Here is a 72,089-nt window from a genome sequence, read left to right as displayed (position 1 = left end):
CGTCAAAAACGGAGCCCGTATGTGAAAGTTATGAATTTTAGAAGATTTTGGCACAATTTTCGAGGAAATTCGCATGGATTGGAGCTGGTCACGTGATCCTCGCATGCTTGCCTCGTGCCCGACTCGCGTGTCGCATGCTGATTCGACCGAGGGTGCGGTCCAATGGCTATCCGACACGCCTCGCGTCAGACTCCACCCCGCATCCGAGCCGCAGACCCAGCCAATGAATCCTCGCATCCGAGCCTCTCCGAAGCTGCCATCTGGTCCGAGCCTCACAGCACCTGCCCTCTTCCCCTTGTTTCGGATCCGAACCTCGACCCTATATAAGGGGTGCGAGGCCTCCCGGGTAAATGTTAGAAATTTGCCCCTTTTTACCCCTAAAATTATATTTCTTCTACTTCCACTTCCCCCGAAGCCCCGGTACTGATTCTAAAGCCCGAAACACGCCCTGAGACTCCCGAGAAGCCCGAAAAGTTTATCTTTTCGGTTTTGAAGCTCTACCTTCATAGAACTCGATTATCAAGAAAACTCCCGGTTTTCAACGAAGAAAGTGATATTTAGAGCCGAAGTGCTGCCCAAATTAATATTTTAGCCCCCGGTTATTTCACTGTGAGTTTAATATATAGGAACAATTGTATGTTATATGTTATATGTGCTACGTGCTTTTCAGTGTTATTATTCCGGTTTATTTTCCCGGGTTATTTTATTCGCTATTTTTAATAGCAAAGAAATACCTTTGACCATGTGATCAGTAAAAGAACTTAGATTCACGTTGGTACTGGTATGTAGCCTCTGGCCATGTAGAACATGTCTCCGTAAGAGAATGAATTCTATTCTATGGTATTGGCAGAAGGTTAGACAAGGCTATAAGCCTGAAATCTACCAAACTATTAATCCGAAGTTGTATATCTTCTGTGCCGTTTGGGCCAAAGCTTTATTGATGTATATCAAGCATGGAAATTGTTATGTCTCATTGATTGTATATCTTTAAATCAAATCAATGATTGATATGGAATGTTTGTCACATGATTCACATATGCCCTTGTTGTTCCTTGTTCCTCTTTGCTTCTGCCATATTAAAGTATATATATATATATATATATATATATATATATATATATATATATATATATATATATATGGCATAACGTTATATTGTATCTATTATTGAACTCACTAAGCGCCACCACTTACCCTCTCAATGTTTAACAAATTGCAGGAGATAAGCATCCAGTATAGTTATATACTGGTAGAAGATTTTTGAATAGTTTGAAACTATTGTATCGATAGAAGCTTATGAATAGTTTGAAACTATTGTATTTTGCACTCCCATATGTATAAAACTATAGAATCCTGGGAAGTTATGTAATATATAACACTTTAAAATAGTCAGTTTGTATCCAGTAGTTGGTAACCTCTTTATCAATGTAAAATATTGTTTTTTTATGAATATGTAAGTAGCATGTTTTGGAGTAACTATATTGTCGAGTATGAAAGTTTGGGTCTTTCATAAATACGAAAGTTAGGGTCTTTCAATCATGGTATCAGAGTAGTAGTTTGAGTGACCTAAATTCCACGGATTGGTATTTAGACTTAAACTATTGGAAGTTCAATATATGAACTAAATCATTGTAAGTATAGGGATACAAACCATAGGAAATATATAAGTAAAAGTATTAGGTAATAATAAACCCTAATATTCTAAAATACAATGTTACTCCATATTGCAGAGCAATGGCTGAACAGGTTAGTAGCCATACCCCTGAGGTTGGTGGAGGTCCTCAACCTGAGGAAGTGAATACTCCAGTATCTCCTCGTGAGGAGCAACTCTTGGGTAAACTTACCGGTGTTATTCGACTGACTCTCAAAGAACACAAAAAGAATGGTGATAAAGGGAAAAGAGAAAGCCACTGGAGAATCTTCAAAAGGAGAGGTGAAGCGTTCCTCATTCAAAGATTTCAAGAGTAGTGGTGCTACAGAGTTTTCTGGTGTTCTCAATCCCATTATTGTTCTTACTTGGATCCAGAACACAGAGAAAGTGTTTCGTATTTCTCATGTGGATAATGAAGACAAGGCTAATTATGCTTCCGCAATGCTCATCAGAGAATCCTTGGTCTGGTGGGAAGCAACATATGAAGCTCTCAACGGGTTTGACTAGGAGAATTTATCCTGGGAAATGTTTAAAACTCGTTTTCTAGAGAAGTATTGTCCTCTAGACATGAGGAGGAGATTGGAGAAGGAATTCCTCGAGCTTAAACAAGGAGGAATGATTGTGAATGAGTATGAAACTCAGTTTAATCAAAGAGCAAGGTTTGCTACAAAGTATATTCCAACTAAAGATGAGAAAATTCAGTTATTCATGGAGGGACTACGACACAAAACCCACGATTTCGTTGCCAATCGAGAAGTTCTGTCATTCGATAAAGCCGTTGAATATGCTCGAAGACGTGAGTATGACTTAGAAATACATGGTGCCACTGTTACTGCTCCGAAGCATCCACGTACTGAAAGAACTATTACTGTTCCTTCTTTTCTACCAGCTCAATCCGTTCGGACTAAACCTGGTAATCAAGTTCAAACTCAAAGTGTCTCTCGTGGACGCGGTAGATCATAATCTTTTTCTATGGAATCGCCTTCATGTCGTATTTGTGGAAGGAATCATCCGGGCCAATGCAAAATAGACAAGGAATCTATTGTCTATTATGAATGCGGAGAAATGGGTCATATAAAGCCAGCTTGCCCAAGAAAGGATGTCACTTGCTATGCATGTGGTATTACTGGCCACAAGAAGCGTTTTTGCCCTACTTTTACTAGTCAGATAACGGAAGTCAAGCTTTTTTTCAACAACCAGCAAGAAGTCAAGTCCCTATTCAACAATCAAAGGGTACTCCAACTAAAAAGGAGGAGGTGCCAAAAGCTAAGGGTCGTGCATGCCAGATTACCTCAGAGGAGGCACGCGAGGACCCGAATGTTGTGACGGGTACATTTCTTGTCAACTCTAGACCTGCTCACATCTTATTTGATTCTGGTGCCTCAGATTCTTTTGTGTCTTATGAATTTGCGCATTCCTTTCAAATTGTTTGCTTTGTACTCGCGCAACCATTTCACGTAGATACTGCGGGAAGTATATCATTACTTGCTGATAAAGTCTATAGGGATTGTGTTATAGAAATTGAAGGTTATACTTTTCTTGCTAACCTAATTCCTATCTCCTTGCCCAGCTTTGATATTATTCTCGACATGGATTGGTTATCAAAGAACCACGCAGAACTCTTGTGCTATCAAAAGATAGTGCGTATTCCTATTGAAGGGGAGAATCCTATCTATATCTACGGTGAACAAAGACTCTTAAAAATAATCTCTTTCCTTAAAGCTCGTAAATTCATATCGAAAGGGTGTTCTATCTATCTGGCCTACACAGTTGATGTCTTAAATGAGGAGAAGAAAACTGTAAATGATGTTCTCGTTGCTAACGAATATCCTGATGTTTTCCCCAATGACTTGCATGGCCTTCCTCCGGATAGGCAAGTAGAATTTCGAATTGACCTTGTGCCTGGTGCTGCTCCGATTGCAAAGACTCCTTATTGTCTTGCGCCAGCTGAAATGAAAGAAATGATGATCCAACTGCAAGAACTACTTGACAAGGGTTTCATTCGACTGAGTACCTCTCCCTGGGGTGCTCCGGTACTGTTTGTCAATAAGAAAGATGGATCGATGCGGATGTGCATTGATTATCGTGAGTTGAATAAGGTGACTATCAAGAACAAGTACCCATTACCTCGCATCGACGATTTGTTCGATCAACTTCAGGGTGTTAGCTATTTCTCAAAGATTGATTTAAGATCTGGCTATCATCAGTTTAAAGTTCACGAGCAGGATGTACCAAAGACTGCTTTTCGTACTCGATATGGGCATTATGAATTCCTTGTTATGTCGTTTGGTTTAACAGATGCTCCTGCTATATTCATGGATATGATGAATCGGGTATGCCGCCCAATGCTCGATAAATCAGTCATCGTATTCATTAACGATATTCTAATCTATTCCAAGTCTGAAGCTAATCATGCCATTCATATCCGTGCGGTATTGGAACTTCTTTGAAAGGAGAAACTATATGCTAAATTCTCAAAATGTGAATTTTGGCTTCGCTAAGTTCAATTTCTCGGCCATGTTATTTCTAGTGACGGTGTATCCGTAGATCCTATCAAAATCGAAGCCATTCAAAATTGGGAAGTGCCCCGTAATGCTTCCGAAATTCGTAGTTTCTTGGGTCTCGCGAGATATTACCGGAGATTCATTAAAGACTTTTCTCGTATAGTCGTACCTCTCACGAGTCTTACACAGAAGGAAGTGAAGTTCGAATGGGGTGAAGCCCAAGAAAAAGCTTTCTCAACTCTAAAAGATCTTTTGACTCATGCTCCAATCTTATCACTCCCAGAAGGTGATGATGATTTCTCCGTGTATAGCGATGCTTCAAGATTGGGACTCGGTTGTGTGTTGATGCAACCTGGAAAAGTGATAGCCTATGCCCCAAGACAAATGAAAGATTATGAAAAGAATTATCCCACTCATGATCTCGAACTCGCTGCAGTGGTATTTGCCCTAAAACTTTGGAGGCATTATCTTTTTGGTACAAAATGCTAATTATTTACCGACCACAAAAGTCTCAAGTACATATTCAGTCATCAAACTTTGAACATGAGACAACAACGAGCCATGGAGCTTATCAAAGATTATGATTGTGAAATCCTATATCATCCTGGAAAAGCCAACGTAGTTGCCGATGCACTTAGCAGAAAGGTTTATCGCAATAGTATGTGTTATGCTATTACTCATACTACAGTAAAATTCACCATTTTAGATGAATTAGAGAAATGGCAAGAAAAGGCCCTAAATCCAGAAAATGTGAAGAAAGAAGGGATGATACACTATAATGATGCTTTACTTGATGATCCGCGAGGATTAAAAGTATTCAAGAATCGGCTGTGGATTCCAAAGATTGGTGGATTGAGACAAAAGATTTTAGATGAAGCCCATAAATCTAAACTGTAAATCCATCCTGGTACAAGTAAAATGTACTATGATGTAAGAGCTGATTATTGGTGGCCTGGATTAAAGAGAGACATTGGAAGATATGTATAGGAATGCTTAGTATGCTTACAAGTCAAAGCAGAGCACCAAAAGCCTTATGGAACCCCAGAAAGTCTAAGTGTTCCTGTATGGAAATGGGAAGAATTGTCCATGGATTTCATTACCAAATTGCCAAATACTGCTAGACAACATGATAGCATTTGGGTAATCGTCGACCGCCTGACTAAAAGCGCTCATTTTCTTGCCATGCGTGAAACGGCTCCAATGGTGTGCCACTAAAGATCATTTCCGGTCGTGATACTCGATTCACTTCTCACTTTCGGGCAAGTATGCAACGTGAATTAGGATCTCGAGTTGCTCTCAGCACAGCTTATCACCCCCATACAGATGGTCAGACGGAGAGAACAATCCAAACAGTAGAAGATATGCTTCGTGCATGTGTCTAGGAGTTCGGTGGTAACTAGGATAAATACTTACCTCTTGTCGAATTCTCATACAATAATAGTTACCACGCTTCAATCAAAATGCCACCATATGGTATGTCTATAAATGCCACCCTCTTAGTTATTTCTATACATGTTTATGTGTTATCTGTGCTTTTATGTTATTTGATGCTAGTTATAGTAAGTAGTTTGTATCATTGCATTTATGTAGTCATTTATGGTGTGTCTCGGACTCCATTAGTTACGATGTAGATATTGATGGGGCTATGTTTGATATAGTCATAATACGTGAAAAGTTTGATTGGTGTGATATCTCTTTTAGTGAAGACACTTTTACCTTCACATTGATTCGTAATGGAGTATAACACAATGAGGCGACATAGGAATAAGAAGAAGCATAGACATAGAGATTCTGAGGACGGAATCTTTTTAAGGAGGGGAGAATTGTAACAACCCGGAAATCCTATATTAAACAACGCTAGATGTTCCGTTACTCGAAGAAGTATTTACGCAAAATATTTTAGTTTTATGAGGTTAAAATGGAATAAATCAACTAAAAATAGTAATATTTAATAACTATAAGACTTAAAAAAAATTAAAAGGTGTGTAATTTAATGAAATTGGTTTATGAAATTATTAGGGTATAATAATAATAATAATAATAATAATAATAATAATAATAATAATAATAATAATAATAATAATAATAATTTACTTAGGTGACTTTATATGAGTTGGGGGGCTAAGGTGTCATTTACAGAAATCTAATTTGTCAAGATAACTAGGGTTAAGGTAAAAGGGATACAATATGGGAATTAAGGGGCTAGATGGTAAATTCGGCTATAACTCCCATGTAAAGGAATCAACGAATGGTTAAGGGTCGTGCGTTTTTTTTCCACATTCCATTTATTTGATGGGAAGAATCGATCATCCCCCTTGGGTGTGTGGACGTGCAACGCAAGTAGCAAGAAGAAGGAAAAAAAACCATCGTTTGAGAGGAGGCAGTAAGGCGTCGATCTTGAAGGAAAGGAGAGGGGTCGATATTTTGTGTGGACTGCTACTAGGGTGGAATTGGGGCAATCTAGAGGTAATTTTCTGAAATCCCTTCTTCCTCAAGGTTTAGGTTCCAGTTGATTGATATTGGTGGAGTTGTGGTGTCGAAATTCTTTCCCTTTGGTGTGATTGATCACAGCTTCTATCTTCTTGCAATTCTTGAATGTTCATATGGTTAAATTTCAGTTTGTTGGGTGTATTTTAATGGCCTAATGCTGTCAAAATATTGTTATGAACACCCTAAAGAATTTTATTATTCATGTCCATGAATTGCTTCAAGTCTTGGAGTCTAATTTTTTCTTTTGTTACAAGAATTCATGTTTTTGTTATCTTCAATTCCCTTGGATTCGTGTGAGTAATTTCCTCCATATAAGACCTTGTTTTGAACCATCCAAAAGGTCTTCAAAACATTCCATAAAAGGTCTTAATGTGAGGCTTAATGGTGGAGAAAACTCAAGCCCTAGTGGTGTTTTCTCTTTTAGCAAAGTACCTTATTTTTCTCATATAAGCATTGTACTTTGAATCATAGCTTGAGGTTGAAATTGTTATTTTAACTTCTTGACATGTTGCTACTGTTAAGAAATCGATTTACAACTCTAGTGATTTTGGTTGTGGCTTAATGGCTTAAGTTGTCAATTAACCCTTAAAAATGCATTGCTTGAAAATTCAGCAAAAATTACCAATTTGTCCCTGTTTTCAAAAAAATCTAGAAAAATCAATAGAAGTCGGATTAATGATCCGTAAATTCTCAAAGTTTGAAATTCGAGTATAGTTTGTCCATGAATTTTTCCATGACCTATTGTTGCCTCGAACTTAGATGAAAATCGCCTTTTTCACTGACTGGTCGGAAATTAGCTGTACGGATAGACTGTTTTCTAAAAATCATATAAAATTGTAGAAAAATTGTTTGGACTTTTAAAAGTACTTTCTGATATGAACTAATTGCTATGTTGCTTACACTTTGATGTCCTTGATGTATACGAAATGCTAGCTTAAGTTGCTTGAAATATGATGTATGGTTATGTTTTGATGTGTTGGTTATGAATACATTACATGTTTAATACACATTTATATGTTATGCATTATATGATTTGCTTAATCTATAAACGACATTGCGGGGTTATGCGTAGAGGGTTAGGGTAGTTCATGATCTTTGCCTAAAACCTTATCTGGATCATTGAGGGTGCCTACTAGGTTGAAAGAGTACCTATAGGAAGAGCTATAGCCATAACGGTGATTAGTTGCCGGTCTTTCTAGATGACCGTGTGACACATGGTTTGCGGGCACTTCGGTGTTCGTGGGCTGCAGTGATGTTGGTCCCTCGTTCGCGGCCAGCACAAACATCACGTGGGAATCAGGAGGTGTATCGTTGGAATTGGCACCGTTTGTACCGATCCTGAACGACACCGCGGGGTACTTGTACTTCGCAAAGTCAGAGTAGTGAAAGTGGAGTCATGGGTTGGTGTTTCGGATGGAAGTCATGAGCCACTTAGAGCATTCGGCTGGCCGTGCACACAAGTAGTGCACAGGGTGTTTCTCTTAGGTTAGGTATCACTAAGAGACACTTTTCTATCAATCGGTTGGATAGATATAATAAAAGGTTGAACATGTAACAAACAGTTGGTTGCATATTAAAAGGTTGAACATATAACAAAGGCTGATTATTAACCAAAGGTTGAACATGTAACAAAAGGTTGGTTGCATATTAAAAGGTTGAATATATATCAAAGGTTGCTTATTAATAAAAAGTTGAACATTTAACGATTGCCTATATATGAAATGTGATTAATTAGATGCTATGCGGTTGCTTACGTGGTATTTGATTGTTCATATATGTTATGTGGTAGAATTGTGATTAAACATATCTGCATATATGCGGTTGAATAATTATGATATGCGGTTGTTTTCTAAGTGGTATTTGTCTATCATTTTATGCTTCATCATAAAATGAATGATTGACCCATTTGGGGTTTGTATGTTTTTTGTGCAACTTTTTGAACTCACTCAGCAGGGGCTGACACTTGTATCTTTTCTCTTTTGTGCCTTATGATTGGTGCAGGCAGTTTAGAACATTGGCCTTAGTGAGATGGGTTCTTATGGGTAGTAGATGTATATTAACGATACCACTCTTGGACACGTTTTTTATTATTTACTTTAAAGTACTATTGTTTACATTTTAAATGGTTTGGAATTATGTTTGAATTTTTGAAGTAACGTTGTGGTTTCAAAAATGTTTTGAATAAAAAAAACTAAGTCTTCTGCTAACGTATTCTGTTAAATAAATGTTTTAAAAAGAAAAAAAATTAAAAAATCACGACGTTACAAGTTGGTATTAGAGCCATGTTGTGAGTGAACTGAATACAAATGTCGGTGTTCAGACTCACAGCTTAGTTGGCTAAATTAGGACCTTTAGGTACTTAAGGGGGAAGGGTGTGTGTTGAGCCTTGTAGGATAGTTGCTTATAAACTTTCCATTCATAATATTTTTAAGAAACTCTTTATAAATTAGGATAATGTCGAACGCTGAGGAGAATGTGAATGTTGGAGGCGCAGGAGGCAGCCAAAACAACCGCACTTCCGGGACACTGCCGTTCATGTTTCCGATCCCGCCGATTAACCGCCAGCCACGAGCCCAACCGTCGCAGAGCGCGCGCAGCACTGCAAGTGCCGCCATCATTGTCGACCTTCAAGAGCAACTCCAGGAGCGGGATAGGATGTTGGAGCAGATGCGGCAGGCGATGCATGCCGCTAGACTATTACCACCTGAGGGTGAGAACGATGGTGGAGATCAATCGTTTGATGATGAGGCACCTAGTCGTTCCGTTCCAACACATGAGGTCGTTGGAGATGGTAGAGGCTGAGGAAGTTCATTCAAATCCTTCATGGACTGTAATCCACCTACCTTTGAGGTATGCGAGAGTGTTGTGTTGTGCCTTCGTTGGATTAGGAAGATGGACCAAACCTTCCGATATGGTGAATTTACCAAGGAACAGAAGGTAAATTATGCGGTGCGAAAGTTCGACAAGGAAGCACTCGAGTTGTGGGACACTATTGATGCACGACTCATTGAGGTCACTCGGAGGGCTATGACTTGGGAAATTCTTAGTAAGAAAGTGAAAGATCATTTATGTAGTGAAGGTAGCATACAACAGGCCCAATGGGAGTTTTTGAATATTCAGAAAGGTAGCATGACGATTGCTAAGTATAACACCACCTTTACTAAGAAGTCACAGTTCGCTACTGATTACTGCCCGACCGAGGAGAAGTTCATTCGTCACTATGTTGAAGGGTTACCATTTGAGTACCGTGCATTTGTGAGATTGAAGACCACTTTAGTCGAGGCCATGGATGAGGCCCGCAAGATAGAGAATGATATAGCTATCCGGGATCGTACCACAGCGAGGTCCACGGAGAAACACAAGTGGGAGGGTCAATCGGGGTCCTTTGAGAAGCAGAAACTTCAGAAGAAGGGTGAAAAATCAACATTTTGTAAGAAGTGTCACTCTTCTCATGGAGGTCCATGTAGTAGCAGTACCAAGAGTTGTAAGCGATGTGGTAAGGTGAGACACCATTATGAAGATTGTAAGAGTGTTGAACCTTTGTGCTACAACTGTCGTCAAATGGGACATATCAGTACGCAATGTCCTAACCCCAAGGTCCAGATGGGAGTTGATGAGAAGAAAGATGAAGCGCCAAAGGTGAAAGCTCGTGCTTTCAATATGACAACTGATAAGGTAATTTTTGGGAACCATCTTAGTTATTTCTATACATGTTTATGTGTTATCTGTGCTTTTATGTTATTTGATGCTAGTTATAGTAAGTAGTTTGTATCATTGCATTTATGTAGTCATTTATGGTGTGTCTCGGACTCCATTAGTTACGATGTAGATATTGATGGGGCTATGTTTGATTTAGTCATAATACGTGAAAAGTTTGATTGGTGTGATATCTCTTTTGGTGAACACACTTTTACCTTGACATTGATTCGTAATGGAGGATAACACAATGAGGCGACATAGGAATAAGAAGAAGCATAGACATAGAGATTCCGAGGACGGAATATTTTTAAGGAGGGGAGAATTGTAACGACCCGTAAATCCTATATTAAACAACGTTAGACGTTCCGTTACTGGAAGAAGTATTTATGAAAAATATTTTAGTTTTATGAGGTTAAAACGGAATAAATCAACTAAAAATAGTATTATTTAATAACTATAAGAATTAAAAAAAAATGTGTAATTTAATGAAATTGGTTTATGAAATTATTAGGGTATAATAATAATAATAATAATAATAATAATAATAATAATTTACTTAGGTGACTTTATATGAGTTGGGGGGATAAGGTGTCATTTACAGAAATCTAATTTGTCAAGATAACTAGGGTTTGGGTAAAAGGGATATAATATGGGAATTAAGGGGCTAGATGGTAAATTCGGCTATAACTCCCATGTAAAGGAATCAACGAATGGTTAAGGGTCGTGCGTTTTTTTTCCACATTCCATTTATTTGATGGGAAGAATCGATCATCCCCCTTGGGTGTGTAGACGTGCAACACAAGTAGCAAGAAGAAGGAAAAAACGATCGTTTGAGAGGAGGCAGTAAGGCGTCGATCTTGAAGGCAAGGAGAGGGGTCGATATTTTGTGTGGACTGCTACTAGGGTGGAATTGGGGCAATCTAGAGGTAATTTTCTGAAATCCCTTCTTCCTCAAGGTTTAGGTTCCAGTTGATTGATATTGGTGGAGTTGTGGTGTCGAAATTCTTTCCCTTTGGTGTGATTGATCACAACTTCTATCTTCTTGCAATTCTTGAATATTCATATGGCTAAATTTCAGTTTGTTGGGTGTATTTTAATGGCCTAATGTTGTCAAAATATTGTTATGAACACCCTAAAGAATTTCATTATTCATGTCCATGAATTGCTTCAAGTCTTGGAGTCTAATTTTTTCTTTTGTTGCAAGGATTCATGTTTTTGTTATCTTCAATTCCCTTGGATTCGTGTGAGTAATTTCCTCCATATAAGAAATTGTTTTGAACCATTCAAAAGGTCTTCAAAACAGTCCCTAAAAGGTCTTAATGTGAGGTTTAATGGTGGAGAAAACTCAAGCCCTAGTGGTGTTTTCTCTTTTAGCAAAGTACCTTATTTTCTCATATAAGCATTGTACTTTGAATCATGGCTTGAGGTTGAAATTGTTATTTTAACTTCTTGACATGTTGCTACTGTTAAGAAATCGATTTACAACTTTCTAGTGGTTTTGGTTGTGGCTTAATGGCTTAAGTTGTCAATTAACCCTTAAAATGCATTGCTTGAAAATTCAGCAAAAATTACCAATCTGTCCCTGTTTTCAAAAAAATCTAGAAAAATCATTAGAAGTTGGATTAATGATCTGTAAATTCTCAAAGTTTGAAATTCGAGTATAGTTTGTCCATGAATTTTTCCAAGACCTGTTGTTGCCTCCAACTTAGGTGAAAATCGCCTTTTTCACTGACTGGTCGGAAATTAGCTGTACGGATAGACTGTTTTCTAAAAATCATATAAAATTGTAGAAAAATTGTTTGGACTTTTAAAAGTACTTTCTGATATGACCTAATTGCTATGTTGCTTACACTTTGATGACCTTGATGTATACGAAATGCTAGCTTAAGTTACTTGAAATATGATGTATGGTTATGTTTTGATGTGTTGGTTATGAATACATTACATGTTTAATACACATTTATATGTTATGCATTATATGATTTGCTTAATCTATAAACGACATTGCGGGGTTATGCGTAGAGGGTTTGGGTAGTTCATGATCTTTGCCTAAAACCTTATCCGGATCATTGAGGGTGCCTGCTAGGTTGAAAGAGTACCTATAGGAAGAGCTATAGCCATAACGGTGATTAGTTGCCGGTCTTTCTAGATGACCGTGTGACACATTGTTTGCGGTCACTTCGGTGTCCGTGGGCTGCAGTGATGTTGGTCCCTCGTTTGCGGCCAACACAAACATCACGTGGGAATCGGGAGGTGTATCGTTGGAATTGGCACCGTTTGTACCGATCCTGAATGACATCGCGGGGTACTTGTACTTCGCAAAGTCAAAGTAGCGAAAGTGGAGTCACGGGTTGGTGTTTCGGATGGAAGTCATGAGCCACTTAGAGCATTCGGCTGGCCGTGCACACAATTAGTGAACAGGGTGTTTCTCTTAGGTTAGGTAGCACTAAGAGACACTTTTCTATCAATCGGTTGGATAGATATAATAAAAGGTTGAACATGTAACAAACGGTTGGTTGCATATTTAAAGGTTGAACATATAACAAAGGCTGATTATTAACCAAAGGTTGAACATGTAACAAAAGGTTGGTTGCATATTAAAAGGTTGAATATATATCAAAGGTTGCTTGTTAATAAAAAGTTGAACATTTAACGGTTGCCTATATATGAAATGTGATTAATTAGATGCTATGGGGTTGCTTACGTGGTATTTGATTGATCATATATGTTATGTGGTAGAATTGTGATTAAACATATCTGCATATATGCGGTTGAATAATTATGATATGCGGTTGTTTTCTAAGTGGTATTTGTCTATCATTTTATGCTTCATCATAAAATGAATGATTGACCCATTTGGGGTTTGTATGTTTTTTGTGCAACTTTTTGAATTCACTCAGCAGGGGCTGACACTTGTATCTTTTCTCTTTTGTGCCTTATGATTGGTGCAGGCAGTTTAGAACATTGGCCTTAGTGAGATGGGTTCTTATGGGTAGTAGATGTATATTAACGATACCACTCTTGGACACGTTTTTTATTATTTACTTTAAAGTACTATTGTTTACATTTTAAATGGTTTGGAATTATGTTTGAATTTTTGAAGTAACGTTGTGGTTTCAAAAATGTTTTGAATAAAAAAACTAAGTCTTCTGCTAACGTATTCTGTTAAATAAATGTTTTAAAATGAAAAAAAATTAAAAAATCACGACGTTACAAGTTGGTTTTAGAGCCATGTTGTGAGTGAACTGAATACAAATGTCGGTGTTCAGACTCACAGCGTAGTTGGCTAAATTAGGACCTTTAGGTACTTAAGGGGGAAGGGTGTGTGTTGAGCCTTGTAGGATAGTTTCTTATAAACTTTCCATTCATAATATTTTTAAGAAACTTTTTATAAATTAGGATAATGTCGAACGCTGAGGAGAATGTGAATGTTGGAGGCGCGGGAGGCAGCCAAAACAACCGCACTTCCGTGACACTGCCGTTCATGTTTCTGACCCCGCCCATTAACCGCCAGCCACGAGCCCAACCGTCACAGAGTGCACGCAGCACTGCAAGTGCCGCCATCATTGCCGACCTTCAAGAGCAACTCCAGGAGCTGGATAGGATGTTGGAGCAGATGCGGCAGTCCATGCATGCCGCTGGACTATTGCCACCTGAGGGTGAGAACGAGGGTGGAGATCAATCGTTTGATGATGAGGCACATAATCGTTCCGTTCCAATGCAGGAGGTCGTTGGAGCTGGCAGAGGCCGACGGAGTTCATTCAAAACCTTCATGGACTGTAAGCCGCCTACCTTTGAAGGATGCGAGAGTGTTGTGGTATGCCTTCGTTGGATTCAGAAGATGGACCAAACCTTCCGACCTGGTGAATTTACTAAGGACCAGAAGGTGAATTATGAGGTGTGAACGTTCGACAAGGAAGCACTCGAGTGGTGGGACACTATTGACGCACGACTCACTGAGGTCACTCGGAGGGCTATGACTTGGGAAATTCTTAGTAAGAAAGTGAATGACCGTTTCTGTATTGAAGGTAGCATACAACAGGCCCAACGGGAGTTTTTAAATCTTCAGAAAGGTAGCATGACGATTTCTAAGTATAAAACCACCTTTACTGAGAAGTCACAGTTCTCTACTGATTACTGCTCAACCGAGGAGAAGTTGATGTGACAACCAGAAGTTTATTCCATCGATGTAACCCGTTTTTGTCAATAAAACTTGTCTTTATCGATTTGTTCCGTTTACATCCTGAATTAAATTATTTAATTTGAGACTTTATTATAATCTCGTGAGTTTCCAAACCCATTTGAAACACGTGAAAACACTTTCGATATTTAATTGGCAAATTTTTAGTTTCAACCACGTCGGGTTACGACAACTAAATCGGGTACGACCATAAGCTCCGTTTAACGTCGGTATCGAGTAGATTTCCTCCAGGCCATAAACTCAACCCCTATATAAGGGATTGAGTGACCACCTTTTGAAGCTTTTTCACTCTCTTAAAACACTTTCTCTCACTACTCTCTCTCTAAAACTTGAGTTTGATCCAAAAACACCCCCTTTCAAGCTTCAAATTGGTAAGTAATCTATCCTAGATTGTTTCTAAGCTTGTTTATCATGCAAATTCGTGTTTAAACCATCCAAATGCATCAAAAACAAGTGTTTACGGTTTGGGAACACCTCCCAAAACCGTGAACTCCTTTAAATGGGGTTTTGAAGCCCCAAAACCCTTCCAAACCACTTCTAGTGCTTAGTTATGACCTTTTGACTTACAAGAATGGACTTAGAACACCAAAATCTTACTATTTGAGGAGTAAACATGAGTTTACGGCCCAAGAACATGCTTGAACCGTAAACCCTCATTCATAGACCATAAACACCTTTTAAGGTGTTAAATTGCCCCTTAAACACCTCCAAAAGCTTCTATGAGCCTCCATGAGTGCATATAACCTTATATTCCTTCATGAGATGCACCAAAACATACACAAATGAGTCACACTTGAGTTTACGGCCCAAGAACATTCTTGGACCGTAAACACCCTGTCACACCCCAAAACCGATAACGGCGGAATACGTTTCGGGGTGGTGGACGTCATGTACAGTATCATCACAATTGCATAATAGTAAAAACAAGAAACATACAACCATTTCATTTACATAGTGAAGTTAATTACAAGAGTGTTTTATATTGTTCAACAAACACCAAAAGTAATTCAAAAATAAGAGATGAGTCTTGTATGCTCCATCTTCTCCAAAAATGTTGCGTCTGTACCTGTCTATCTTTGACCTGAAGATACAAGTTATTTTGAAAACGAATATCAGCATAAAGCTGGTGAGTTCATAAGAGTTTAGTGTGAGTTTTGTATAAGAAGCAATAGTGTGAAAAGATGTGTCATTTATATTCATAAGCAGTAGAAAACCTAGAAAATCCCATATTTTCCAGAAAATACATTGTAAGTGAAAATCTGTTAAAAGTATGCAATCTTCATTTTTGAAAACAGTTTATTGTAAAAGTATATTAGCAAATTTCCAAATAGTAATGTGATAGAATAGGTTAAGCCCATAATCAGTGATAGAGGTGCAAGCTTCCTTTAGTGATAGATACTTACTTACTTCGGGATGTAGTTTAGTGTTTAATGTAGTATTTTAGAGTAGTATGGTGTATTCCTTGCATATTACTAATAGTGAGGATAATAGAGGATACCATGACCTTCCCAGTCACGCACAGTATCGTGAAGTAGTGGCATCCCTGGGCCTGCACGGCGCGGACTGAAATTAACAGTCGGGATTTAATAGTGTCTGCCCCATATAGATCTATACATGTAGTGTCGTCTTCCAGTCGGAAAACTCCGGGCGTAGTGGGTAGCGAATAGAGTAACTCGTAATGGATTAGGGTATTTTTGTTTGTTTAGTGTTTGCTCTTTTGTTATAGTGTAGAAATCTTTTAGTATTGATCATAGTGTATTTCCTGGTAGTAGTGAGTATTATAGTGTAGAGAGTAGTGACTTTAGCGAGTAGTAGCAGTAGCAACATTAACTATACCTATTATAGTTAACTTAGTGTGGATGGTTCTTGACATGTTAGTGACTTTAGTATTTAGTGAAAGAAGGAATATTCGTGTCCCATACTAATATACCAGTTATATAACTAAGAAATCAACGACAGTCGGACGGATAACTACTACCCTAAGCCCACAATCAAACAAGAACAGGAAATAAGGCGAGATATCGGTCCTAAGTCCTCCAAGTCTTACTTATATAAATATATCAGTGTGGTTACATTTTATAAGTAAATTGATTTAATAAAAGTATTTTTCCAGAGAACATTTAAAATCTGGCTTGCTTGTCCAAAAACAGTTTTGAAAATGTATAAACCTGTTTATAAGGCATAGTGATAAATCACATGTGATTTGAACTAAGGACAGTGAATCACATGTGATTAATCCTCGTAACGTGGAAAATCATTATGTAAAACTTTCCATAAACATATATAAGCAACTTGTATCTCCCCCCTAAAACATTTAAAACATTTGAAAGGTTCATTAAAGGGGTATGAACTCACCTGAAATCGCGCAAATCGGGTGAATCGGGTAAATCGGGTAAAAGTGTCGGTTGAGCGTTTGATACCAAATAACGACTTGAGCACCTTTTAGGACCCTAATGTCATATGAAATATGTATTTTACAAAAAGTTAATCATCTTATGCTTTTCATTATAGTATTTGGACATTCTAGCATCGTTTTCGGGGTTTTAGGGCCTAGAAGGGGTTCCCGGGAGTGGTACAAGGCCAAGAATGGTTTACGGGAGGGTCCATGAGTTCACTCCCTTGGAGTTTACGGCCCAAAGGCCACTCCTTGGGAGTTTACAGCCGCAAGCCCCCTAGGCTTGGCCGTAAACTCATGTGGTCCTCCAAATTGCATGTTTAAGGCCTTATTTCACTTCCTTACTTTAATGCTATGTGTCTTGGACCAATATGGAGGGATTAAACTCTTATTTTTGTGACATTTTTGGGAGTTTACGGCCAAGGCTTGTTCTTAGGCCGTAAACTCCATTTAATCCATCAAAATGGTTGTTTAAATGGTACAACATGTTCTCATTCACCTTAGGTAAATTCTAGAAGGCCTTAAAATGAGTTTTGGGACAATTTGGCATGAAAATTGGGGAGTTTACGGCCCAAGAATATCCTTGGCCATAAACTCTTCATTTGGCCTCAAAATGGGAAGTTTAATGGTACAACACACATCCAAGGGCCTTAGCTAAATTCCTTACATGCATTAGAGAAGTTTTGGGACTTGTTTGACACAAAAACTTGGGTGTTTACGGCCCAAGCTTAGCCTTGGCCGTAAACTCCTCTTTTTGTCCTCAAATGATGTTGTTTGATGCATTTAAACCTTCCTTAGTGTCAAGTCTAAATCACCAAACACCTTAGATGAGTTTTTGGGGCTTTAAACAAGGGTTTTTGGGGTTTTTGGGGTGTTTACGGCCTAAGCACAAGCTTGGGCCGTAAACTCCTTTTTAAGCTTCAATTCCTTGTGTTTTAGTGTCCAAACTCTCCTAGGTATATGCCTTAATTAGTCCATAAGCTTAAAGGAAGGAAAAATGAGGTTTTTGGCAAGTTTCTAGGGGTTTACGGCCTAAGGGGCTTCTTAGGCCGTAAACTCCTTTTTGGTCCTTGATTTCTATGATTTTGGCCTCTAAATACAGTGAAGTATGTCTAGATTAAGATAGGGAATGAGTCCTTACGTTTGGAAGCCGGAAATTCGCGGATTTGGGGTCGATTTCGGGTCTAGAGAGAGAAAGTAGTGAGAGAAAGGTGAGGGTGTGGTAAAAGAGTTCAATTGTAGTGTCCCTTTGTTTATATATGTCTCGGGTATTGCACCCGATACACGGCTACCCGATGCTAACGTTTAACCGGGTTAAAACTTTTTACCCGGGTGAAGTGGTTGAAAAGTAATATAACTCTATTTAGTTAAACGGGGTTAACATTTACGTGTTATAATTACTTATGATGATATCGTGACATATGAATAACTAGATATTTGTTTATTGACGACTCCCAACCATTACCGAAATAGTATATAGTAACGCATTCCGTTAGTGAAAGTAGGGTTTGTAACGGTGATATATTTGGGGTTGTCACACACCCCTTATTAGACCATAAACTCCTCCAAGGGGTGTTAAAGTGCCCTTAACACCTTGTATGGCTTAGAATTAGACCTAGAACTTTGTATGCTTAACCTACAACCACCAAAACACATGATTCATGGACAAACATGAGTTTACTGCCATAAACTCATGTGTTTACGATAGTAAACTCCCCAAGAACCGTAAACTCCTTTTCCTAGGTCAGTTCAAGTCCTAATCACTTCCTAAGCCATGGAATCAACCCTATAACCTTCCCTTGTGCATTGTAAGACCATTTAGCATCCAAGAACACACCACCCATGAGTTTACGGCCGTAAACTCATGGAGATATGGTCATTGGACCATAAACTCCCCTAAGGGCTTACTCTTGAATAGTAAACTCCTTATATAGGCCCTACACACCCTTAGATGCAACCCCAATCATTCTTAAACACTTGATATAAAGTGTTTTCGCGCCTCGGAGTGTATATTCTTAATTAGTTAGTATTTCAAGGTCTAATTAGATACAATTGTGTATATCTTCATATTACATAGGAACCTCGCGTGTAATCAAGCCCCGAACTGACGTTTAGCACCCAAATTGACACATTCCTCGACTGGTGAGTTCATACCCCTACGCCTTTTTCCAAGTTTTTCAATGTTTTCAGGGGGAATACAAGCAAATTATAAATGTTTTCGAAACATAAAACTGATGTAATTCTATAAATATCTAGCAAACTTTTGGATATCTTTACCCCTTTTGTATTATGCGGAGCATAAGGGATGTTTTCTGAATATAACTACATAGATTTCAATTACAGTGTAGGAAACAATCAAAACAATCAAATTATTATGGGAATAATTTGGGATCTTCATTTCTTGTTTTACGAGTTCGTATGTCATGCAGAGTCAATAGATAAACTATGTCTGATTCAGTTTATCAAAGTTTAACTTAGAATATCATGCCAGATAATTTCTTTGTATTCAATTGTTTATACTCTATTATGTTTCAAAACGATTACGATATTTGATAACGACCGAGTACACCGTGAATAATTTAATAGTAGCTTGTGAGATTCGTCTTCATTAAACCCTTCGGGTTATCAGTAAATCCTCCCTGGAAGTATAACCAGAGTCTACTGGAGGGAGAGCGTGGAATTTGTGGATAGATCTATTCGGGACTGACAATCCCACACCTTAACTGCTAGCTACAGTTAGGCGGGCACGCCTGGGGTGACAAATTTTGGATATCGTCCGACGCCTGAAGAACGTCAAGGAGGTCTCGGGTCAGATTAGCATGGTTATACGACTCACAATACGTATTAAATATAAATTTTGTTCACGGATTTTATTTATCTAATCTATAGTTTTATGTATTAAAACTACCTACTAGTGTACTGGATGGTATTCCAGGGTTTTCAATCTATGGTTTCACGTATTAAACTACCTACTATGGTACCGAACAGAATTCAACAAATTTTACTTATGTTTTTCTTAACATACTAGTAATAATCATGACTTATCTTATAGAAATCGACAAACGTGATAGAAAATATGGGATTTTCTTGATTAACAATCTTTTTCAGAGAAGCAAAGGAAACTTGTTCTTTTTCATAAACAAACCGCTTATGAACTCACCAGCTTTATGCTGATTTTCAAACTACTTGTATTCTCAGGTCCACATTAGACAGGTACCCCGTGATCTTTAGGAGAAGACGAAGCGTATAGAAGACTCGTCTTAGCTTTTATTTATATGACGTATATGTATAAAACTTGTAACACTTTACTTTCAAACAAATGTAAATACTTTTATGTAATGTAATGGTTATGTTTACTTTTCTTACTATGTACATTGGTTGTGATACTTAACATGAAGTCACCTCCGCCCCGAAACGTTTCCGCCTTCGGTTTCGAGGTGTGACAGTTGATTCGTCACTATGTTGAAGGGTTACCATTTGAGTACCGTGCAGTTGTGAGATTGAAGACCACTTTAGTCGAGGCCATGGATGAGGCCCGCAAGATAGTGAATGATATAGCTATTCGGGATCGTACCACAGTGAGGTCTGGGGAGAAACACAAGTGAGAGGGTCAATCGGGGTCCTTTGAGAAGCAGAAACTTCAAAAGAAGGGTGAAAAATCAACATTTTGTAAGAAGTGTCACTCTTCTAATGGAGGTCCATGTAGTAGCAGTACCAAGAGTTGTAAGCGATGTGGTAAGGTGAGACACCGTTATGAAGATTGTAAGAGTGCTGAACCTATGTGCTACAACTGTCGTCAAATGAGACATATCAGTACGCAATGTCCTAACCCCAAGGTCTAAATGGGAGTTGATGAGAATAAAGATGAAGCGCCAAAGGTGAAAGCTCGTGCTTTCAATATGACAACTGACGAGGTAATTTTTGGGAACCCTCTTAGTTAATTCTATACATGTTTATGTGTTATATGTGCTTTTGTGTTATTTGATGCTAGTGATAGTAAGTAGTTTGTATCATTGCATTTATGTAGTCATTTATGGTGTATCTCGGACTCCATTAGTTACGATGTAGATATTGATGGGGCTATGTTTGATTTAGTCATAATACGTAAAAAGTTTGATTGGTGTGATATCTCTTTTGGTGAACACACTTTTACCTTGACATTGATTTGTAATGGAGTATAACACAATGAGGTGACATAGGAATAAGAAGAAGCATAGACATAGAGATTCCGAGGACGGAATTTAAGGAGGGGAGAATTGTAACAACCCGGAAATCCTATATTAAACAGCATTAGATGTTCCGTTACTCGAAGAAGAATTTATGCAAAATATTTTAGTTTTATGAGGTTAAAATGGAATAAATCAACTAAAAATAGTATTATTTAATAACTATAAGAATTAAAAAAAATAAAAGGTGTGTAATTTAATGAAATTGGTTTATGAAATTATTAGGGTAAAATAATAATAATAATAATAATAATAATAATAATAATAATAATAATAATAATAATAATTTACTTAAGTGACTTTATATGAGTTGGGGGGCTAAGGTGTCATTTACAGAAATCTAATTTGTCAAGATAACTAGGGTTAAGGTAAAAGGGATACAATATGGGAATTAAGGGGCTAGATGGTAAATTCGGCTATAACTCCCATGTAAAGGAATCGACGAATGGTTAAGGGTCGTGCGTTTTTTTTCCACATTCCATTTATTTGATGGGAAGAATCGATCATCCCCCTTGGGTGTGTGGACGTGCAACGCAAGTAGCAAGAAGAAGGAAAAAAAACCATCGTTTGAGAGGAGGCAGTAAGGCGTCGATCTTGAAGGAAAGGAGAGGGGTCGATATTTTGTGTGGACTGCTACTAGGGTGGAATTGGGGCAATCTAGAGGTAATTTTCTGAAATCCCTTCTTCCTCAAGGTTTAGGTTCCAGTTGATTGATATTGGTGGAGTTGTGGTGTCGAAATTCTTTCCCTTTGGTGTGATTGATCACAACTTCTATCTTCTTGCAATCCTTGAATGTTAATATGGTTAAATTTCAGTTTTTTGGGTGTATTTTAATGGCCTAATGCTGTCAAAATATTGTTATAAACACCCTAAAGAATTTTATTATTCATGTCCATGAATTGCTTCAAATCTTGGAGTCTAATTTTTTATTTTGTTGCAAGAATTCATGTTTTTGTTATCTTCAATTCCCTTGGATTCGTGTGAGTAATTTCCTCCATATAAGACCTTGTTTTGAACCATCCAAAAGGTCTTCAAAACATTCCCTAAAAGGTCTTAATGTGAGGCTTAATGGTGGAGAAAACTCAAGCCCTAGTGGTGTTTCTCTTTTAGCAAAGTACCTTATTTTTCTCATATAAGCATTGTACTTTGAATCATGGCTTGAGGTTGAAATTGTTATTTTAACTTCTTGACATGTTGCTACTGTTAAGAAATCGATTTACAACTTTCTAGTGGTTTTGGTTGTGGCTTAATGGCTTAAGTTGTCAATTAACCCTTAAAATGCATTGCTTGAAAATTCAGCAAAAATTACCAATCTGTCCCTGTTTTCAAAAAAATCTAGAAAAATCATTAGAAGTTGGATTAATGATCCGTAAATTCTCAAAGTTTGAAATTCGAGTATAGTTTGTCCATGAATTTTTCCAAGACCTGTTGTTGCCTCCAACTTAGGTGAAAATCGCTTTTTTCACTGACTGGTCGGAAATTAGCTGTACGGATAGACTGTTTTCTAAAAATCATATAAAATTGTAGAAAAATTGTTTGGACTTTTAAAAGTACTTTCTGATATGACCTAATTGCTATGTTGCTTACACTTTGATGCCCTTGATGTATACGAAATGCTAGCTTAAGTTACTTGAAATATGATGTATGGTTATGTTTTGATGTGTTGGTTATGAATACATTGCATGTTTAATACACATTTATATGGTGTGCATTATATGACTTGCTTAATCTATAAACGACATTGCGGGGTTATGCGTAGAGGGTTTGGGTAGTTCATGATCTTTGCCTAAAACCTTATCCGGATCATTGAGGGTGCCTGCTAGGTTGAAAGAGTACCTATAAGAAGAGCTATAACCATAACGGTGAGTAGTTGCCGGTCTTTCTAGATGACCGTGTGACACATTGTTTGCGGGCACTTCGGTGTTTGTGGGCTAGAGTGATGTTGGTCCCTCGTTCGCGGCCAGCGCAAACATCACGTGGGAATCGGGAGGTGTATCGTTGGAATTGGCACCGTTTGTACCGATCCTAAACGACACCGCGGGGTACTTGTACTTCGCAAAGTCGGAGTAGCGAAAGTGGCGTCACGGGGTTGGTGTTTCGGGTGGAAGTCATGAGCCACTTAGAGCATTCGGCTTGCCGTGCACACAAGTAGTGAACGAGGTGTTTCTCTTGGGTTAGATAGCACTAAGAGACATTTTTCTATCAATCGGTTGGATAGATATAATAAAAGGTTGAACATGTAAGAAACGGTTGGTTACATATTAAAAGGTTGAACATATAACAAAGGTTGAACATGTAACAAAAGGTTGGTTGCATATTAAAAGATTGAATATATATCAAAGGTTGCTTATTAATAAAAGGTTGAACATTTAACGGTTGCTTATATATGAAATGTGATTAATTAGATGCTATGCGATTACTTATGAGGTATTTGATGGATCATATATGTTATGTGGTAGAATTGTGATTAAACATATATGCATATATGAGGTTGAATAATTATGATATGCGGTTGTTTTCTAAGTGGTATTTGTCTATCATTTTTATGCTTCATCATAAAATGAATGATTGACCCATTTGGGGTTTGTATGTTATATGTGCAACTTTTTGGACTCACTCAACATGGGCTGACACTTGTATCTTTTCTCTTTTGTGCCATATGATTGGTGCAGGCAGTTTAGAAGATTGGCCTTGGTGAGAGGGGTTCTTATGGGTAGTAGACTTATATTAACGATACCACTCTTGGACACGTTTTTGATTATTTACTTTAAAGTACTATTGTTTACATTTTAAATGGTTTGGAATTATGTTTGAATTTTTGAAGTAACGTTGTGGTTTCAAAAATGTTTTGAATAAAAAAACTAAGTCTTCCGCTAACGTATTTTGTTAAATAAATGTTTTAAAAAGAAAAAAAATTATGGTAAAATTCACGACGTTACAGTTATAATAATTCATTAAAAAGATATTAACAATACGTTAGTGTATAAACAACTTAACGTAAGTACATCTTCAAAGTACTAGTTTACAAAATACAAACATTGGTATATTATAGTTTTCAATAACAGCTGGTGAAACCAGGCACACTCTCAGTTACAAGTTTTACAAATAGAGAACATTGGTTTACAAATAGAATGGTTTTATGGGAATAAAACTACTTTTCATATACAACAGAAAATATGAGATTTTCTGGAACAGTTTTCATATTCAAGATACAGAGACATCCTTTCAAACATAAAGACTTACACACTCACTCAACTTTATGTTGATACTCTCTTTTCAAATTACTTGTATTCTCAGGGAAATAATAAACATGTACTCCCGAGCTTTTTGAGAAGATGGAGCTATTTTGAGTCATATCTTCTTCTATTGTATAACTATTTTGGTTTCAATATACATTGATTGAACACATGTAAATACTTATATTTTTTAAATACAATGGTTGTTTATACTTGATTTACTATGATGCATGTGTTGTGATACTACAAATGAAGTCCTCCACCCTCGGACGTTTCTGCCGTCTGGTTTGGGGGTGTGACAAAAGTTCATTAGCCATTTTTGGTGTACACTTTGGAAAAGCATGGGGTCAAGTTTGCAATTTAGTAGCTCTCACCATCTGCAAACGGACGGTCAAACAGAAGTCACAAACCGAAGTTTAGGAAATATGTTACGAAGTCTTGTCGGTGATAACCCCAAGCAGTGAGATCTCACCCTTGCTCAAGTTGAATTGCATACAACCGTTCTATTAATCGTACAACAGGGATGAGTACATTCATGATAGATAGTTTATGGTCGAGACTCGCTTACTTCGCTTGATTTAACACCCATTCCCCTGGTTGAGCATGTTAGTGTTGAAGCCGAAGATCAATCCCACCAGATTAAAACCCTCCACCAGAAGGTACGTGATCAGATTATCAAGCATAATCAAAACCGTGCCAACAAGCATAGGAAGCAAGTTGTCTACAAGGAAGGTGATCTAGTTTGGATTCATATAAGGAAGGAGCGTTTTCTAGCTGGTTGTTTTGGGAAGTTGAAACCTCGTGTTGATGGTCTTTTTCGAGTTCTTAAGAAGATTAATGACAATTCATAAAAATTGTTCTACCTGGTCATTATAATAATTCAACTACTTTTAATGTGGTTGATTTATCGCCATTTGAAGGGGGGTGTGGATGCATTAGCAGACTCGATGGCTAGTCTTTTCCAAGGTGGGGAGGATAATGCAGGGGCATCCGATCACAACCTAATATGGGCTGATGTTGTCCCGTTTTAATTTATTTCTCTATTTATTTTAATAATAAAGATTTTTATTAGTATATTATCTCTATTTATGGAGTATATATTTAATTGAAATCTTAGCAATATTTTAGTTACTTTCCTTTTTTTCCTAGGGTAATTCTTTTTCCCCTGTATGTAAGTATGTTTTTGTTTTTTCCGGAGGATTTGATGATTTTGATTTTTGAGAATAAAATTTACGGAGACCTTTAGATCTCGTTCTTTACCCTGTTGTTTTGACAATTCGAACTACTAAGTTTTGCATCACAACCTTTATCTTTTTAAATATGAATCATAATTTTCGTTGTTGCAAACCGTAAAACTTAAGAAGAAACATCTTAATTACAAAAATAAACAAAATCATTATGATCTACAACGTCTAACATCACAAATAAACGATCATATATGTTAACTGCCTAATTTGAGATGAAGTTAAGATGCTCTATATGACTTCTTGCAACTTGTGATGTTTATATAATAAAACTAAAGAGGTGAGCTCAGAACATGTTGATCTTAAGATCTTTGTAGTATCCTAAAATCCCACTATAGATCTTGCTTTGGATAATAATTATTGAGATCGAAATTGTTTTTGCCTTGTAAAATCTTAAAATCGTAAGATTTTAATCTTATTGTAACTATAGCTATATTAGGGATGAGCAAAAGGACCGAACCGGCCCGAATCGGATCGGAACCGAGAATCGGCTTCGGCCAAAATCAAGAACCGAATCGGCCCGACGGTTCTACCGGTTCCCGGTTCCTACTGGTTCTTGTCGTGTCTTCAAATGTTGGAACCGATCCTCGAAAAATAGCATCATACGGTTCCGGTTTTTGCCGGTTCTACCGGCTCCGGTTATATCGGTTCCGGTTCCCGATTCTAAAAATTCACAAAAATAACGTTCCGGTCCCGGCCCGACCGGTTCTATCGGGTTCCGGTACCGGTTCCGGCCAGTTCCCGATCCATATGCTCATCCCTAAGCTATATTTTGCAAATATAGAATTCAATCACGAGAGCAGAGAAAGAAAAACCAAAGACACTTTTTTCCGGATGTTGACAAATGCTGTTCCGCTGACCTATGCTCGTACTTTGTCCCTCTTCCGATCACTTAGCATTTTCTGTTCAGATTGGATCCAAAAATGGTGCGTCCTCCCTCTTCCTCTTCCCCACCCCCCCCCCCCCCCCCCCCCCCCCCACACACACACACACACACACACTCTTCCTTTCATCTCTCTCTCTCTCTCTCTCTCTCTCTCTCTCTCTCACACACACACACACACACACACAAAAAGCTAATTCACACTTTTATGGCGTAGACGACGAATAGTAGTCCGGGGGAGCCGAAGAAGCTGCAGCTCTATTCCTATTACAGGAGCTCTTGCTCTTTCCGTGTTCGTATCGCTTTAAACTTGAAAGGTTCGTTGATTATTGTACTTTTTCCGTACAGAGTACATTGTGTCGATTTTAATTCTTGAAGCTACCATAAGAAGAAAAAACATTAGCTAAATTGTTTCCTCGTTTTTGTCGTGGATTGCCAACAGGACTGGATTATGAATACAAAGCGGTTAATCTGCTTAAAGGAGAACAGCAAAGTCCTGGTAACAAACGCATTACTTAGCTTGAATCCTAATTAAACTAAATTTGTATGATATTATTGGTTGTTAATACTACTTTCATAAGGTTGCTTCTTTGCATATCTCCTATTCCAAGTTGTATTAGACTGAAAATATATAAATGGTGAAGAGTTGTATCTAGAGTAAAAGTTTTGAAGTCTGATTAGTTTACTACTCATATACATACCTATATCATTAATGTGCTCGAATATTAGAAAGGGGGCACTGATTCTGGAAAGGAGGGAGAGTAAGTTAGTTGCCTTCCATCCGAAGCTGCTTCGGTGGTCTTGTATTTATCCCCTTTGTTTCAATAACAGCTTTATATTTACACTTTTGAGGTCCAAGGCAGCAAGTCATAATTTTATGTTGTAAGGATAGTTTACTGTTACAGGACAATCGATAATTAAATTAGAATTATAAAAAGCATTTTGATGAGAAAAAATTATAGTAAAATTTTTACAAATAATTTGGAACTATATGTTTCACCTCAAAAGTAAAACTGAAAGGGAGTATAAGGTTTGTGTGGGAGAGGGTTCACATTATGGATTCTCATCACATCTTTGAAGTGATCATGCTATTTGGTAGTGGTAATTATGAAAACAAATTATAAGATAGAGTGAGAGAGCTGTGCCTAGTTGTTTTGTTGGACATAGCCAAATACATGTGCTAAGAACTCAACTCAATTAAGATTAACAAGAAACTCAGAGATAACAAAGATCAAACATAGAAAAACAATGTAAATAACTCCGAATATTACTTAATAACCACTAATAATCATTGTGGTTTCAAGAACAAAGAGACCCTAATGCTTCACTAGAAATTTGAGAGTTCTAGTTCTCTCCCAAAGGCATTAGGACCAGAAATATCACAAAAGTTGTATACTACCCTCATTTTCTCCACCCTCTTATAAGCTCTGTTGCAAAAAAAAAAAAAAAAAAAAAAACTTAAATTACCCCTCTACTAATAAGATACTATTTATTTGGCATAATTTCCCTATTACCCCTTCTGAAACACTTAGATTTAAGTTTGAGGTGTAGGCTATAGCAATACCCCGCCCCCAAAGAAGCATCTTGTCCTCAAGGTGGATAGAAATGGTGTATAGCATCCAAATTCTCCCATGCTCGTCTAGCCTCTCATTACTTACATCAGCATCTTTATTACTCGTCTATCTTTTCAATTGCCTGGTCAGCTTTCTCATTTGACTCTTCCAAGCCCTTTCAATGATCTCACTCTTCTTGGGTATGTCAGTTACATAATTTGGGACCATACTCATGTCTAGCCACTTCAACTGCACTATGTTTTATCAAATTTTCTGCATACTTGTGATCCATCCAGTTGCAATAATTGCATCCAACCCACATCCATATTCATCAGAACCCAATGTAATGCCACTTGTCTTCCTTCCAATTAACTGATTTAACTCAACAAGGAATTGAGTGAGCTTTTTGGAAATGCCTTGAAGTGAAAGACATGGAAAACTTTTCAAGGCTTCTGGTTGGTCGTGAGTTTCTTGAGGAACACAACTTTGACTTCTTCCCAATTCACCAACGGCTTTTGCTTGTTTCAATTGTTAGCTCGAGGGTCATACGTGCCACCTCAGCAAGATCTTCCTTGGTCTGAATTTCATCTCTCTACTGCTTCATCTTGCAAGGCTTTCTCTGAATCAGGCTCATTTCATTTGTGCAAACATGAGGATTATTTGAAATAGATTTCTCACTCCATGGAACAAACACTAATTTTCATCCTTCCTTTTCAATTCTAGCTTTCAAAGCCACCTGTGGTTCTTTGTATTTCAATGGCTTAATTGGATCCATATCACGTGTCCATTTTCAACAGATTGAAGCATCAAGGTGAGGCCATAGGAAGATGATCCGGTGTTGTTCTCGAGGAGTGAAGACGCACCTATGCTTACGATTAAAGTTTCAACTTTTTGGATATTTTCTTTACAGTCGACCTTTAATCTGAAGCTAAATTGAGGTTGAAGAAACTCATCTTCCATTCCACCATCAACAATAGATTACTTTCAAACAGAAAGTTTCTTAAAGATGAAGCAGGAGTTCCCAATAATGATTGATCAAGGAATCATAGGGCAAGCTTAGTTTTAAGGTCTAGAGGGTTATCAACTAGCAGCCAATTAAGGCATACCATATGGTTTTTCTATAAATCACCACCTTCTGTAGCAGGGTAATTCTCAACAACTCTAACAGGGTTTGAAAGCAGGGCAATTCTCAACAACTCTAGGTGAGCTGGAGTTTCACCCAACATATTTAGATATTCATTTAAGATTCACAGGCGCTCATATAAAACCAAATCCTAGCACTACTTGAGGGGATCACCTCCACTATAAACCCCATAAACATCGTTTGGAAAAACATGTGATGTTTGACCTAAAATGTTATCACCTCGAATATGTTCTGTTAAACTCCAATTACTAGCTACTGAATTGTGGACTTTGATGGGTGGATTTGGATGAAGAAAATGTGAAATCAGACATGGCTATCTTTGATTAAATCTCGCATGGGCTTAATTCCTTACTTATGAAGTTTAGCGTTAGATCCAGTTTCTATGAGCCCAAGGCCTGATTTCACCCCAATTGTATATTTTAAGCCTATTTTTGCGGAACTCTGAAAGTGTTTCTTTTGGTCCATCGTCTAAAGGAGCCTTCAACTGTGATCCAATAACGACACTAATTCGACGATACCTAATTCTAGTTCAGTGATGACATGAGACCCCGCCACAAACTGCTGCTTGTAGCCTTGTATGACGCTCCTCTCCTTGAAGATTGGAAACCGACGATGGATCTAGCCCTTCATCTCTTCCGAGTCTTGTATAGGCCGCTTTTGGTGCTCCCAATCATACCAAAGTAGGGCATCGTCTACACGAGCCTCCATTGCTGCTTCAAGGTGCTCCTCCTCCTTTAACCGAAAGAATGTGAAGTATTTCTCAGCTCTCATTATCCATTCCTTTGGTTGGATTCTATTGTAAAAAGGCATCTCTAGCTTTCTAAGTCACCTAGTAGCCCTTGTTGGACTTTGTTCATTCCATTGTTCTAAACTTTAATTTTTGGCAGTAGTGGTGGTGGGGAAAGTGTTGGTTGTGGTGTTGAAAGGCATGGCGGTGGTGGTGTTCAGCTGCTGCCTTGGTCGACTTTCTTCAAAACAGTGGAACGAACCATCTCAATCTTCTTCCTATTTTCTGTAGCCGTCTTTTTCATCTCTGTCATTTTTTCAACCAATAAAGACAGGCAACTGCTTTTTGATTTCAACCTTCAACCCTTCTACTGTATCTAACCGTTGATCAAGGGTCATTTTTCCGATACCAGGTTGACCTCCTTGCTTCTCTCACGGTATAATTCTCTTCTTGTGGAGCCCTAATTTGCTAAGAACTCTCCCTCTCAAATAAGATCAACAAGAAACTCACAGATAACAAAGATCAAATAGAGAAAACAATGTAAATAACTCAGAAATATTACTTGGGTGCTTTTTGTCTTTTCAGAGGCAAAAGATCTGCAGTCTGCGAACCACATCTGCAGATCTCTCTGCAGTAGAAGAGGTGGACCAAACGTCAACAATTTGTAAGAAGAAGATTGTTTCTTTTTTAACGTCTGTAGCCTGTTAAAATAAACTGGTTTTTAAAAGTTAAAAGAGTTTTTCAATATTGAAATTTAAATAGTTCTAATTTTACAATACTAAAAGGTTCCATCAAATTCAAATTCCTTATGATTTCAATTCATTAAGAGATTCCATATTGGAATCATACAGACCTTTTGTTACTTATTCATAGAGATCAACAAAATGATAAACTATTTATTTTATTTTTTGATTAATATTTTCCTTAGTAAAATTTCTTTTAAACTTATCATTTTTATGACTTTGTTATACATAGTTAAAAAATCTAGATCAAATTTTATGTAATAGTATAGCACTCTCATTTTTCATAACCACTTTTTATTTTATTTGTTTATTGTGACATTATATTATGATTAATGTGTATGCCTAAATTATTTTGTATTTTAATGACAATAGGATAATCAGGTTGTTTTTTCAAACAATGTGTTGTAATATAAAAAAATGAAAGTAAAATGGTATCAATCAACAAATATATTTGATATTTATTGTATTTCATTGTAGGTTAAATGGGGTATATTACAAAAAAAAGGTATCCGAACAAAAAATATTAATCAGTTTAATTGTTATATAAAAAGATATTAAGAGTAAAATGGTTTTCTTTTAGGTTAGAAAATGTCTGAAGAGGTTAGAAGCCTTTGGTCTGGTCCAAATTGCACCAAGAAGAGGACGCACATAATTTAGAGTAAATTACACGAATGGTCCCTATGGTTTGGGGTAATTTACGTGCTTGGTCCCTAACTTATTTTTTTAACTCGGAAGGTCCCTACTGTTTCTTTTTGTTACACATTTGGTCCCTGTATTACCTAAAAATACTATTTTTCCCATGATTTTTTAATTTATTTAAATAAACACACCCCCAACTCCACCTCCCTCACCTTACCTTACATACCCCACCATTTTTCTCTATTTAAATAATAGTCTTTTTAGGTAAGACAGGGACCAAACGTGCAACAAAAACAAACGGTAGGGACCAAGCGCGTAACAAAAAGAAACAGTAGGGACCTTCCGAGTTAAAAAAATAAGTTAGGGACCAAGTGCGCAAATTACCCCAAACCATAGGGACCATTCATGTAATTTACTCCATAATTTATGTCCGTGGTCTTCCAAAAAATAGTCTGCGAAGGCTAATGTCTCTATGTGGTTTCCGCAACGTTCACAAAGAAAGAGGCCAAGAAGATCTGTAATCAAAAAACAAACCCCACCTTAATAATCACTAATAATCAGTGTATTTTCAAGAACAGTGAGACACTAAAGCTTCACTAGAAATTTGAGAGTTTTAATTCTCTCCCAAAGGTGCTAAGACCAGAAATTTCACAAAAGATGGGTACTACCCTCTTATAAGCTCCGTTGCAAAAAACAAAATAAGTAAAATACCTGAATTACCCCTCTACTAATAAGATGCTATTTATTTAGCAGAATTTTCCATTTACCCCTTCTGAAATACTTAGATTTAAGTCTAAGGTATAGCAACATGCTTTAAGAAACTTGTAATGACTTTAGTTACTTAAGAGTAGAACTGAATCGTTGTTAATAGATAGTTCATCATGCTTTAATTTTTTTGTTTTTTGTTTTTTTTTTTTTTTTTTTTTTTAAATTTTTAATTGATTCCTATAAACTGTCTTTTAACATTAATCCGGTCTGTAATTTAGAGTTTTTAATGGTCAACCCTATTGGGTATGTGCCTGCGTTGGTGGATGGTGACATAGTACTTGCTGACTCTTTTGCGATCGTAATGGTGAGTTTTGGATTTTTCTTTACTGAGCTTTGCTTGAGTTATATTATATTATAAAAGCTTTTCTGTATCATTTCTCATAAATCATAATGCTTCTTTTACCTGTTTTACCATCATATTCTTCTTCTGCACAGTACCTTGAGGAGAAGTATCCTGAGCATCCTTTGTTACCTCGTGACCTTGAGAAAAAGGCAATTAATTACCAGGTAAACTCATTTGGCTTCTTGTTCTCTTGCCTTATTTCATTGGTGCGATCTTTATTAAAGACTAACCAAAGAGTGTCATCATTAGATCAAGCATGCAGTGTCCAACACCTAAGGTGCTTATTAGTCTGTTCACTGTCTATGTTCTTAGAATTATGACTTCTCAAGGCCTTCCTAATGGTCTCAAATAGATCATACGAGTAATACTTAAAGCCTTCATAAACCTTAATCAGTTAACTAGTAAACATATGTTTGTTGGTCTCATTGCTGTATAAGTTCTTTACTATCGACTTTCCATGATGGTTATAAGTTTTGGAGTTACATTGATTTGAGGCATAAAAAGTTCCATGCCATGGTTTGATTCTTCCAATTTGTCTATGTTGTACCCAAAGTTTCAAACCGTTTCATTCCCAAAATGACGTCGGAGCTGCCTAATCGAAGAGGTAAGAATTCTTCTATTATGTTGATTGCCTGTAACTGTAACAACATTCCTTTACACACCCCTCGCCCAACTTCATTGTCCCTAGGACCCATGCGAACACCGTATGGTTTGGTATCCTTAGCAAGTAATTCTAGTGTGCTTACACTTACCAGGTTGGATGAAATGAAACTGTGGGTGGCCTTGGGATCGATCAAAACCACCACCGGTTGTGACAAGATGCTTCCTAGGAGTCTCATGGTTTTAGGAGAAGACATACCAGCAACAAAATTAGGAGTTACCTCTATAGGATGGTTGATTTTCAGTTGTTCTTAGGGTGAGCTCCTCTTAGCTGGCTCCTGTCGAGGTTGTTCCCCATATCCTCTTCATCCACCAAAATCACGTTAATATGGGATTTGCATCTGTGGCCAGGATGCCACTTGTCATCACACTTATAACACAAGCCTCTTGATATCTTCTCAGTGATTTATTTGTGCTTTCAATCCCCACCAAAATTCCGCATAATGCTACTCATTTTCGTATTGGTTGAGAAATAAGGAGAAGAAAGTGTCGGAGTGTTACCCTGTGGCTATTTGATTTGCAGTTCGGATCCCTAAAGTCCCGAACCCGCTAGATTAAAGTGACATTTCTTGTCTTCAATCTGCTGGGATAAATCAGGCCAAATCAAACGGAACCCGCATTCTTAATTTTTTTTTTTAATCGCAAGCTTCAGTTCACTAAGGAAAGACCCCTTAGTGACCCGATTTGGAGATCTCCTTGATAAATGGCGAAGTATCTCCTCCTTGGATGGAGAATATACTCCGATGTACTTCCATTTTGTTCCGGAGACGACCATTGCTCATAGAGATCTCCTCCTTGGATGGAGCGAAATTTCTTGAGGAAAAGCTGCTTCATATCTTCCCACGTTGTCACCATCCTGTTTATTCGACCATCGATACCACGCTAGGGTATTTCCGCTCAAGCGCAACACCGCCACCTCTATTTTTTCCTCATTGATCAATTGATAAATGGCAAAGTATCTTCCATTGTTATTTGGATAACACTCCCTAAGAAAATCCCATAAACACCTTGGCCGGAACTACCACTCCCTGAGTCTCCAACACCCCTGTTGTTGTTCCCAGGGTTTCTAAGTGGAGTGATAAGCCCAAAGTTGAGCGTTTTTGGGTTCCCTCTTCCAGTTCCTGCATTCCCATCCGTTCTCTCAAGCAGCTTGGTCGGGGTAGATGTCATTTCTTCATGATTATGTGACAGGGAAGCACTGACCCATATAGACCCGATTCAGAAATGGGTCAACTTGATCCGATTGGAAACTCCAAATCCTTGACTGCATGCTTGTTTTTTTGTACCCACGTTTTTGTTCACAGTACGTTAATTTTATGTCCAGTTATTTTATTTTTAATTTGAACTTTTCAAAGTAGTTTGAATTTTCCATAAGTGTAGGACGAGGGTGGTAATGTTTGGTAGTTATTTTCTTGACAAAATTGCAAGAATGGTCCCTGTGGTATGTTGAAAAATGCCACTTTAGGCCAAACAGGTTCGGACTAGCACCAATGGTCCAAACAGTTTTATTTTGTTGCGAGTTTGGTCCATTATGGTTTTAAACGACGACTTTGCCCTTTGCATATTGTTTTTTCAATTTTTTTACAAAATAAATAAAAAAAGAAAATAAAAAAGAAAAGAAAAATGCTTTCTCTCTCTCTCTCTCTCTCTTCTCTCTCTCTCTCTCTCTCTCTCTCGTCACCTCTCTTTCTCTCTCTGTTAGGGAAACACACACACACAATAACACCCTAACTGCAACCACTATCCGCCTTCACCGCCGCCCTCACCAACCTCCGACGTCGTCTTCCTTTCTTCTGTTAACTCTTGGCCGCCACCACGACTATGCAACCTTTGAACCTGATCTGATTCCCTTCTGATCCGAAACTAGGCACCATCGTTGGAGAAGGGGAGAGACAAAGTTTGGGTTTAAAGAGGCGATGATGGCAGCTGGAACGAGGGGGTTTCGATGTAGGCTTTGCAGAGGTGAAGTCGTCATCGGAGCAGAGGACATAGAGGACAATCCATATGAAAACCCTAGCTGCCAACGTAAGGATTTGAGCGATGTTGTTGGGTTTGAGCGTCTCTCTCCTTTCTTGCTTCACCCCTTCACCACAAACAGATCTTCGGACCTCCCTTCTCGTCTAGTTGTTGGAATTCCGTTTCATCGATCAGAGGCATCAAAACTACCAAGGGTTTCACCACGAAGGGCGGTGCCGATAGGAGGCAGAAGAACGATTAGGGTTTTATAGGAGAAGACGGTGATACGAGGCAGAAGATCGATCTACGTTTGTGAAGGTTTGAAGTGATAACGGACCAAGCAAAGTTTGTAGCTCCGATCTCCGATCAACATTTCTGTCTCTTCGTCTCCCACTTGAAGTGATAGAAAATATATGGGTTTTGTATGTGTTCTTGTTTTTTAAGTTTATGATTTTTTAGTGTGTGTGTTCAAATTTCTTGATTGTCTATGTGTTCATGTATGTTAAATTTCAGATTTTTTTGTATTCATGTATGTTAGAAAATCTGGAGAAAGACTGTGGGTTCATCAGGAGAGAGAGAGAGAGAGAGAGAGAGAGAGAGAGAGAGAGAGAGAGAGAGGCGGTGGTTTCCGGCATGTGAAAGTGGTGGTTGTTCATATTTTTTCGGCAGGTGATGGTGGGAGAGAGAGGTATTGACCGGTGGTGGCAGTGTTTACCGAAAAGTCGAGGGTGGTGGTGGTGGTAACCGGTTGTGCTGCTAGTGGTTGACTAGTGGAGGGGAATAGAAGGGAGACATGTATTTTTTATTTTCTTTTAATTATAAAAGTATTTAAATAAATAAAAAAAAAACTGAAAAAGCAAATACCAAGGGCAAAATAGTCATTATAAAAAAGTTTAAAGTGAATTGGACCAAAGTGGCAAAAAAAATGAAAACATTCTAAGTAGCAATTTCGACCTAACCACAGGGATCATTCTTGTAATTTTGTCTATTTTCTTTTCACATTATGTATTGGGAATTTGAGAAAATGAAGACGGACTTGAATTTCCTAAAATTTAACATCCTCTTTATCCAGAGAGTGTTTGTTTTTTTCCATTGCTATCCTAGTTATTTGGCAGGGATTAGGAGGTGAACTTGGAAGACTAATTTGGAAATCTCGTGGTGCGACTGTATCGGGAATTTGAGTTAGATTTCTGCCCTTCAGAACTTTCGAGTGGTGTGACTGTATCTCGCAGACGTCATTGTATTATATTGTATCCAACTAGCGGGTAAAGCTGATCCTTTTTTAAGTTGTTGGTCATCATTATGTCTCATCTCTTATTGCATGACATCCATTCTCAACTTCATCTCTTCTATATCCCCACCATGGGACTGGAGTTGAATCCGCATAATTCCAACTTGCTCCTCCACCTTTTTGATAGTGGCGGCATCCCTAGTTGCATCCTTTGCTGCTCCTCCCATGAGCTCTGATACCAATTGATAAGTCTTTTCTCACTATTAGAATGAGAATACAATCCATAAATGAGAAATAAAAAGGATAGCTCATATATTGATAAAACTCCCAACCATTTGAGAGGAATGGGTCTCTCCTAGGAAAAGTTCCTTTCACAAAATTCTAAGCGGCCTTCTCTAGAAAGACAAAAAGACTAAATACCAAAACAAAGGTGCCAGCTCACCTGGGCCGACCAAAAAGAAAGCTCCCCACAAAAGACCAACAACATGGGTGGAACACTAACACTAACGGATTAAACCACAGGAGCCAATTAAAGACAAAAGACAAAAGCTCCATAAATATTGATAGACTCTAAAATTAAAGATGAGCTGGACTAATGGGCTCTTCTTTGGCTGCTTGGACCTCTTGCTATAAACATAGTGTATTGGGGGTTTATCATTACCTGATGCAGCAACATTAATTTACATACTGTTACTCTTGTTATTGAGATTCCGGAGGAGCAGAAACCAATATTCAGGTAGAAAAGAAACAGTGAGGAGTAGGTAAATGATGATCAAATAATTTTTTGGCTCTTTATTCCAATTTAACAATGGCATTTTCTGGTGAGTAAGGATGAAGAAGATTAAAGAGAGATGTTTTTATAATTTAGTTTTAGATATAACGCAGGCTGTGTGACTTAACACTCCACTACAACCAACACAACCTTATTGTCTCTGGTTTATAGTCGCATCATCTTTGTGTGACTTAACACTCATCTACTTTTATTAAATACGCAGGCTGCAAATATCGTTTCCGCGAGCATACAACCTCTTCAAAATTTAGATGTTTTGGTGAGTAACAACTTTCTCAGTAACATTTTTCTGTTACATATAATTTATTAAACCAACTTGCAGAAGTACATCGAGGAAAAGGTTGGTCCGGATGCAAAGCTTCCATGGGTACAGAAGCATATCAGTAAAGGCTTTACAGGTACATTCCAACATCACTTTCTTTGCCACACTAATCACAAAACTAGACTAGATTTGAAAGAACCAAAAATAAAATTAAGGGTTAACTGCTAGAAATATCAACGTACTTCCATTTATTTGTGTATTATACTGATTACTGTCCAAGTTTCATTTCTTTGTATTACGCATTATACTTTCATTATCTTTCTTGTTAAGGCATTGTACTCTGGTAATAGCATTATACTCTATTTTTTTTATTAGGATGTTTTTGTATACTTTGGAAAATCTATTCAGTAATTGCAGTGAAAATTGATTTGTATTCAGATAATGTGCTATATAATTGGGTATATTTTCAAATTACAATGCAAGAAGAAATCAAAGTAGGATGCTAGTATAATAATCAGTTTTCAGTGAAAGTAAGTTTCTATTTCTTTCATACAACCCTAAATAACTACAACGAATGTGATTTAAATGGACACTAAAGTATTTAGAATTGAGATTTCCTATATTATAAAAATGATGCCAACTTCATCTAGGCTTTGTTTGGCAGACTAGCTGAAAAGCTAGTTGGTAGCTGAAAGATGAAAAACTAGCTGCTAGCTGATACAAAGGTTCTTGTTCGGCATGGAGCCTTTGGGAGCATTTGAGAGCTTCTAGCTTTTAGCGTTTGACAAACACCCCATTTTGAACAGAAAGCCTTGTTTGGCACTACAAGCTTCTAGCGTTAAAACGCTTCAAATCCAAATGCTACTTCATGTAGCGTTTATACAAGCTACCCGCTACCAGCTAGAACTAGCTGAAAACGACCAAAATGATGTTTGGTAAAACTAACAGATAAGCTAGCTGAAATATGTAAAATGAAATAAATGGTTTATTTGGAATTATTTAAAAAAAGCTCGATAAGCTCTTTGCCTTTAAAAAGCTAAGCTTATAAGCTACTTTTTGGTTTGACAAACATGACTACCTAAGAGCATCTCCAATAGGAGCTTTTTTTAAAAGCTTATTACTTTTCATTTATTGACATTGAGCACTTATTATCATTGGAGTATATAGCTTTTTTGCTTATTTTTAATGACCACTCAATATACATCGAGTGGTCAATATAGTTTAATCCTTTATACATTCAACTCCCTCATCTAAGAAACTCATATTTTATTTTACCACTTAAGTATATTTTAGTTTTTAATTTATTTATTTATTACTAGTTAACTAATTCTATCAAATATTTAATGATATTTTATTTATGAAATATAAATTTATAATGATAAATCTTTACTAAAATAGTTTGTATTAAAATATAATGCGTGTTTTAGAAATGACCGACTAAATGGAAGGGATTATGTAGAACATTTTGAATAGATAAGGATAGATTAGTTAAATTTAAAGAAAAATTATTGGAAGAGGTTAACCATTGGAGATGTCATTTAATTAGAGGTTAAATAATGGAATGAAGAGGTATCAATAATATTAAATCATAGTAAAGGTTAACCATTGGAGATGCTCTAAGAAAGCTCAAAAGATAGCTTATAAGGTATTTGTGGCGTGCCAAACATAGCCTTAGTTGTGGCTAATCAAACCGTGTGTTTATTATTGATTATCTCAAAGATACGATACATATGAACCTAATATATATAGGTTAGATAAATACAATTAGGTACCCTCTAATTTAAGTAAAATACAATGCAACATATAAACTTAGTCTGACATTCCCCCGCAAGCTAAGGACGGGGAACGACCTGTAGCTTGGATCGTAAAAAGAGAAATCTTTGAGAGGAAAGCGGTTTGGTAAAAACATCAGCGATCTGATCAGCAGTAGAAATGAACTGAACACATAATTGACCAGAAGCCACACGTTCACGAACAAAGTGAAAATCCACTTCAACATGTTTGGTGCGAGCATGAAAAACCGGATAAGCAGCTAGATAGGTAGCACCAAGATTGTCACACCAAAGTGTAGGACGTTGAACTGAAACTCCCAATTCATTGAGAAGAGCTTTCAACCAGACTAATTCAGCCACCGTATCTGCAAGGGCTTTGTACTCCGACTCGGTTGAAGATCTTGAGACGGTACGCTGTTTTCGGGCAGTCCATGAGATCAAGTTTGATCCCAAATATATAGCAAATCCTCCTGTGGAACGTCGATCACCTGCCCAGTCTGAATCCGAGAAGGCATGTAAAGAATCAAATGTAGAGTGTTGCCAATGAACATCCGTAAAGGCTTGGAGAGAGGAACCCGAATCATGCCTAATGAGAAGTCCAAAATCAGTCGTGCCCTGTAAGTACCGCAAGATACGTTTGACAGTGGACCAATGGTTTTCGGTAGGAGCATGCATGAATTGACACACTTTGTTGACGGCATAAGCAATGTCAGGACGAGAGATACTAGCATACTGAAGAGCTCCAACGAGTTGTCTATAGATAGTCGGATCAGGCAAGAGAGGACTGTCACCAATAGATAAGACCTGAGTGGTGGTCATTGGAGATTGGACCGGTTTGCAATCCTTGAGACCCGAACGATGAAGAATATCCAAAATATACTTCCGTTGGGACAATATGAGGTTAGAATTACGAGAAACAACCTCAATGCCCAAGAAGTAATGCAGTTGACCAAGGTCTTTAATGGAAAAAGTGGAACCCAACTGTTGAATGAGGTGAGCAATCATCGCATCATCATTACCAGTAATAATGATATTATCCACGTAGACTAGAATGTAAATTCGAGTCCGACCTGTTTTCAGAATAAATAAAGATGGGTCAGTGTGAGACCCCGAAAAACCAAAGCGATGCAACACAGTGGACAAGCGTTGAAACCAAGCTCGTGGAGCTTGCTTGAGACCATACAAAGACTTGTGAAGAAGGCACACATGACCAGGTTTAGAAGGATCAACAAATCCTTGTGGCTGCCGAATGTAAACGGTTTCTTTTAAGTCACCATGCAAAAATGCATTTTGAACATCCAATTGCCTGATTGACCATTTATGAGTTACAGCAAGAGAGAGGACAACCCGAATTGTGGTGGCTTTGATCACAGGACTAAAAGTTTCATGATAGTCAACACCCGCTTGTTGTTTGAAACCCTTTGCTACAAGTCGTGCTTTGTAGCGAGAAATATTGCCCTTGGGGTCTCGCTTAAGTTTATAAACCCATTTGGAATCTATGATGTTGGCATGAGGAACTGGAGGGACAAGAGTCCAAGTACCATTTTTGATAAGAGCAGTGTATTCCTCTGACATGGCATTCCGCCATTCCTGAGATTTGCTCGCAACCAAAAATGAGGTAGGTTCGGTAATAGAAGCAGTAGCATGATATGCCGAGGGGCTATAAGGTGTAGTCCGTTTCGGGTTGGGGCGTAAATGTGGGGGACAGGTGCGTGGAGGAGGAGGTGGCGTGGCATCAGGAGAGGTATCAAACGACTCAGTCGAGGTAGTTTCTGTGGTGATAGGTGGCGATGCTGCCAAAGGAGTAGTTATAGGAGATGCAAGAGGTGTGGTTGGAGGTGAGTCGTCAATAGTAGTAGTAGAAGTAGGATCGGGTATAAAACTTGGGAGAGATGAAACATACGTAGCGGCAGGAGTGGTACTAGGAGGAGGTGGGCGTTTAAACGGAAAAACATTCTCATTAAATCGAACATGGCGAGCAATGTAGATTCGATCCGTAGAGGTGTCAAGGCATCGGTAACCATGGTGTAGTGGGCTATAACCAAGAAATGTACAAGGAGCAGAGCGGAAATCCATTTTGTATTTATTGTACGGGCGAAGGTGTGGAAAACATTCACATCCAAAAACCCGAAGAAAGGTGTAGTCAGGTTTTCGACTGAAGACATGTTGGTAAGGTGATCTATTGGATGAGGTTCGAGATGGTAAGCGATTGATAAGATACACGGCTGTCTCAAAAGCAAACTGCCAAAATCGTTGGGGAAGATTGGCATGAGCAAGGAGAGTAAGGCCAGTTTCAACCACGTGACGATGACGTCGCTCAACAAAACCATTTTGCTCGCTGGTATGAGGGCATGAGCGACGATGAATGATTCCAAGTGATGAGAAAAAGGAAGATAGATTGCGAAATTCCCCTCCCCAGTCGGTTTGAACACTTTTGAGTTTGGTATTGAATTGTCGTTCTACCATCTTGACAAAGTTGGTGAAAGTTTGAAAAACATCAGATTTATGTGTCAATGGGAAAAACCACATATAGCGAGAGTGATGATCAACACAAAGTAAAAAGAACCGACAACCATCAAATGATAAAGTAGGTGAGGGACCCCAAACATCACAATAAATTAAGTCTAAAATATTATTGCTTCGAAAAGATGAACTAGGTAAAGAAAGTTTGGAAGATTTCCCTAACTGACAAGCAGAACATAAATCTAAACAATGTTTTGTAGAAACAGGAAGCGAATAACTAGAAACAATAGTGTCAAAAACACGTTGATGTGGATGACCAAGGCGGTGGTGCCAGATTCTTGAGGAAGCTTTAGTTGCTGTGAGAGCCAACTTTGTTAAAGACTTGAAACTTGGAAGACGAAGCGAGTAGAGACCGTTATTACTTGGTCCCGTGAGAAGAGTGGTGCGAGTACGTTCGTCCTTCACAACAAAGAAAGAGGAGTGAAATTCAAAGAAAACATTGTTGTCTTGACAAAATTGTTGAACAGATAAGAGATTTTTCTTGACATCAGGAACATGAAGAATATTGGAAAGATTAAAGGTTTTATTAGATGAATAACATTTTGAGGATCCAATATGAAGAATAGGAAGAGAGTTACCATCACTAACATGAAGAGAATCAGGACCACGATAGAACTCGGAGGTGTCAAGGTTGGACAGATCTGGTGTGGTGTGGGAGTTTGCACCTGTGTCAGGGAACCAAGTAGTGCCGGAAGTAGAGACATTGTCAGCAAAGGTTGCGAAATTTGCCTGCAAATTCGGTTTTGACGAGTTACTTGCATCTTGGTTATTTGGACACTGGGATGGAAGATGGCCAATACCACAACGGTTGCAATGACCAAATACAGTGTTTTGTGTGGAGGCCCAAGAGAATTTCCTGGAGGGACCTGAGTTGGCACCATGAGATCGATTCTGAAAATTCCAACGCGAATTATTCCCACCCGAGTTTCCTCGACGATTTCCTCTGTAGTTGTTGTTTGGGGTCCGTGAGGCATAGAAAGCTTGAGAAGTTGCACTTTGTGGAGCAATCGGATTAAGTTGGAAGCCAAGCTGGGACGCCATGCTTTGTAGAGACTGAAGTTGGCTTTGAAAATTGTTAATGTTGAGTGATGTTTCTGTTGAAGCAGCAAACACGTGTGGCTGTGATGCAGGGGCAGCAGTAAGATTTTTATTTATCATATAATCATGATCACTCAAAAGGGCATGTAGCTCAATGAAGGTAACAGGTGGGTGACGAGCTAAGAGGGTAGACTTGAGTCCGTTATACTCTTCACGTAGCCCAGAAATAACAAGAAGAACCAGATCCTTGTCTTTAACAGGTTCACCAATATTAGCAAGTGCAGTAGCATATTCTTGTGCACGTGCAAGATAGGCAAGAGGAGTTTCATCTCCTTTCATGGTGAGTTTTAGCAACTGGGTTTTTAATGTATACTCTCTTGAAGAATTGGTTGGGGCATAAACACGTTCTAATTGTAGCCATAGATCTCGTGAGGTAGTACCCTGAACATGCTGGAAGGAAGCCTCTGAGATGGTAGAGATGATTATCATACAGACATGAGCATCATTAGAAATCCAACGAGAGTAACTAGGATTGTATGTAATTGTCTCTCCTGTGCCGACTTTGGGCTCAGGGCATGGTATTGTACCATCGACATAACCGAACAGATTGTTGGAGACGAGAAAGGGTTTTAGCATGGCCTTCCAATACCCATAGTTTGTGGGTGTGAGGGTAAAAGCGAATTTATGAGAATTATGAGAAGTTTTCTCCTGTATAGTGAAAGCAGCAATGGTCGCCATGAAGTTTCTTGACAGATCGGTGATTAGGGTTTATCTTGCGTAAGAGGCTGTTGTGAGGATACCGCCAATAAGGTAAAGATTAACTTGGCTCTGATACCAAATCAAACCGTGTGTTTATTATTGATTATCTCAAAGATACGATACATATGAACCTAATATATATAGGTTAGATAAATACAATTAGGTACCCTCTAATTTAAGTAAAATACAATGCAACACATAAACTTAGTCTAACATGGCTAGATAACCTGGTATCATCTTCGTTTGCTTCATCCTGTTGACTTTTAAGAAGCCTAATTAACTTTATAGAAAATCACTTGTCTTCATATTGGAAGTGACTGAATAAACTTTCCCATGGTATCCCCACTAAGGAATTCATATATTCTCTCTCTCTCTCTCTCTCTCTCTCTCTCTCTCTCTCCACACACACACACACAAAACAAGTGAAATGTAATTTTATGATCATGTGAAAGATTTCCTGTTCTTTTGGGCATGTTACTCGGGACACGAGACAGATATGTACTGCACTTGTGGTGCATTGGGCTGGGGCTAAGAAAAAAGAAAGGCGGGAGAGGGACATGTTCTCAATCTTGTGTCTGTGCAAATGATGCGAATAGTCTCCTTATCCTAATCATGGCCTTCCAATCCTGTATATCCTTAATAATAATAAGAAGAGATCCATTACACCACAAGAGGGAGAATACAAAATATTATGTTCTAGTGAGCAAGATCCATTACATTTAGTAATGTTAATCTATTGCTGTGACTTGTGAGTTGTGATGTGAGCATCCCAAAAGAGACACAGCACCAATGAACCTCTTCAATGGCTCTTGTAAGCTGCTAAGCAAGAGTAGAGTTGAATGAGGAGTGGGCCCACCCCATACTAGTCTGTCTGGTCAAACTTTTCAATGCAATATAGAGGCTAACTCTGTTCAAATTGCAGGAAATGTCAACGTACTTTCTTGTTTTTTCCATTATGGGGCAATTTGATTTATTATTTGTACCCATAATACCAGTGCCTGTATTAGTATTAATAGCAAAGTTTACCCCATTATTAGTTTAAAGTTGTTCAAATGATTGAGCAAATTGTAAAACTTATCTTACTATGCAATGCATGCTACAAATCTTAATTTCAGCTGTGATTATAACCTTGCAGCACTTGAGAAGTTACTAAAAGATCATGCGGGAAAATATGCCACAGGAGATGATGTTTTCTTGGTATTGTTTCCTTCCTATCCGATATCCATATTGCATGCCATTCATATCTAGAATCTAAATCATGCATACTCAACTCTAAGTAAGAAGACAGTCTAGTTTCTTCATCTTTCCCTATTTAAACCTAAATATTAATTGCTATTTGCTAATGCCATAACTATAACATAAATAGGTTTGATCTGAATACGTGATGTACATTTCTGTCAATCCCAATTGTCCATCATATTCAGGTGGAATCATAATTCCTTCAAATTCTAAATAACTTTAAAATAAATAATATTTTAAAAATTTATTATAAATTCATTGCAGGCCAGATTCCAAACATCCCGCTTAGTTTGGGTGGTTGCTCAACAAACAGAACAAATTTTGAAAAATGTCACGTGATTTGATGCAAATAAATAATTTGCTAGCTGTTACTGTAGACATCCCATTTAATATGAGTGTTTTTCAAAGTTGTCCTGTTAACTTTTTGCAGGCTGATGTATTTCTGGCACCACAAATCCATGGTTCAATACAAAGGTTTAACCTTGATATGGTAGGATCTCCCTTTGATATGCTGCAAATTATATAGGGTTAAGTGCAAGAAATAGCAACATACATTCATTAATACTTCCCGTCTCGATCTGCAAATTATATAATTATTGGGCAGATTTTTTCAAGTGTAATGATAATGCCTAATAAGAAAAGAATTGAAAGTTTTCAATGTAAAATGCCTTAATAGGAATTAAAAAAATGGAAGTAGGATGCTGTTTCTTGCATATATTAGCTGGTAGCAAATGTTGTTAATGTAAGTTTGGATTTGGTTAGAGAAAATTGTAAGAGTTGTAATTGAATTGGTTGGCACTTGGCACAGACAGCATTCCCTCTTTTGGCTAGGCTGCATGAGGCATACCTGCAGCTACCTGCTTTCCAAGATGCTATGCCTGAAAACCAGCCAGACTTCCCTGCTGCTCAATCAGGTAATTTCAATGGGTTTATCTCCATCAAATCTTTTCATTTCATATTCCATTATCTATCTCTATCAACCGCATCCACTAAATAAATTTATCAAAATTCCGACACCAAGTGCTTTCTGGATAATTGAGTTCCAAACATTTACGAAAACGCACTTGGGTTGGGGATATAAACTAATGAGGGAAAATTTGTAAAACTTAATATTTAATCAATGGGAAAAGCCTCCTTATTTTCTCCCTTATGATGTTTTGTTTTTTCTGCACTAAGTAAGTCGCTCAAAAAGAAACGCTCATACGGTCGTGTGTATAGCTTTCTTTTTGACTTGATCAAGTCGAGGGGGACAGGACTCTGGCTTAGTAGGGTATGAAAGCTATAGCCTATACATGGGTGCTGTGCTTTATTTTGTCAGATAAATGACCCTTTCTCTAACTATATATATATATATATATATATATATATATATATATATATATATATATATATATATATATATATATATATATATATATATATATATATATATATATTGGTCAAATAGTATTTTACGTTATTTATCCAGCCACTTGAATGGTATGTTTGTAATTCAAATGAGTTGATTATCCCTTCTTATTTCGTTCATTTCACTTGCAGGAAGTGTTTAGATGAATGCAAAAGACATGCTATGCTATATACAGTTACTAAAGTCTAAAAGTATAAATAATTGCTCAACTGTATTATGAGCAGCATTATGATATCAGTGTGATGCTAATAATGAATGAAATGAATGTATGGTGTTTTACTTTTGTGTTAAGTTCCCCTCTACTCAACTTCATTTTGTAAAGTGCTATGTGTAAACATGGGGGATTTTGAATGATAATGCTTCCACAACAAAGAATCACTCACTTACACCTGGTTGTTTAAACCAAAGAACAAGACGCTCTTGTATTGTTATTGAGACAAAAATTGCAACTTTTCTGTTCCCCACCAAAAGATGAGACATATATCATTGTCTGCAAAATACTCCACAATAAATTTCAAGTTCTTAACAGCACAATAATTTCTTTCAAACCATGTGACTCCGACCACAACCAAAAATAGTATCAACCACAACAAAATACTAACTCCTTCAGAATAATCAAGCATGTTTCATATGTTGAAGTAAGTTTTGTTAGACCCCGAGGATGTACACCCCAACCTCACTCGACCATGGGTTGACATGGCCTACGGTGACCATGGTAACCCTCACCCAACCCTAAATTCACCTTATGGTATAAATTCACCACTCTCTCATCTCTTACCCTCTTTAGCAACTATTTTTTAAAAGACGAATGGTCTATGATTTAAGGTAATTTGTACATTTGGTCGTTAATTAAACTGTTTAATTTTGTTGTGTGCTTAGTTTTTGTCTTATCTAAAAAGAATATTTTGGCTTTGATTTTTTAATTTATTTAAATAAACACAACCTAGCCCCATTTTCACATCACTTTACCTTACTTTACATATCCCATCTTATTTAAATAAATTAAAAGTAAGGGCAAAACAATATTTTTAAGTAAGATAGGGATCATGCGAGCAACAAAAACAAACTGTAGGGATCTTTCGAGTTAAAAAAAATAAGTTAGGGATCAAACGTGCAAATTATCCCAAACCATGGGGACCATTCGTGTAATTTACTCTTTTTAAAATAAATGTACCCATCATTCTTACTATCAAGGTCTACGAGTGGCTATAAAGAACGTCAAAAACGGAATTCGTATGATTGAGTTATAATTTACAATAGCATATTTACGTATTAAAATAAAATATAAATCATATATATACTAGGCCCGATATATATATATATATATATATATATATATATATATATATATATATATATATATATATATATATATATATATATATATATATATATATATATATTACAATAACATATTTACGTATAATTTACAATAACATATTTACGTATTACAATAGCATACACGTATACTGGGCCCGGGATATATATATATATATATATATATATATATATATATATATATATATATATATATATATATATATATATATATATATATATATATATATATCGACGATGTTGTCGTTATAAGACTAGTGTTGAGTATTTTCGACATTAATTTAGTGCAAATATCGTTAAATCTATTTAAAATAGTAGTATAAAGGGGTGTTTAGTCGTTTAAATAACTATAAGGTCATTTAAGTAATTATAGAAGGTTGTTTTTGAAAATACAATTACTATAAATAAAAGGCTCTAGACTCTCATATTTCTTGCACCATTCTCTTGATTCAAGAGTCTTTCTCTTCTTTTCCCTGAGTATTTCGGTCCCTCATGATTCAACTTCTCTTATTATACAATTACTATAAATAAGAGGCTCTAGGCATGCCCGCTTAACTGTAGCTAGCAGTTCAGGTGTGAGATTGTCAGTCTCGAATAGATCTATTCACAAATCTTACGCTCTCCCTCCAGGAGACTCTGGTTATACTATGATAGGATTTAGTTCAGTACCCCGAAGGGTACAATATGAAGAGTATTCTCACAATCTTGTATTAACTAATTTACGTTTAGGTTCTGTGTTGTTCTATTGTGATTGTATCAGTTTTGTATACTTTATAGAGTAATAATTGTACTTAAATAACTATTCGGTAATGAATTCTTGTTACCCAAGAGATATAGATGAATATCATAAACTAAGTTTTTCATAGTTTATATGTTTAACAATGTATAAGCTATGAATTTGTAAAATTGCATATTGAAACCCCAAACTATACCTATTATAGTTTGCATGATTATTATGTATTTGGTTCATTTATTAATTTGAAAACTATGCAATTTGGCAGTAAGTTGAAAACGTCCCTTATGCTCAGCATAATACAAAAGGGATAAAATATCTAAATATTTTATAAAATGTGAAAAACGTATGGATGTATCAATTGCATCAGTTTTAATCATGTTGAAATCCTTTTGTATAAATTCACAAAATCATTTGTATTTGACTTGTATTCCCCTTGAAAACTTTAAAAACAGTAAAAGCATAGGGGTATGCACTCACTGTTGGTTGCGTGAAATGTCGGACAACGAAACTGGAAATGAAGACCCTCGGGTTGTTGTATGCGGTACTTAACGGGTTCCTAATAACAATTAAATACATATATGTATTTTATTAGCGAAATCATTATTTATAGTGTTGGAAAAACACTTGCTTTTGGTTTAGGAATGTTACCGGGATTCGATTGAATTGGAAAAGCAGGTTTGCTGCCAAGATTCACAACATGAGGCTGATTGCGGCCGTGAAGGGGATTACAGCCGTGAACTGTTCTCGGCCATGAACAGCCCCTTGAATGGTTTACGGCCATCAACAGTGTTCTTGAAGGAAGTATGAATGTTTGAAGGGTTCACGGCCGTGAACGTATTGCGGCCCTTGAAGGTTTGAAGATTTGAAGGGTGTACGGCCGTAAACTCAAGAACAACTATGTTTGAATCAACGAAAAGGCTGGTGTTAGATGCTCCAAATCGTGTTTTAAGGTGAATGGAGTGTTAGATGAAGAGAAAACTTGAGAAATATCGGGTTTTCGGGTGGGGGTTTTTAGAGAGAGAAAGTGTGTTTACTGCTAGAAAAAGTATTAATGAGGGTAGGAACCACATATTTATAGGCTGGGAGTATGGTCAGTGGTGGGGTCCATCCGTGAACGGTTCACGGCCGTGAACACCACTTGAATCGGGAACAACTGATTTCTGAAGAAAACTCGGGTTTTCACATTAATTTGGTTCCAACTCTTTTATAAACTTTCTTTATATATAACTAAAACGACTTTCTAAACCAGAGAAATTTAACGGAACAAATAAAATTCAAGATTTTATTTAACGGAAATCGGCTATCGATAACGGGAAAAGTTTCGGGTTGTCACCCCGTGTAACAACCCGAAATTCATATCCCTAAATGTAACCCTACTCGCGACTCGTTCCGATCATCCAATCGTCGTTTCCGATTCCGGCATTTTATTAAGTCATTAATGTATATTTTATTTTATGACTTAATGAGTGTCTTAATACCCTTAGAACTCATTCTAACGTCTCATATTAATGATCGGAACATTTCTAGAATCAACCATATCGGGTTATGGCAAATTGGCTGGGTGCGACCAAAAGCCCCCTCTAACGCCGGTATCGGGTAGAATTCTACCTTGTCCCGAACTTGGACACTATTTAAAGTGATCCAAGTCTTCATTTTGAAGCTTTTGCTCCGTTCTACAACTTTCACTCCAACCTCTCTCCTCAAACTAGATTTAAAGGTCCAAATCTCAAGTTTAAGGTCTCAAATCTTCAAGGTACCTTCCCTAATTTGTTATGCAACCTTTCTAGCCTTCAAATTCGAGTTTAAACCATGGATTAGGACCATTATCAAGAGTTTACGGCCCTAGAATAGTCCTAGGCCGTAAACTCATATAAATGGGGTTTTTGGAGCAACAAAACCCTTCCAAACCACAATTAGACCTTAAATATGGCTAGATGACTTTATGAAATGGAATTAGAATGCCTTAAAGCATGATTTAGAGCCTTATATATGAGTTTACGGCCCAGGATGGTGTTTAGGCCGTAAACCCATATTTAAAGGGTTTTTAAGCCCTTCAACCCTTCCATGGCTCAAACAAGACTTAGATACGACTTTTAGAATATTGGTTATGGACCTAGAACACCTTAGACATAAATTTTGAGGGGTTTGAATGAGTTTACGGCCAAGGCATGTGCGTGGGCCGTAAACTCATTTTCAAGGTGTTAGAAAGCCACCCAACACCACCAAAAGCCTTGGAGTAAATCATAGAACCAACCAAAAATAGTTTAAGGGCCTTAAACACATCAAAACTCTTCATTTGAGAGTTTACGGCCATAGAAGGTGCTCCATGGCCGTAAACTCCTAAAAGCATGTCTTATTGTGCCCAAAAATCATTTTAAGGCTTGTAGGAATTTTTAGAATCACATGTGATTAACTTTGGGACCTTAAAAACACATATTTAAAGGAGTATGAGAGTTTACGGCCATAGGCCCCATGCCAAGTCCGTAAACTCCCTTAAGTGTTGTATTTGGTGATTTTAATTCATTCCAAGCCTTAGGTAAAATTGTTCCAACCCTTTCCAAGTGATAATAGCCATATATGACCCTTTAAGCACCATAAATGAGTTCACGGCCGTGAAATCATGTGTGAGTGGTGTGTAGGCCGTAAACTTCATTAGGGAGTTTACTCTTGGGGAGTAAACTCAAATCCCAAGTCCCTCGCTTCAATTCCCGTCCGTAGATGTCACACGGGTCACTCCAAACACCTGTTTTGAGGTGTTTTCGTTAGTTGGAGTGTAACTTCACATCTAATTAGAGTTTGTGAATCTAATTAGATATATTTGTATGCCATTTCATTTTACATAGGAACCTGACATGTTATCAGGCCTTGATTCTAATTAGCATCCGAAACCGACACATTTCCGCGTCCGGTGAGTTCATACCCCTACCCTTTTTCAATGGTTTTTCAATGTTTTCAGAGGGGGGGGGGGGAATACAAGCAAAAGTACAAGAATATCTTGTACTTAAACACATGATTTCTGTTAAATGGTTTCATAATTGTACATTTTTAAGAATTGAAAACCTTTTAACAAACTGTTTTAACTTGCAGAGTTGTTTGTTTTAAACCGATTTTCAATTCTTATTATACATTGACGTAATGTATACTTCACGTTTGATTGTTCACATTTAAACTGATAGGACACATAAACCATTGTAATGTCTGTAATAAAACACTAAGGTTCGAGTGTAAAAAAACAGACACCATCAGAAAACATAAAACATTTGTATGTCTTTAACAATATACCTAGGCTCGAGTGTGATAGATAAATATAATCATAATATACAAATCAATTGTATCGTCCTTAATAATACACCTAGGATCGAGTGTAAAGGACAATCACCATAAGATAACACATATATCATTTGTAACGTCCTTAATAATACACCTAGGATCGAGTGTAAAAGACAGTCATCATTAGATAACACCTAGGCTCGAGTGTAATGTCCTTAATAAAACACCTGGACTCGAGTGTAAAGGACAGGTACGTAGAATATAGCTAGTCGTAAATACTACTTTCCTAGTCGAAAAGTAAAGAGGAATCTTAAAAGATTGGAGACACGTCCTCGTAACACTTCCATGGCACGAGATAGTGAAGGACTAACCCTGTAACCAGAATCTCCGAACGTAGGAGAGCGTGACTTGAGTGTATAGATCTATACGGGACTGACAATCCCACACCTGGCTGCTAGCTACAGCCGAACCGAAAGGTTCAAGGGTGACGAAAGTCATAAAAAGGATATTGACCCTGGTCCGAGTCATATCTAGTCTGAGTATGGTTAAGGACTCGCAATCAGAATTATTAACACTTTACGAGTATTTATTAGTTTTATATACGTAATAAAACTAATGTAAGTTCAAGGATGACAGGCACACACACATACACACAGTCAGGAGAACATGGGGTTTTCCTGGGGATAACATTGAACATATTCGGAATCGGTAACAGTTAGCATACACAGGATTGGTAATAGTACACACACATTTAGGAAAACATGGGGTTTTCCTGAGAAGAACATTGAATATAACTAGAACCAGTAACGATACACACACACAGTCAGGAGAACATGGGGTTTTCCTGGGGACAACATTGAACATATTCGGAATCGGTAACAGTTAGCATACACAGGATTGGTAACAGTACACACACATTTAGGAAAACATGGGGTTTTCCTGAGAAGAACATTGAATATAACCAGAACCAGTAAAGATACACACACACAGTCAGGAGAACATGGAGTTTTCCTGGGGACAACATTGAACATAATCGGAATCGGTAACAGTTTGTATAAACAGAATCAGTAACAGCTCACACACACATATAGGAAAATACAGGATTTTCCTGAGTAACAGTAGTATGTAATCAGAAAAGTGTAATAAGTTAAATAACTGAACTACAATTCACAAGAACAAGTGTGTTTTCATTGTACATCGTTTACTTTACTTTTCGGATATGGAAGCTAACTTTAAGAAAATATGAGATTTTCTTGGATAACCACGTTTTCAGAAAACTAAGGGAACTCGTACATTTTAGAAAACAAAACCGCTTATGAACTCACCAGCTTTATGCTGATTTTCAAACCGCTTGTATTCTCAGGTTCACATTAGACAGGTACCCGACAATCTCTTTTGGTGAAGAAGAAATGCGTAGAAGACTCGTTTTGCGTTGTTTATATATACTATGTATCACATGTATAACTTTTGCTTTTGAAACAAATGTAAAAATTTCATATATGTAATGTAATGGTTGATTTACTTTACCTACTATGTACATTGGATTTGATACTCAACGTGGAGTCAACCCCGGAAATGTTTCCGCCTTCGGTTTTCGGGGTGTGACACCCCGTAAGGCGTCTAATATTTCTTTATGCTTATGTTTCAGTATTGACGATGACGTCCCAAATGTTTTAATATAAATAAAATACATTTCTTCGGAAATGCTTTGATAATAACATTATCATGTTTTTGGGAACATATTCCGCAATATTATTCTTCAAAAGGATACTTTGATTTTTAAATAAGCATAAACAAATCGGTATTTTTCTGGCTATGAAAATGGGGATGTCACATACTCCCCATGTTTGGCCAACTTTCTCATTCTGATCTTAAATGGTTAAGACTCCACTCCAACACTTAGATCTCACTTCCTTAAGGTGGTTTGTCACGTAAAGTTGCCAACTTTACATGCATGCATGGCTTAATGAAGCTCTTAGAGATCAAAAGAGCTTAACAAGTGACTTAATGTATGTATGAGACCACCCATACCATAAAGTTTTCATTTTTATGCCTAAGGAACCCTCAACATGTCCATATCTACAAGGTTTAGCTTCTAATACGACCTTAACTCATCAAGACCAACCAAAAGGGACCAAAAAGGACCATAAAAAGCTAAAGAGTAGATAAAAGCAAATAGTAGACAAGGTCTGGACTTTATGATGGGTTTTGAGCATTCTAACACTTCCTAAGTGTACATGCAACCCTAATAACCTTGGATCTATGTTTGTCTAATTATCATGCAAAGTTGAATTCCAAGGTTATATTCCTATCTAGCATACATGGGGAACAATTTTTTTTAACTTGAATGAAAGATAGAATAACTTACCTTGTTGTTGTTTATGTTCTTTGAAACCTTGTGAGCCTAGCACCCCAAGTGTGATGCCTCAAATGCTTCACACAACACCAAATGCTCTTGGAAATACTTTTGAGAGAATACACACTTCTTGAAATCGGCCTAGCCCTCTTGTTTCATATGTGTAGCCGATTTTGGTGGAGAATGGGATTCTTATATAGTGTTGACACATCTAGGGTTACACCATGTAAACCCTAATGTGTCATGACTCTTCATTTCCATGATCCATGGGTTTGTAACTCCCATGGAGCATCCTATGGGTGGAACCCAACTTGATAATCCATGGAGCCTCTTAGCCCACTATACAAGATATGAATGATTTACATAATCAACCCATATATTTAATTAGTTATCTTTTGATCACTTAATTAATTCTAAATTAATTCTTTGATCAAACTAATCAAATAATATTATTAATATATTAGAACTTATAATATATTAATAATCTCCAAGTGTTATTCCTCTCATTTAGTCTATCCAATTGCATGGTGCCATGCAACCTAAATGGACCATGCCGGGTCGGGTCAAGTACTAACCAGAAATAGTTATGGACTTAGACACCTTATCCAATAGTCTCCCACTTGGATAAGTCTAATAACTATAACTCCAGTACTTCAGGAACCGACCGGCAAGCGTAGCTCTTTCAAGGTCTCTCGGAACTGTGAAGATGTTGATACGCCATTTAAGATAAGTGATCATATAATCCTCTGTTCTAGATATCAGCCAGACAAATACATGGAACAATGTCTTACTTATTGTCCAGCAGTTTGTTTCCCGATTTCCGATTTGTTTGACAAAGAACTTAATTGAACACATCAACTTAGTTCTGACTGGGCCCGGTACATAGGTCAAAACAAAATCATCGAGGGGCCCAGATATCAGCTTCTAATCCAAGAAGGAACAGATAAACTTCGACTCATATGTTTGTTCTACCACTCATTGAATTATACACAAAAGTACGTTTTATAACATCGAGTTACCAATGCGTTTTCGTACAATCAATGCATAACCAACTTGTAAGTAACAAATCTTATCTCTAGGTTTGAAGACTTATATGCTATTACCGTCTCATGATCACTCGAGATAAATTCCATGAAGTGATTCCAGTGAGCGTGGGTTGAGTCCAATGCTCAGAACTTATGAGCACTCATGATTTTTGTAGCCTTGTCCAACACCGTAGACCTCTGCAACCAATCATGACAGTCTTGATTCGTACCTACTTCCGACATATGACCGACTGTGGAGGTTTGAATAATATGTTATACCAAACAAAATTATTCTGGAAGTCAAAACATGCAAAAGAAATATAGTAAACGATCGACAAGAGATAGCAACACTTTACTCATAAATAAAACACCTTTTATTTATCATCTAATGTCAATTACACTTTACAAATTTCAAGGTTATCTAACTACTAAATCTAATATCATCCTTCAGCCCTATGCTCCGAGCATGCTGGAGATGCTTAACCCGAGTCAGTCCCTTCGTGAGGGGATCTGCTGGGTTCTCATCCGATGATACCCTCTTTGCCACGAGGAGTCCTTCTTCTATCCGATGTCTGATAAAATGGTATTTTCTGTCGATGTGTCTGGATCTCCTGTGATCCCTTGGTTCCTTGGCTAAGGCAACAACGCTTTCACTATCACATAAAATTTCCATTGGCTCTTTAATAGCTGGTACAACTCCAAGGTCTCCAATGGAGTTCTTTAGCCATATCGCCTCCTTTACCGCCTCGCTAGCTGCAATGTACTCTGATTCACAAGTTGAATCAGCCACTGTCACTTGCTTGGAACTCTTCACAGAAATTGCTCCTCCGTTTAGGGTAAAGACCCAGCCCGACTGAGAGCGGAAATTATCCCTATCAGTCTAAAAGCTAGCATCACTATACCCTACAACTCTCAAGTCATCACTCCTACCGAGGGTAAGGACCTGGTCCTTAGTCCTCCGTAGGTACTTAAGGATATTCTTTACCGCAGTCCAGTGTGCCTTGCTAGGGTTCCCCTGATACCTGCTAACCATGCTCAGTGCAAAGGCTACATCAGGTCGAGTACACATCATTGCATACATGATCGATCCTACAGCCGAAGCATAAGGTATTCGACTCATTTCTGCTATCTCAGCCTCAGTGCTAGGGCTTTGTGTCTTACTCAATCTGGCGTTACTCTGGATGGGTAACTCTCCTTTCTTGGAGTCCTTCATGCTGAATCTTTTCAGCACCTTATCCAAGTAGGTACTCTGACTAAGTCCAATTAGTCTTTTACTCCGATCTCTCAAGATCCTTATCCCTAGAATATAGGCAGCTTCTCCTAGGTCCTTCATAGAGAAACACTTCCCAAGCCAGGACTTGACTTCCTGCAGAGTTGGGATGTCATTTCCTATGAGTAGTATGTCATCCACATACAATACCAAAAAGCTAACTATACTCCCACTAGCCTTGACATACACGCAAGACTCATCTTCACTCCTAGAAAAGCCAAATTCCTTGACCTTTTCATCAAAGCAAAGATTCCATCTGCGAGGTGCTTGCTTCAATCCATAAATGGATTTCTCAAGCTTACACACTCTATTAGGGTACTCGTTGCTGACAAAACCCTCTGGCTGACTCATGTAAACATCTTCAGCCAACTTTCCATTAAGAAAAGCGGTTTTGACATCCATTTGCCATATTTCATAGTCATGAAATGCAGCTATGGCTAACAGAACCCGAATAGACTTAATCTTGGCTACTGGAGAAAAGGTCTCATCATAGTCCACTCCAGGAATTTGAGAGAAGCCCTTTGCAACCAGTCGAGCCTTATAAGTGTGTACTTTACCATCCATGTCGGTCTTCTTCTTGAAGACCCATTTGCACCCTACTGTCTTACGACCTGGTACATTCTCAACCAAGTTCCAAACTTGATTGTCATACATGGACTGTATTTCGCTGTCCATTGCCTCTTTCCACTTGGCTGACTCAGGGCCTGCCATGGCTTCCGCGTAACTGTTAGGTTCATCCAGACCTATCAATGTCTCATCACTGATAAGTGTATCACCTTCTGCAGTAATGTGGAATCCATAGTAATGCTCAGGTGCATTCCTAACCCTTGTGGATCGCCTCAGAGGTACAGACTTGTCAATTGGCTCAACAGGAGTTTCCTCCTCAAGTTGAGTGCTAGGGTTTGATGTTCCTTCACCGCTTGACTCTTGAATTTCTTCAAGATCAACTTGCCTCCCACTGTTTCCTTGTCTTATGAACTCTCTCTCTCTCTAAAGAAAGCCCTCCTAGCTACAAAGACCACATTTTCACTAGGTCTGTAGAAGAGATAACCAAAGGATTGCTGTGGGTAGCCGATGAAAATACACCTCTCGCTTCGAGGTTCGAGCTTATCATGAGTCTCGCGTCTCACGAAAGCCTCGCAACCCCAAATCTTGATGTGGTCTAGTTTAGGTACTTTACCAGTCCACATCTCGTGAGGAGTTTTGACAACTTTCTTTGTACGGACTAGATTAAGGATATGGGCGGCAATCTTTAAGGCATACCCCCAAAATGAGATTGGTAGCGAAGCTCGACTCATCATGGAACGAACCATATCCAACAAGGTTCGATTACGCCTCTCAGCCACACCATTCAACTGTGGTGTCCTGGGAGGTGTCAATTGTGAGACTATCCCACATTCCCTTAGATAGTCAAGGAACTCTAAACTAAAATACTCACCACCACGATCGGATCGAAGCATCTTAATGTTCCTGCCCAATTGATTCTCGACTTCCTGTTTAAATTCCTTAAACTTTTCGAAAGTCTCTGACTTATGCTTGATGAAGTAGACATATCCATATCTACTGTAATCATCAGTAAAGGTCAAATAATAACGATTAGCATCCCTTGTGGCATGTTTGAATGGTCCACACACATCCGTGTGTACAAGGTCCAACAAACCTTCACCCCTCTCACAAGAGCCTGTGAAGGGTGACTTTGTCATTTTTCCAAGTAAGCATGATTCGCAACTATCATCTGACTTTAGGTCAAATGACTCCAAGACTCCATCCTTTTGGAGTTGGCCTATGCGTTTCTTGCTTATATGTCCAAGACGACAATGCCATAATGATGCTTTATCTAAGTTATTATTAACAGAATCAATACACAATACATTATTTCCTAAATTATTAACCACAGATACTGTTTCATACACGCCATCACAAGGTAATGCTTTAAAATAAAGAACATTATTAAAGAAAGCATTAATCGAACCAACTTCATTATCAAATGAAAAGGTGAAACCTTGTTTATACAATGCATGAAAGGAAATAATAGTTCTTGCCATTTCTGGTGAATAACAACACTTATTCAAATCTAAACTAAACCCACTACTTAGCAATAAAGTATAAACTCCAATCTTGGTGACAGGTAAAGCTTTCATATTCCCCATGATTAGGTTTATTCTTCCTTGCTCCACATTCTCACTTCTTCTTAGTCCCTGCAAGTCACAACAAATATGAATACCACAACCGGTATCAAGGACCCAAGATTTAGAATGGGGTGAGTTATTAGAAATGATAGTGTAAATACCTGCATGGTTGGGTTTAACTTTCCCATCCTTCACATCTTGCTGGTATTTTGGGCAGTTCCGCTTCCAATGTGATTTTTCATGGCAATAGAAGCATTCAGCCTCTTTTGGGTCAGAAGAAGGAGTGATGAAACCTTTCTTGGTTCCACTTGAAGAAGAGCCATCAAGGGTCCGAGCCTTGGTACCCTTTGAAGAGCTCTTTCTCTTCTTCCCTCGACTTTTCCCAATTGCCAAAACCGGAGTAGAGTTTGGAGTAGGAGTGTTAACAACTGACTTCCCCTTAAGACCTGTTTCTGCGGTCTTGAGAAGTCCCTGAAGTTTGCTGAGTGTGACCTCTTCCTTATTCATGTGATATGTCATGCGGAATTAATCATAGCACAATGATAAGGAGTGCAAAATGATATCTATTGCAAGCTCCTCAGGGAAGTTCACATTAAGCTTCAGCAATCGATCCACATACCTTTGCATTTTCTGCATGTGGCTCGTGACGGATTCCCCGTCCTTCATCATGGTTGTTATCATGGAGCAGATGATTTCATACCTCTCTTGTCGTGCACTTTGATGGTATCTTTCCATCAGATCTTGGTGCATTTCATAAGGGTAGAAATACTCATAGGACTTTTGGAGTTCCGCTATCATTGTGGCCATCACGATGCATGCCACTTTGGTAGCATCCCTTTCATGTGCCTGAAAGTCAGCGATCTCCTGGGGAGTTGCAGTGGTCTCATCAATCTCCTTAAGCTCCTTGTCAAGGATATATTCTTTGTCCTCGTAGCGGGTAATCATCCTGATGTTTCTGATCCACTCATTGAAGTTGGATCCATCAAAAGTGACTTTCCCACACAAATTCATAAGGGTAAAGGAGCCATTAGGATTAGAGCCAGAAGCAACATTGTTTGAAGACATCTGAAGGAAGAGGACAAGATTAGTTTAGATATTAAGAGAGTCCTTAATAAAACACCCAAATGTAATATTAAGGCTAGGATCCAATCACAATATATTATAACTTAGAAGAGGTATGCTGTAATCCAAGCTATAACATATTTGAAAGGTAGGTGAATGACGATTCACCAATTTCCACCACGAAAACCGAAATATTAAATATTAGGTTTTTGATTGGTTCTTAGAAATTCCTAGATTCTTTGAGATTCAATGAACTTTTCAAAGGCATGTTTCAATCTCGAGTGTGCCCTCCAAGTTTTGTGTCTGGGATACCGAGGATCACAAAACGAGGTGTGAAGTAACCATGCAAATCACTTGGTACCCTTAAAGTTTATCACTCAATCGATGTGCCAGTAAACCACACACGCTCCACCGATACTATAATAAACCTTAAGTCACCCTTTACCTACCTTGTTAAGTCCAAGTTAGTGTGCCGGTTAACCACACATGCTCCACCAACGACTTAAACAAAGTGTAAAGTGTAATTTCATGGATTAGCACCTTATTTACATTTTTCCTAAAGTAACTAAGATTGGGAATTTAATAAAACATTTAGTTACTTTATAATATCCATCATACTTTTAATGAGAATTTATAAGTCCTTGTCCTACCCGTTCGACTAACGACCCTCCACCAGTCAAGCAAGCGGTGGGTGAGAGTGGACACCCATTAAGTTGGCATTTTATAGGCAACAACCTTATACCCACCTTATAGACCGGCTTCGTGAATGAGGCGTACTAGCGGTAAGATGACTTTAATCTTATACATACATATATATATATATATATATATATATATATATATATATATATATATATAATTAACTTATAATATTATAAATATAAGGGTAGAATTTTAACTTTTAAAATTCTAAGGGTTGGAACTAAAGTTTTAATCAAGACTTTACTTGTTCCAAAACTTGAGGGCAAGTTTTGTAAACTTTCAAAACTTTTCATTTCTTGTAACTTATGAGTTTAATAGAGTAATAAAAATGAAGACTCTTCATTTTTCTAACTCTTGTGTTCTTTTAATGGTTTTAACTCAAGTGACTTTTGGTTTTCCATAACTTGAGGACAAGTTATGGACTCCATTAAAACACATTATGATCAAGAATTAAACTACCACATAGGTTACAAATAATTCCTATGATCATCTAAACATCATAAGATCAAGAACATGAACATGAACACTTTCATGAATCAAAATTACACTTAAAACTTTGTAATTTTGATAACTAGTTGTTGTAAATGGATTAGCAAAGACATTACATCATCTAAAACAAGTTTTCAAGTACCAAAACAGTTTAGGGTAATGTTTCTAGTCCTTTTCCAGCAACTAAAGTCGAAAATCTGCACTCTGTGGCTCCTACTCGCCGAGTGCATGAACCTACTCGGCAAGTAGGTTGAAGATACAAGTGAACTCGACGAGTCTCCCCATGGACTCGGCGATTTCATCAGGCAGACAACAAGTTTTTCGACTTTTTTCAACTTTTAAGCACAAATAACAAACAAACAAGCCTGACTCTGATACCACTGATGGGTTTTGAGCATTCTAACACTTCCTAAGTGTACATGCAACCCTAATAACCTTGGATCTATGTTTGTCTAATTATCATGCAAAGTTGAATTCCAAGGTTATATTCCAATCTAGCATACATGGGGAACAATTCTTTTTAACTTGAATGAAAGATAGAATAACTTACCTTGTTGTTGTTTATGTTCTTTGAAACCTTGTGAGCCTAGCACCCCAAGTGTGATGCCTCAAATGCTTCACACAACACCAAATGCTCTTGGAAAGACTTTTGAGAGAATACACACTTCTTGAAATCGGCCTAGCCCTCTTGTTTCATATGTGTAGCCGATTTTGGTGGAGAATGGGATTTTTATATAGTGTTGACACATCTAGGGTTACACCATGTAAACCCTAATATGTCATGACTCTTCATTTCCATGATCCATGGAGCATCCTATAGGTGGAACCCAACTTGATAATCCATGGAGCCTCTTAGCCCAGTATACAAGATATGAATGATTTAGATAATCAACCCATATATTTAATTAGTTATCTTTTGATCACTTAATTAATTCTAAATTAATTCTTTGATCAAACTAATCAAATAAATTTATTAATATATTAGAACTTATAATATATTAATAATCTCCAAGTGTTATTCCTCTCATTTAGTCTATCCAATTGCATGGTGCCATGCAACCTAAATGGACCATGCCGGGTCGGGTCAAGTACTAACCAGAAATAGTTATGGACTTAGACACCTTATCCAACACTTTATGCCTCAAAAGTCACCAAAAGATAGAGCTAAATCTGGATCTCTAAGCTTCCCAAGGAACGAGTCTTTCAACTTCTTGTTCTATCACTTCAAAGAGCACAAAACCCACTAAAGATCAAAACCAAGGCTCAAGAGCACCTTAGAAACCAAATGGACGAATTAGGATTTTCAAGAGTAAGGAGGATGAGTAAACATGTCCAAAAGTGGCTATCACATGGAGTATATAGGGTTCAACACCCTAAAATTAGGGTTTCATTAAATCACACGTACACCGTGTCACACCCCTAAACCGGAACGACAGAAACGTTCGGGGGCGAAGGACATCATGTACAGTATCACAACAATTGTATAATAGCAATCAAAGCAGCAACAACCATCGTATTAATAATATAAAGTTTACATTGCTTTCAAAACCTTTCATAATTTACATTAAAACTATAGCAAAAGTTAACACGTAAAGCTCCGTCTTCGCAACACCTGACAGGGTACCTGTCTACTAACGTTCTTGAGAATACAAGTGGTTTGAAAAAGTGTCAAAATTATAGTTGGTGAGTTCATAAGTATTGTTGTTATAAAAATTATACTCTTTGTTCTTTGGAAAAGTTCGCATGTTCCTCTAGAAAATCCTATATTTTCTTAATGAGTAATATGATCATACCCGTTCCTTCTGCGATCATTTAGTGAATACAAATTATATATAATATAGATCAAATAGACAGTTGAATGTGTGGATTTGCCCTAAGCCCACAACCAAACAAGGAACATGAAGTAAGGCGGAAATCACACATTCCACTACCTGTCAGATCTTCATTTTATATAATTCTAACGTATTCACTAAGTAATCACAGAATTAACATTAATGATTCTTTTAAATATGATGAATGTGTTTCCTTTAGAAAATCCTATATTTTATTGGTAAAATGGTGACCACAATAGTTCTTTCTACAATCACTTATTTTGTATTAGCTATAACTAAACAAAGAATGGGAAGTAAGGCGGAATTCACACATTCGACTGCCTGTCAGATATTATTTATATATAACTCTGACGTATAAACTAAGGAATTATAGAATTAACCATTACAGGCCCTTTATGTTATACTAGTTTGTAAATAAGTGTTGAACCTTTTGTAAATATGATGTTTACCGTAGAAAATCCTATATTTTCTATAAAACTGATTTGTAGTCTTAATCGTTTCAAGACCGAAAAGCACAAGTATAATTACCGTACTTAGTTTAATGATACCTAGTTTTGTTTATAAGTAAAACTAGCTGAAGATGTGTTTGCCTCGAAAACTCGATGCGACGATACTACTCTCCCATGATCACTTAGTACATACAAGTTGTATATAACCGAGATTAAACAACCAGTTGAATGGGTGAATCTGCCCTATGCCCACAACCAAACAAGGAACAAGAAGTAAGGCATAAATCACACATTCCACTGTCTATCGGACTTCACTTTTATATAACCCTATTGTATATACTGGGTAATCACATAATTAATATCCCTTAAGATTGTTTAAGAAAAAGTATACTACTACGTAAATATATCGTTGTTTTCTCCTTGTGAGTTCTTATAACCATACTAATATGATGGATATCCTGATATAACGTGAATCGGACGTCAATATCGTTAATGATGTTTGTCACCCGTAGACCTGCCGGTTGAACTGTAGCTAACAGTTGAGGTGCGGGATTGTCAGTCCCGTATAGATCTATACACAAACTCACGTTCTCCCTCCAGGAGACTCTGGTTCATAAGGCTAGACTTCCCTTGGTACTTAGGTAAGTACACGAAGACGTGTCTCACAATTAGCTTCAACGAATTTACAAGTGATAATGTGAAAACCTTTTTATATATAACAAGTAATTTTTTAAAATGATCCCTTTGTTCCATAAACTATACTTGCTATAGTTTATAAGTTTATTTCTATGTTTTAACCTGGACTTTGTAAAATAGATCATATGATCCATAAACTATACTTATTATAGTTTATAAGTTTATTTCCATGTTTCAACAAGTTTCACGTTTAAATACATATTAATGGTAAAGAAAACATAAGTAAATTATGTTTTTAAACACAAAATTTCGTGTGTTTTACTTGTATTCCCCCCCCCCCTAAAAACATTGAAAAAGATTGGAAAAATATGGGGGTATGAACTCACCTTATGTGCGGTTTTGACTAGATATCGAGACGAAAGCAGTGACCTTCGGGATATAATACGGGAAAGATGTCGTATCCTAATAGATTTAAACACACAATAGTGTGTGAATAAGATGATCTTAATAACTCAAGTATTCTATAAACACTAAATAATTAAAGAATACTTACTATAGTATCTTAGTGAGGAAGCTTCAATTATATGATCCAGGGGACTTTGGTCTTTGATTTCTTAAGAATGGAAGGAATATGAGTTGTTACTTGAGAGAGAAAAGAGAATGTTTTCGTTTACTGCTTGAGTGAAATGAGAGAAATGGTTCTAAGTTGTTACTTATATGTGAAGGAACTTATGAGGCAGTTGTATTGGTAATTGAATCCTATCACATTGGTATGCTGAATTAGGATAAGATATGAGATATTTAAGGGGTTTACGTCGAAATAAATGAGCTTTGGTTTGTGTACACGGTTATACCTTGGCCGTAAACTCTATGCTAATTTATTCCTAGGCCGTGAACACCATTGATCCTTAAACTCCAAAACCGCGAACACTTTTTATCCTTTTAATTCCAACTGTGAACTCCTTTTGCTCATTAATTCAAACTGTAAACATCAATACTTTAGACTTTAAGGCCGTGAACATCTTTTTGAATTAGAATCCCAAACCATGAGCACTCATTTGGTTTGAATCTCCAAACCGTGAACTACTTTTCCCTTTAATCACATTAGGCCATGAACTCCTTTCTTCATGAGTTCTTGGCCGTAAACTCCAATATGGAGGTTATTTATGTTTTAACCTTAATCTTTTGCCAAGTTTTGGATTATACCTTCCTAAGTTAGCTTAGGTTTCAATCCCTACTTCTTTGTTAACTCTTTTGTCACACCCCAAAATCGGAACGGCGGAAACGTTCTGGGGTGGATGACGTCATGTCAAGTATCACAACATATGCAATATAGTAATCAAAGTACAACAATCATTGAATTAATAGTAATAGTTTTAAATGGTTTACATTACAAAGAAACATCAAAGTAATACAAGTAATAATATAGGTGCAGCTTGGTACTAAACTGTCTTCACCAAAAGCTCCTGGGATGTACCTGTCTATTGCTGACCTGAGAATACAAGTTATTTGAAAGCGAGTATCAACAGTTTTATAAATGCTGGTGAGTTCATAAGTATTTAGTGTCATTTTATTCAAATAACTTTATACAAGTAGTAGTTTAGAATCAACGGTGTATTAGAGTCTTTTCCAAAAATCCTATATTTTCTAAACAAAAGCAGTCTTCTACCAAGACCCGACCGCGTTGTGTTTTAAAGAATAATTTTCCCTAAAATACTATCATTACCAAAAAACGGTATTTGATTTAAAGGAAGTAGAAGAATATCACTAGTAAAATACAAGGGAAAATAACACATGCCTCAGCAGAAGATACTGTTGACTAAGGAAAAGGAATCATAGACTCCAGGAGAGTATCGAGTGAACGACACGCCTGGCTCAGTCTAACAAAAGGAGACACAGACCCCAGACGGTATCAAATGAAAGATACAGCTAGCAAGGTCTAAAACAGTGAACACAGACCCCAGACAGTATCAAATGAATGATATGTCTAGCAAGGTCTAAAACAAAGCGACACAGACCCCAGACATCATCAATTGAATGATACGTCTAGCAAGGTCTAAAACAGTGAACATAGACCCCAGACAGTATCAAATGAATGATACGTCTAGCAAGGTCTAAAACAAAGCGCCACAGACCCCAGACATCATCAATTGAATGATACGTCTAGCAAGGTCTAAAACAGTGAACACAGACCACAGATAGTAACAAATGAATGATACGTCTAGCAAGGTCTAAAACAAAGAGTGATCTTAAGGGTGTTGTTTCAAAAATACAGTGTTAATTCCCGTTACCTTAAGGCCATGAATTATAAGGTAACCCTGAGATACTCGTAACCATACTGATAGACACTAGAGAACTTGACGCCCTGCAAGCGTCGGAAAGAATGTGACATTTGTCACCCCTTGGCTTGGTAGGCTATGGACTGTAGCTAGCAGTCAGGGTGTGGGGGTGTCAATCCTGTATAGATCTATACACACAATGCCCGCTATCCCTATAGGAGACTCTGGTTACCAACTAGACAACGGAGAAGGCCGTGTCCTGAAGATGCATCTCCTGTAGTGAGTTCTGATGTAAATATTGGACTAATGATAGAGACTCACAAATAAACTGACCGACGTAAACCTGTATGTCTATACCTGTATACATAATATATAATTAATGATCAAACGACCTTCGGACGGATGTCCGATCCCACCAGACCACATCCCAACGAGGAAAAGGAAATAGGGAGAACTAGCCTTCCTAAGTCCTTTAAACATCATTTATATAATTATACAAGTACATGCATACATTTAACTAAGTAGAAACATTTAATGAAGTTAAGGTGTTAACAAAGTAGAAGCGTTAATAAGTAGGAGCGTTTACAAAGTAGGAGCGTCAACAAGTAGAAGCGTTAATAAGTAGAAGCGTTTCACGAAGTAGAAGCGTATCACGAAGTAGGAGCGTTAACAAGTAGGAGCGTATCACGAAGTAGGAGCGTATCACGAAGTAAAAGCGTTAACAAAGTAGTAGCATTTAACTAAGTAGGAGCATTAACTAAGTAGAAGTATAACGAAGCAGTAGTATCTAACAAAGTAGGAGTATAAAAACATGGAAGAAAACTTTGATGAAAACTTTGGAAAACCTTTATAGTTAAGAAAATCACGACTTGGTATTCTATTGTAAAATAAGTTTGAAAACCTTTAGATATCCTTTGAAAACCTTTCATAAACAAGTTTTAAATGAAACTTTGATAAAACATTATAGGTAAAGAAATCCTTTGTTTAAAATACTGTTGTAACTAAATCTGAAATAAAACATACAGCGTGAGAGTCAATTTGAGAAAAGCTTTGAACAAGTAAAGACGTTTTAGAAAACCATTTATAGTATCATATTTGGTAAAATAGTTAACAGTGTAATAAATCCTTGTGCATGCGGGTTATCAATCACATGTGATTGATATGATAACTGGCATATTTTAACTTGTATTCCCCCCATAAAAGCATCTAAAAACATTTAAAAGGTTAATTCAGGGGTATGAACTCACCTGTTGTTAGCGGATCGAACGAAAGTGCCGGTTGGGTGCTCGGTGTCAAGTAAAGACTTGAACACACTTAGTGACCTATTAACATATGATGACATATGTTTACATACAATTAGTAAATATAATACTAATTAAACACGTATACGCATCCTAAAGTGCGGAAAACACTTTGATTAAGTGTTAGGGGTGTCCCGGGTAACATCTATGGGTATGTATGGCCTAGATAGGGAGTTTACTCTTCAAGAGTAAACTCTTTATGGAGTTCATGGCCCTAAGACCAACTCCCCATGAGTTGACGGCCGTAAACTCATGGTGGTGGTGGGGGGTGTTCTAGGATGCTAAATGGTCTTATCTCACTCATAAAATTAGGCTAGGTCCAAATATAAGGAATACGAATGGGCTTAAGGCAACAAATGGACCATTTAAGGAGTTCACGGCCCTAAACAAGGAGTTTACGGCTGTAAACTCTCACTTGGTCATTTCCTTCAAAGATTTAAGCCTTAAATGATAGAGTATAAAGTTCTAAGCATTATTCCAAGTCAAATGGGGGTGTTAGGGCATCATTTGGCCACCTTTTGGGAGTTTACGACCCATGGACCAATTCTAGGGGGGTTTATGGCCATAAACTCCTATTTCATTGGTTTAATTGATGTTTAATGCCTTTACTACAATGGGGGTTGCTTCTAGGCATTTTCCAAGGCTATAGGAGGTGTTTGAGGGCATTTCTAACACCTTAAAAGGTGTTCACGGCCTATGAAGAGGGGTTTACGGTCCAAGAGTGTTCTTGGGCCGTAAACTCATGTTTACTCTCCAAAATGCAAGGTTTTAGTGTTCTAAGCTCGAAGGTGTAAGTCCACAAGTCATATCTAAGCCCTAGGGGTAGTTTAGAGGGGTTTTGGGGCTTAAAAACCCCACTTAAGGGTGTTCACGGTCCAAGAGTGTTCTTGGGCCGTAAACACATAATATTTCCCCTATTTGATGTCTTAAAGATGAATTTGCATGCTAACTAAGCTATACAACAAGTTAGGATAGATTACTTACTAGTTTGGGGCTCGAAGCGGGCGTTTTTGGCTCGAAAACAAGGTATAGAGAGAGTGTAGAGAGAGAGAGAGTGGAAAGAGTGTGAATGGAGTCCACCCCCCTTATATAGGGGTTGAGCTTGTGGCTCAGTGGAAATCTACCCAATACTGACGTCAAACAGGGCTTTTGGTCGCACCCGATTGTCGTATTTTGACTTGGTAGCAACTAAAACTTTTCAAGGGAGTATTGTGGTGTTTCTAATTTGTTTCAACCCTTACTAAGTCATTTAAAAAGTCCCAAATTAATTAAGCTCTTCCAAAAGGTTAACGGACAATTTAATAAAGCGAGGCTTATTAACGGAAGAAGGGGTTAAAAATGACGGAATAAATTTCGGGTTGTCACATCTTTAAACAAGCCCTAAGGCTATAGATGGTAAAATGCAACAGGGATTGCAATGTGGTTTTCACTTGTGTTTGGTTAGGGTTTAAGCTTTTCCGGGTCTAAAAATTTCGATTTGTGACACACCGTGCACACAAAAGCGTACGCGCCTCATACAAGGTCCGAAGGTGCGATCCAACTTCTCAGCTAGTACGTTAAGCGTACCCTATGGTACGCTCCATGTACTAACCACAAGGACCAAAAGTGAGTTGCTTAGAAATAGAAGGGTTGAAAGGGAACATACTTCGTCCTCGAAATCGCTGCACCGAATAACTCCAGATAGTGCTCCCTCATCTCATCTTTCGGCTCTCAAGTCTATTATGAATCCTTCCGATGCTGCCAATGAACTTTACCAACTCAACAACCTTGTTCCTCAAGGTTTTTGTCTTCCGATCAAGAATCACCATCGGTCTCTCAATATAATTCAGACGGTCATCCACTTGAATATACTCTAATAGTATCACTGCAGAATCATCCACTAATCATTTCCGCAGCTGAGAGACATGGAACGTGCTATGAATCTGACTGAGCTCATTTGGAAGATCCAAGCGATATGCAACCCGGCCCACCCGAGCAACCCTGAAGGGACCAATATACCTGGGGCCCAGCTTGCCTTGCTTCCTGAATCGAATGACACCTTTCCAAGGTGACACCTTCTGGAGAACCATATCCCCAACCTGGAACTCTAAGTCTGGCTGGTGTTTGTTGGCATAACTTGTAACGCCTGTGTTTCCGGGCTTGCCTTTTGTAGCAATATAATAGTCTAGGTTAACCTCTGTAACCCGTTTTGAAATAATAAGAATGTATTATTTGAGTATTATGTGTTTTGTGCTTAATTGCTTAATTATGTGGTTTGATTAATTAAGAATAAAAATAAGCGTCAAAATTTAAGTGTAAAATAAACTTAATATATTTGGTTACTGTTGTAGTAGTTGAAACGAGGTTTCCGAATATATATAGAACGCCTAAATCTGACTTCGTATGAGGAAGTTATGATTTATCAAAGTTTCGGCTTAGCGGTGTGCAGCCTGTTTTACTCGATTTGAGATCGAGCGGTTGTTAGCCGAAGCAATCTAAATGAGAATCGAAGATCTCATTGTTGGTATTGAAGCGATAAAAAGTTAGGCGAGAACGGACGTCAAACGAAGAAGTTATGAATTTATAACGAAAGTTTCTGTCCCGGCCTATTAAAAATAAATAATAAAAATAAAGTCAAAATTTGCCGACGGAGTCTAAACGAAAGTCGTAGAGCATGGTCTCACCTTTCCGTGGATATAAAGAACGTCGAAAACGGAGTTCGTATGAAGAAGTTATGAATTTCCGAAGATTTTTAATCATTTTATATTTATTTTTAAATCAAATCGGAAGCATTATCCGAAGCGGAGTCACCGGTGTGATCCGGAGTACGCCCCGCGTACGTGAGTACGCTATCGCGTACTCAGCAAAGTGTCGACACTTCGGATGACGCATGCAGTGACGATTTCGGACGCGTACGCGCTGCGTACGCCTGTACGCCCCGCGTACTCCGAGGCTCCAGCCTCTATAAGAGGATCCGAAGACAGCCTTGGTTTTTGTTCATTTTCTTCTCTTCTCTCTAGTCTTTTGCATCGTTTTTCGTACCGAAGCTATCCCGAAGTCCCGGTATCATACTCTAGCCCCGAGGCAAGTCCCGAGATCCCGAAGATCCCGAAAAGTGCGGTTCCCGAGTCGAAGCTCTGCCCGCGAGAAGTTCGATTTTCGAGAAGATCTTCCAGATCTGCTGAGGAATACTACTTTTATAAGTCGTAGTGCTGTCCGATCATCTTCTGATCAAGTGAGTGTATACTAACTTTCTTAAACACAATAATAATACGAGTTTGGTTCGAGTGTATTAATTATATTGTTGCTTATAAGTGTGAGTGTGTAGTTATTTCTTCTAATACAATAATACGAAGTATTTTATATAAAAATACGTGCTATGTGTATATATTTGGTTGTGTTATGTGTGAATGAGTATTCACTCTCTTCTATCTTATAGATCTGCTTATTTCTTTATGAGATACGTGTTATGTGTGTGTGTGCCTCATCTGTTATGTGATATATGTGTTGATTAAAGCATGCTATACAGGTTTTCTTTAAACTATGTATACAAATGTATATTTTTATCTACTAATATGTTGGGTAGAACATGGGTAGACAGTTGGTGTGTAATAAACAGATGAGAGGCCTCGTTGTTGTTTGATTGAGTCATCTAGCGGAGTTTAGATGACGACCACTAGCTATTCTAGACAGTCTTGTGGAAACATTAGCAGGTTCGCCACCTGTAGGTGTTAATGAACTTGGGTGTTCATTCGCTGTACTCCATCCCCCTCATGGTTGCCTTATTTGACTTATATTGCTGAGGTACCCCCGAAGCATGTGTTGTCGCCCCGATGAAATATTCTTAGACTAGGTCCCTTATGTTAGTTGTTTTAGGGACATTAAAGTGAGAATAACGGGAATGGGTAATTGGGTTATTGTTGGTTGGTGAAAATTAAATATGATATTTATTGTGGGTTGAAAACCCTATATGCTCACCAGGCTCCCAAGCCTGACCCACTCAGTTTTAAATTGTATTACAGGTAGTGGCGGAAGGGCATGAGATGGATGAACCATCAAGTTGTTTTGTTTACAAGTCTGCATATGTTTATATTTGTTATATGACTTGTAATGTATTCGTTTATGCTTATTGGTCTGTATCGGAACATGACACCCCGAGTTTTGATTATAATGAAAATACATTTCTTTTATGAAATGCTTCGGTAAACAATGTTTTATCATGTTTTGTTTTTGGGAACAAATTCCGCAACTCTTTCAAATCAAAAGGATTTACTCTGAAAATATTTAAAAGCATAAATGAAAATCGGTCTTTTCTGGCCGAGATTTTGGGGATGTCACAGTTGGTATCAGAGCATTAGTTTAAGCGAACTAGGAATTTGTAGGATTTCTAGACTTAAACTTAGAATGCTAAGTGAAGTTTTGAGATGCGTGTCTGTTATGTTTTAGACACGAGCACTAGTTTATTTTAGGAAAGTTGCCTAAAATGCTTTATGTGCTAAATGTTATATGTTGCCATATATGATATTATTTGTTCGGATCTATGGTCTGTTGCCGACCGGATCTAGAAACCTTATGTGTGTAGGATTCTAAGCGTACGTCTACGATATTAGAACTAGCATGTAAACGTTTCGGAGTGATAAGGATGATTTGAATATCTATCATGATTGAGGATCTAATTTCACCTTATTCGGTGTGTAGATCAAAATGGTGAGAACAAGAAGTGGAGTTGGAAATGCTGACGAAAACAGGAATCAACCACCAGTGATTGAGCCAATACCTGTCGTAGCAGCAGCACCTGAGCCAATAACCATGGCTGGTGTGCAATTGATGATTCAGACGATGTTGGATCGTCAGATGGATGAAACTAGACGGTTGCTTCAACAAAATCGTGAAGAACTGTCGATTCGTGTGGAAGAGCCTGAACTGAATGAAGGGCACTCGGAAGGAGGAAACTTCAGTGGGTCTATTGGTCAAGCCAACCCACCGATAGTTAGGCAAGATAACCGTGATGGAAGGAATGATGGAATGGGATGCAAGTACAAGGACTTTTTGACTTGCAAACCATCGACCTTCAATGGAAAGGAGGATCCGATTGGGGTTATGGATTGGATCTCCGAAATGGAGTTAGCCTTTATGACATGTGGCTGTAGAG

General features: G+C 37.7%; 2 protein-coding genes across 2 annotated transcripts; both read left to right on the top strand.

Moving 5' to 3' along the window:
- Positions 1-9,537: 9,537 nt before the first annotated feature.
- Positions 9,538-10,403, top strand: LOC111916486 (uncharacterized). Its single transcript, XM_023912153.1, has 2 exons — positions 9,538-10,320; positions 10,398-10,403. Exons 1-2 carry the CDS (start codon positions 9,538-9,540, stop codon positions 10,401-10,403), a joined length of 789 nt encoding a protein of 262 aa, XP_023767921.1.
- A 16,037-nt stretch (positions 10,404-26,440) lies between these two features.
- Positions 26,441-46,470, top strand: LOC111916484 (glutathione S-transferase zeta class). The gene is made up of 11 exons (XM_052765249.1): positions 26,441-26,572; positions 26,747-26,846; positions 26,972-27,028; positions 32,322-32,407; positions 32,539-32,610; positions 37,289-37,342; positions 37,406-37,481; positions 44,573-44,634; positions 45,107-45,166; positions 45,485-45,590; positions 46,216-46,470. The coding sequence occupies exons 1-11, from the start codon at positions 26,570-26,572 to the stop codon at positions 46,224-46,226; spliced, it is 687 nt and encodes a 228-aa protein (XP_052621209.1). The 5' UTR covers positions 26,441-26,569; the 3' UTR covers positions 46,227-46,470.
- The last annotated feature ends 25,619 nt before the right edge of the window (positions 46,471-72,089 follow it).

The sequence above is a fragment of the Lactuca sativa genome, chromosome 7 (genome assembly GCF_002870075.4).
Source record: "Lactuca sativa cultivar Salinas chromosome 7, Lsat_Salinas_v11, whole genome shotgun sequence".
NCBI classification, from domain to species: domain Eukaryota; kingdom Viridiplantae; phylum Streptophyta; class Magnoliopsida; order Asterales; family Asteraceae; genus Lactuca; species Lactuca sativa.
The sequence above is the reverse complement of the archived record's forward strand: the minus strand, read 5'-3'. Positions and strand labels throughout refer to the sequence as shown.

Coding starts and splice junctions, on each gene's coding strand:
- LOC111916486 (XM_023912153.1), top strand. CDS start 9,538: ATGGACCAAACCTTCCGATATGGTGAATTTACCAAGGAACAGAAGGTA.
- LOC111916484 (XM_052765249.1), top strand. Junction 26,847..26,971: donor TATCGCTTTAAACTTGAAAG/GTTCGTTGATTA, acceptor GATTGCCAACAG/GACTGGATTATGAATACAAA. Junction 44,635..45,106: donor CAGGAGATGATGTTTTCTTG/GTATTGTTTCCT, acceptor AACTTTTTGCAG/GCTGATGTATTTCTGGCACC.